The 72,089-nt window shown below is 37.9% G+C and overlaps 1 long non-coding RNA gene and 1 pseudogene across 5 annotated transcripts; one reads left to right on the top strand and one right to left on the bottom strand.

Moving 5' to 3' along the window:
- Positions 1 to 19,091: 19,091 nt before the first annotated feature.
- Positions 19,092 to 64,636, top strand: LOC122233530. Of its 5 annotated transcripts, XR_006211112.1 has the most exons (5): positions 19,092 to 19,220; positions 59,466 to 59,560; positions 59,983 to 60,111; positions 63,644 to 63,798; positions 64,493 to 64,636. It is a non-coding gene; the product is annotated as an uncharacterized LOC122233530 (long non-coding RNA). The 5 variants fall into 5 exon arrangements; XR_006211109.1 differs by having other exon boundaries at positions 63,644 to 64,636; XR_006211111.1 differs by lacking the exon at positions 19,092 to 19,220 and adding an exon at positions 53,261 to 53,408 and having other exon boundaries at positions 63,644 to 64,636.
- On the bottom strand, positions 57,614 to 57,703 carry LOC122233908 (annotated as a pseudogene).
- Positions 64,637 to 72,089: the final 7,453 nt, after the last annotated feature.

The raw sequence follows: 72,089 nt of genomic DNA, 5'->3' as shown, positions 1-72,089 counted from the left end.
CTGGATGGGTTCCTGGAATAGAAAATTAGGTAAAAACTGAGGAAATCTGAATAAAATATGGACTCCAGATAATAATAATGTATCAACACTGGTTCATTAATTGTAATAAATGTACCATATAAACGTAAGATATAAATATAAAGCAAAGTGGCTGTGGAATATACGGGAACTGTCTATACTATTATCATAATTTTTCTGCAACTCTAGACTATCTGAAAATAAAAAGTTTAAACAACTTTAAGCCTCTTTCTTTAGTGATAAAGAAAAGCATCCTCAGACTTTAAAATGAAAATCCCAACTCCATTCCTTCTACCCATCAAGATTTGAGAAAATCTCACCATTTAATCTTAGCCTGAACACGAGGTTACAGACTTCAAAAGATCGTTGGAAAGTCCATGTCGTGGGTGCTGAGGATGAAGCAAGTTGATGTACCCTGTGTGGCTTATATGACAATAGGACTACATGGTAATTGGGATCCCATGCCTAAATCATTGACTGCCATGGTGTGGGTGCTTCAAACATGTTAGCTAGAGGAAAAACAAATACATGTATTCACAGCATCATTCCAATAATCCAGGGAAAAAAAATAAATTCATTCCTAACAAATAGCAACCAGCCCCTCTGTCATAAAGCTAGAAATTAATCTTAATGTGTAATGAAGTAGACTACAGATCTTAAAGGGGAAAAAAAAAGTGTGTGTGTGTGTATTTGTGCTACTTAAAGAGTAAACCTAATAGGTGGTCAACATTAATTAAACTATTAGTTTAGTAGAGAGAGTCAGTTAATGGAGTCAGTTAGTTGCTATACTAGTGTCATTAAAATTAACTGACAAGACTCTGTAGAGGATGTTGTCAGCATCCTGTTTTGGCAGCCATTAACATTGGTTCTACTCCTGGACATAGCTGGAGCCCCACCTGTTCTTAACAAATAGGTACAAGCAAGAATTTAAATGCTTCTGACCCATAGGCCAGTAATTTTCTGCATGTATTTGGCTAATCATCGGCAAGGAAGCTGGAGGCCCTAAAACTTTCACAGAAAGGAAAATTTAAAATTTCCACTTAAATATGATAAAGAGAAAGCAAGACATGGATTAAAAAAGTATCTCAATTTCATCTTCATTCGATTTTTGTTTAATTGTAGCTCTACGGACACCAAGGTGGCTCAGTCAGTGAAGAGCCTAACTTTGGCTCAGGTTATGATCTCATGGTTCATGGGTTTGAACTCCATATCAGGCTCTGTGCTGATAGCTCAGAGCCTGGAGCCTGCTTCAAATTCTATGTCTCCCTATCTTTACAGTCTCCCTCTCTCTCTGCCCCTCCTCCTCTTGTGCTCTCTCTCTTAAAAATAAACAAACATTAAAAACTCTACTGTTGGTGACAGGTAATGATTTGTTAATTAAAAAGACTTAAAGTCCTTACAAGTATTTTCTATTCTTGTAGGTGTTCTAAAAATTGTTCATTTTTAAAAAATGAAACTATGGTGTTTTTATTTGTTTGTTTTGGTCTTTGTGTTATTTATTTATTTACTTGTTTGTTTAGACCACCAGCTAATAACTGATTTAATCCAGCTAACCAGCAAACATGACTTACTAAATTATACAAATTTATTACTTTTCTTAGATCAAAAATTTGAAGTAAAAGCATTATAGAACTTGTAAATATAGATGGCTACCATACACCATAATATATATTTTAAATCCAATGTCTGACACACATAGGAACACAATATTATTGAATTAATTTGTGTCATTTGTAGATTTTCACCTTTTATTAAATTTTGCAAGTACATAAACCTCTTGTGAAAAAGAAAAAAAAAACATATCCTGCATGAGGATATGGTTTTCTCAGTTTGCACGTATCAAGTAATGGCAAATATTACACTATACACTCTATGTGCTGTCATGCGAATACACTCTCTGAACAGGAGCCACAAACAGGTCTCCAGGGGCTGAGCAGGGAAACGTGTGTCAAGCAGCAAGGATACCAGGCAAAAGGGCACGCACACATACATACATCCTCATTGGTGTCATGGGGTATAAATGTAAATTAAACTTCAGTAGAGACAAATGTATAAGTAGAGGGCACATAATCATAAATTCCTATTATTCCAAAAGACAGTCTCTTCAGCAAGTGGTGCTGAGAAAACTGGACAGCAACATGCAGAAGAATGAACCTGGACCACTTTCTTACACCAGACACAAAAATAAACTCAAAATGGATGAAAAACCTAAATGTAAGACAGGAAGCCATCACAATCCTCGAGGAGAAAGCTGGCAAAAACCTCTTTGATCTTGGCCGCAGCAACTTCTTACTCAACATGTCTCTGGAGGCAAGGAAAACAAAAGCAAAAATTAACTATTGAGACCTCATCAAAATAAAAAGCTTCCGCACAGCAAAGAAAACAATCAGCAAAACGAAAAGGCAACTGACAGAATGGGAGAAGATATTTGCAAATAACATATCAGATAAAGGGTCAGTATCCAAAATCTATAAAGAACTTATTAAACTCAACACCCAAGAAACAAATAATCCAGTGAAGAAATGGGCAAAAGACATGAATAGACATTTCTCCAAGGAAGACACCCAGATGGCCAAACGACACATGAAAAAATGCTCAACATCACTCATTATCAGGGAAATACAAATAAAAACCACAATGAGATACCACCTTACACCTGTCAGAATGGCTAACATTAACAACTCAGGCAATGACAGATGTTGGCGAGGATGCGGAGAAAGAGGATCTCTTTTGCATTGTTGGTGGCAATGCAAGCTGGTGCAGCCACTCTGGAAAACAGTATGGAGGTTGCTCAAAAAACTAAAAATAGAACTAACTATGACCCAGGAATTGTACTATTAGGCATTTATCCAAGGGATATAGGTGTGCTATTTCGAAGGGACACATGTACCCCCATGTTTATAGCAGCACTATCAACAATAGCCAAAGTATGGAAAGAGCCCAAATGTCCATCGATAGATGAATGGATAAAGGGATAAAGAAGATGTGGGGTGTGTGTGTGTGTGTGTGTGTGTGTGTGTGTGTGTGTGATGGAGTATTACTCGGCAATCAAAAAGAATGAAATCTTGCCATTTGCAGCTACGTGCATAGAACTGGACAGTATTATGCTAAGCAAAATTAGACAAAGACAAAAATCATATTACTTCACTCATATGAAGACTTTAAGAGACAAAACAGATGAACATAAGGGAAGGGAAACAAAAATAATACAAAAACAGGGAGGGGGACAAAACAGAAGAGACTCATAAATGTGGAGAACTGAGGGTTGCTGGAGGGGTTGTGGGAGGGGGGATAGGATAAATGGGTAAGGGGCACTAAGGAATCTACTCCTGAAATCATTGTTGCACTATATGCTAACTAATTTGGATATAAATTTTAAAAAGTAAAAAGTTAAAAAAATCTACAAAAATGTTGAAACAGTATAATAAATATCTGTAAGCTGTTCAAAAATAAATAAATAAATAAAGCTGCTTATATGAGAAGAAAAAAAAAAGTTCCTATTACTCCAAAAAGAGAAGAGCTTGAGGTGGCATTGCTGGACTCTATGCACAATGTAAATACTTTGGGGGGGGGGGGTGGCGCTGGGAGGGAGCTCTGCATTTCTAATGCTCCACATCCGTGGTTTTCAAAATGTGGTCCACCATTGCTCTGTTCCTACCCCTACCATGAACCAGCAACATCATTATCAACTGGAAACTTGTAAGAAATGCAAATTCTTGGACACATTCCAAATCTATTGATTTGATTTCCCTTGAGACTTCCTATTTGACCCATGGAATATTTAGAACTATGCTTTTTTTTTTTTTTTTAATTTTTTTTTTCTTTTTTCTTTTTCAACGTTTTTTTTTATTTTAGGGACAGAGAGAGACAGAGCATGAAGGGGGGAGGGGCAGAGAGAGAGGGAGACACAGAATCGGAAACAGGCTCCAGGCTCCGAGCCATCAGCCCAGAGCCTGACGCGGGGCTCGAACTCACGGACCGCGAGATCGTGACCTGGCTGAAGTCGGACGCTTAACCGACTGCGCCACCCAGGCGCCCCAGAACTATGCTTTTTTAATTTCCAGATGTTTAGGGTTTTCCTGTTATCTTTCTGGTATAGATTTCCAATTTGATTCCATTATTGTAAAAGAGCATTTAAAAAAAAAATATTTCACTTCTTTAACTTTATTAAGGCTTTTTTTTAATGGCCCAGGACATGGTCTATCTTGGTAAAATGTTCCATGAGTACTTGAAAAGAATGTGTATTCTGATTTTATTGGATAGCATGTGCTGTAAATGCTAATTAGATCCTGTTGTTGAGTGTTGAGCTCTTCTAGATCCCTGATTTTCTGTCAAATGTTTCTACCAGTGATTGACATAGGGATATTGAAGTCCTCAACTATAATTGTAGATTTGTGTATTTTTCCTTTGTTCTGTCACTTTGGCTTCATGAATTTTAAAATTCTGTTGTTTGGTATTCATATTTAAAATTATTGTATCCTCTTACTAAACTGAACTTTTGTTATTACTTGATGTCCCTCTTTATCCCAATAATTTTCTCTGCTCTGAAATCTACTTTGCAGTACATTATATGGTCATTCTAGTTTGCTTTTGACTAGTGTTTGCATTGTGTATCTTTTTCCATTCTTTTATGTTCAACCTGCCTACATCATTGCATTCAAAGTCAGTTTCTTAAAATTATAACTGGGTCATGCTCAAAACAAAAACAAAAACAATTTTACCAATCTCTGCCCTCTCCCGTCTGCTACTGAGTCCACCCAGTGAATTTTTATTTCATGTATTATATTTTCAGTTTTAAAATTCCCACCTTGGAAGTGAACATTTCCCACCCCCCACGGGCCCCCCCCCACCCCAGTTTCAGCCATGTCTTCAGATAACAATCCCAGGTAGCTCTGGAGTGAACCTTATGAAATATCATTAATCTAAACCATTCCTGGATTCCTGACTTGGAATCTGTGAGAGAATAAATGTTTATTGTTTTAAGGCACTAAGCTTTGGTGGAACTTGACATGTATAAATAGATAATAAATACACCCTTTATGCTGTCTATGCCAAGAGTTTATGGAGACAGATATATTCACACAGGAAGACAACAGGAACTATTTCATTGTACCACTTTCATCAAATGGATTAGTCTTGAGGAATAGTATCCCCAAATTGTACGCAAATAATATCAACATCAACCTAAAGTTTTTGTCTTTTTTTTGATAGAGGAAGTCTACAACCCCAACATATCTGTTAGAAATTAGGTATATGCTAAGAACTTAAATTCTTTTCTGCCATGAACAGATACTTTTATCTGTTTCAGGTCCCTGTCCACTTGGAAAATTACCAAACTATTTCAACAAAGAAATCCCAAATAGCCGAAGCTCTTTTCAGACTGAGCTTTTCACCCCAAATCATCAATGGACACCTGAGACTGAAAACAGGAGGACCTAGTTGACTGGACAGTTACAATAACACAGCCATATCACAAATAATTACTGTTGCTCTTCTATCACAGCCCACCTGTCCATGCAGAGAAAATTAATAACAAAATGGCCAAATGTGCAGGCCAAAAAAAAAAAAAATCTGTTTTGAGAAACCTCTGAGGAATCTGGAAATCAGGATTTCTAGTTTGAAGTGTCTGAAAGCACCTGTTCCTTGTATAAACCATCCAGATGTAAGATGATGTTATAGTTTATCCTGGGACTAAAAAGATAATATCTGATCATTCTATGTCTATGAAGTCTTGGTTATGCTTCTGTCATTCAAAGTCATACAAAGAAAATATAATTTGTGTGTATCCATGCGCTGCTTAGACAGATGGAAGCACAGCAGGTAGTAAATACTGACATTCTCTTCCATGAATACCTTCAAAAGAAAGGTCAAAGATAAGATACTAAGAAAAGTGAATGCAGATTAGGCAGAACATCTGTTTAAATAGGATAACAGAGGAAATATTCATTGTTTAGAATTTTCACTTCTAAGTTATCAATGAGCATCTGGTTAATTCTCCATTCCTTGCAGCCTACCACATTAGCTTTCTGATTAAAATTAATAGCTTGATAAAGTACAATTAGCCACAAGGAATAATTTGTGCCTTCCCTTTTTTTTTTTTATTAGAAATTGCTAATCTTGTAGGCATAATGGAATATTGTCTTTAGAGATGGCCTAACTCAGTTTGAGAAACAAAGGCATTTTAAGAAAAGCAATCTTTGAAATATCAAGCTATTCTTATAAATTCTCAATGGCAAATTAAAATTTCCATGGACTGAGTCCTAATTTTTTATAAACTCTACTTCTGGTTTACAAAAGAGGAGACTATTGGGGCATCTGTTAAGCATCCAACTTTGGCTCAGGTCATGATTTTGCGGTTTGTGGGTTTGAGCCCCATGTTGTACTCTGTTCAGACAGCTCGGAGCCTACAGCCCGCTTCAGATTCTGTCTTCCTCTCTCTGTAACCCTCCCCCACTCATTCTCTCTCTCTCTTTCTCTCTCTCTCTCAAAAATAAAATATTAAAAATTTTTAATTAAAAAAAACAGAAGAGGAGACTATTTTTTTACGAAATAAAGAAACCAACATGATTTTATCTTAGTTTATACCCTGCCTCATCTCCTATGCAATATTTCTCTTCCTTCCTCATTTCACCTTCCTAGCATTCATGACACAAAACAATCTTGTTTCTTTCACCTTTATTATGTTCCTTCTTTTCTTCACATGCAACCTCCTCCATTTAAGCACTTTCTTGCATATAGCAGTTCCACAGATTCTGATTTAGCTATTTCATGTGTGGCCCAGACCCAGGCTTACTTTATTCACATATCTTATGATTTTCATTGTATTCTGGACATTGTATATAAAAGCACAGTGATAATAGAACATTTTGTTTTGTTCCTTCTCTATGTCTGAAGGCTATGGCAGAAGGCTGAGCATTCCCATCACTAAACACTTGAGTTTGGGGAAGGGATGCAGTTTTAATCAGTCTGAGCTCACCCCATTAGCCCAACCTCCAACTTCCTGCAACACTATCAAAAATCAATCCTTTTGATCTTGACAGTATTTGAAATGGAAGTGGGATTGGGCCACATTTTTAGATAGTTTTGGTTCATCATTTAATCCAAATCCAAAAGAGTTATAGAATCTAAATAATGTGAGAATGTGCACATTTCTGTAAAAAAAAAAAAATTATCTGCCTTCTAGACCTTCCTCCACACATTCTTGGCAAAAATTGAGGTGGGAGGAGGGTATAGCAAAGGAATCCAATGTTTAGAATGAGTCTGATTATGTACAGATTCCAGTGTATTCCACTACACTATTATTTAAAGTCTCACCTGGTTTTTCCTCATCCCTGCAAAATTTTATGTAATATCAGATCACCTGGAGATACCCAAACCAGGCACCTTCTCCATCATGTCTAAGGGACTGCTTGCTCACTTACTCTCTCTCTCACACACACAGGAATTCAGTTCATCAAGCCTTCCTTGTTTACTTCATAGCCTGATTGAAAAGCACAATTTCTGTGTTATTTGTTTTGTTTCTTGTTTCATCTGGTATTGAAAAGCCACTCCTTCTAGAGATGCTCATTCATCAACTCATGGACCTTAATTTGAGAAATCTGCTAGGAAATGGCCTGGCACCATGGGCCACTTCTAGGGAAATCTGCTTTAGAGTCATAACTAGGAGTTTTATAATCCCTATAATAAGCCTGAGGCATGCAAATAAGCCAAGTAACAAAAATGTTCTCATCCCATAAAGATATTAGAATTATCAGCCACTAAAATCTTTTATAAAACATTCCCTCTTTATTTGGGTAGACTTTACCCTCAGTTTTATTATTACTTATCCAGAGCCCAGCCCTCTTTGATTTCAAATATTAAGGGGTCCCTGAGTGGCTCAATCAGTTAAGCATCCAACTTCGGCTCAGGTCATGATCTCGCAGTTCTGAGTTCGAGCCCTGCATCGGGCTCAGCCTGGAGCCTGCTTCAGATTCTGTGCCTCCCTCTCTCTCTTCTCCTTCTCCCACTCACACTCTGTCTCTCTCAAAAATAATAAAATAACATTTTTTAAAAATGAATAGAAAGTCTTGTCTTCAAAAAGTGCACATTAATGACATCTATTTTCCCTCTCAAAGTTAAATGGATACTTTAAAAATTAATAAATTCTGTCTCTAATATATTCAATAAGGAGTAGGCGTTGGGGCACTTAGTATTTACTCAGTAAATATTTTTAATGAATGAATGCTTTGTTACTCTGGCTTCTCCCATTTGTCTTTTTTTCTCTTTCCTTACTTACCAGTATCATCTCTTCAAATCCTAGCCAGAATAATCTTCTTACTCATTTCAACTTTCTATTAAAAAAAACCTTTAATAGCTCCCCTCCACACACTGAATTAAGTTGAATTCTCAATTTGACCATTAAGGTTTTCCAGAACAAACTTACTTCTTTGCATGTATCTTGCATTCCAATCAAACTAAGACTAGTCTCTGGATTTTCTGGACATGTTCTTTGCTTTTCCATCTCTGCTTGGTTATGTGTGCTCCAGATAAAATTCTCTTTTTTCTCATTGCACTCTATACCTATCAAAATCCTTCAGTACCCATCTCAAATGTCACCATCACCTTGACATGGAGCCTGATCCATGAAGTTGGACAGGATTCTTTTCTCCTTAATCTTCCCGCAGCATGTGTCTGTACCTCTCTAAAATATTTGCTTACCTCTGTATCATAGTAGTAAATTGTTTCTGAAACTAGTGTAATATCCTTGAGAGCAGGGGCTATGCTAACTTCTATCTACATCCCACATCACTATATTCCCACCAGTAGCAATCACACTGTATCATGCCTACTATGTTTTATACAAATGTTGCTTTAAAATATGAGAATTTTAGGGGCGCCTGGGTGGCTCAGTTGGTTAAGCAGCCGACTTCAGCTCAGGTCATGACCTCACGGTTTGTGAGTTCAAGCCCCGCATCAGGCTCTGTGCTGACAGCTCAGAGCCTGGAGCCTGCTTTGGATTCTGCATCTCCCTCTCTCTCTGTCTCTCCCCTGCTCATGCTCTGTCTCTCTCTCAAAAATAAAAAATAAATAAACATTAAAAAAAATTTTAATAAAATAAAATATGAGAATTTTATACATGGAAAGGTATAGGTCACCATGAACTTCTGTATTCCCACCTAGTTCATTTCATAGACAAAATACATGAGGCTCCAAAAAGTGTAATGAATCGAATTAAATTTCATCAAATTTAAACAAAATCAAATATAGACTACTAAAATGATTCTTAAATGATTTCATGTTGGATAAGACTAAGCATGGTGGATAAGACTAAGCATGACTAATATGCCCCACAAATTTTGATTTTTTTCCATGTAATATTTAAATTTACCATAGCAGAATGTTCCACTTTAATTTTACTCTGAATTAAATACTAGTCCTAACAGAGCCAATCAAGACTAATCTTTATTCATTTTAATGGGTCGAGTGGGGAAAAATGCAGTTTATAGAGCATTGATGTGGCTAAGACAGTTCAGGACATGCATTATTACCCAATGATGCATCCTGCAGTAATAAGAACTTTTATATATTCTTATTCTAGGCCTTTTGAACAGTATTAAAAACACTAATCAATTCATTAAAATTAATGCAAAATTTTAATTCTGAACATATTGTGTAATATTTTGACCTGTGTAACAGCTGCTTCCTTACAAGCAATCAGATGGTATTGTTAATACCATGAAACTTTGCATTAACATGCCTATGTGTGCACGGTTCCTTTAAAGGCACAGCAGTGCTTCTGTGCTGGGTCCTCAAGAGAAATCCAATGTGTGAAAAGGACTGGAGGAATGGTAAGTAGCCATAAACAAAAGGGTGTATGTATGTATGTGTATATGTGTGTGTGTGTGTGTGTGTGTGTGTGTGTATGAGACATATGTATATGTCTCACCTGTGACATATGAATCCATATAAGCTTGCTTCAGAAGTAGAAAGCATGGGGTACCTGGGTAGCTCAGTCGTTTAAGCGTCTGACTTCGGCTCAGGTCATGATGTCATGATGTCATGATGTCATGGTCTGTGCGTTCAAGCCCCACGTCAGGCTCTGTGCTGACAGCTCAGAGCCTGGAGCCTGCTTCTCTGATTCTGTGTGTGTCTCTCTCTCTGCCCCTCTCCCGCTTGTGCTCTCTTTCTCTCTCTCTCAAAAATAAACATTAAAAAAAAAAAGTAGAAAGCCCTATGAAGAAACATATAAATGATTCACCTTCCACTCTATTTTGTATTCAGTTTCAGCTGCTCTAAAGCTGTTTTTTAATTTTATAGAGCAGACTGGAATTCATCAGAGACAATGAAGGCCAGCACTGAAAAAAGTCAATACCCCTCTAGGTACCTGTTCCCTTGTCACCTCCAACTTCTGTGTGCCACTACACTGTCCTTCTAACAAGTAGAGTAGCATGTGAGGCATGTGTTTACATGTGTATCTGAGAGCAGATGTTGTCTCGTGGAATCAGAGGAGTTTGGACTAATTCGTTTGCCTGTGAAGTCAAAGTAAATCTCTAGCCTCAAACTTACAAGCAGTTACTCATATGGAATCACAATCAACCTTCTGGAGCCTGGGTAGAAACTTCTTTTAAACCAGGGCTCTCAATATAAGGGAAAGCTTGAAATATATATAAATATCTGTATTGTTGTTAGCCTGGCAATTATGGATGGGTACACAATTAGTGTTCAGAAAGAATTCTGAGAAAAATAAGAAGTTACATTTAGTCCTGGTAAATAACCAATATTTATTTGTTCCCCAAATAGAAAAAAAAAATTCAACACTGATTTTTCATGTTCAGGGAAATTTTTAACTATCCATTATTTGACTTTACAAATATTGTTTGGTATGGTGTAAATTAAAAGATCAGTAGTTAGAACACACACAGCTCCACGGACATGGCCACACTTAATGATGGGAAGGAGGAGGAGGAGTGAACAATGGACCTGGGCTTGCACATCAAGTAACACTGGAAAAAAGCCAGGGAGTTTGTCCTGGAAGTCAAATAAAGAAAATTCTTCAATTTAAATACTGCCAAGGAGAGGCCAATTGTATTATTACAATTGAAATATATATTGACCATTGGATATAACACTGAAGTCTTCAGAAGCCTTAACATGAGAAATCTGAGTGGAGTGAACTGAGAAACTATAGGAAAGTGAGACATGGCAAGCAGAGTAGGAGATCAGGGCAGGAGCTAAAGAGATACACAGAATTAAGAAAGGGCCTGGTTAAGAAGCAAGATATTCAAGTATGACTGTGTGGTGTATTAGTCATCTATTGTTGCATAGCAAATTATCTCAAAGTTTAGTAGCTTAAAGCAATACATTTATTCCCACACTGTTTCTATGAGATAGGAAACTGGGAGCAGTTTATCTGGGTAGTTCTGGCTCAGAGGTTGCAGTAAAAATGTTGGCTATGATTACAGTCATCTGAAGGTTTGACTGGTGCAGAGGATCTGCTTCCAGCTTACACGCACTGCTGTTGACCAGACGTATGAGTTCCTTACTGGGTGACATATGGTAAGAATGACAGCAAGCTTCCTCCAGAGTGAATGAGGAAAGAGACAGAAAGAAACCTCAGTGTCCTTTATAACCTAATTTTAGAACATATTATCACTTAGGCTACTGATCATACAAACTCTTGTACAATGTAGAAAGAGACTACACTAAGGTCTGAATACCAGGAGACAAGAATCAAAGGGGGATCATCTTAGAGGCTACCTATCACAAAAATGTAGTAAGTGCATTTTGGCAGGGGGCGGGGAGGGGGGTGAGGATTCAGGAAAAAAAGGGAATGAATAAGTGCAGGATTAAAGTCCTTGAATGAGAAAGAATGTCATCTAGCACATAAGTGGAAGGATCAGTCTTACATACAGCAGGCAGCCAATGAAAGTGTAGCCATCTTAACAGGGAAGAGAAAAAATACATTAGATGAGGTAGTTCCTTATGACTCCTTTTATCTTATTGGTGACATCAACAAGGTCAAGTTAATAGTGAGAAGAAAAATTTGAGTAATGGTGTGAAATAGCCACTTCAAAAAGCAGGAAAGTTGAAACAGAATTGACTAGAAAAAAGTAACAGGATTTAAGGAGCAGTATGGGAAGGGAAAAACAATCTAGTAAATGAAACATAAGGGAAACACCTATCCCCTCTTCCAACCTCCATGGAACACAGGATACAGAAAGAAAAAAAAAGAAAGAAAAGAAAAGAAAGAAAAGAAAGAAAGAAAGAAAGAAAGAAAGAAAGAAAGAAAAGAAAGAAAGAAAGAAAGAAAGAAAGAAAGAAAGAAAGAAAGAAAGAAAGAAAGAAAGAAAGAAAGAAAGAAACAGCCCCCAAACAGTAGGATAGCAGAGAATCAAGGTCCTTAAGCATAGCAAAGTTTCAATTAGGATAAGAAAACCCATGAAGTATTCATACCACAGACTGAGGGTCTAATGTATCTTACTGATGGGTTCCAGGTGACTCTGTGGACTAAAGGAAGGGTGGAGGATTAGATCAGACTGGAGATAAACAGAGTAATAGTTCAGATGGGAGTCTTGGATTGCTGAGGTAATGGAAACTACAATGATGAAATCAAACCTGATGACCCTTTAAGGTAAGCTAGAAAGTCAAATTATAACCTTTCTTGGGATTAGGCAATTTACAGAAGTGAGGCAGAGAAGTAGACAGCATATCCCAATGAAGAATAAAGTAATGTGGCACTCTTATATCTTACTAAGAATAGTACTGAGCCTGTAAAGTGTAATCAACATGCTCAGTAATTCTGAATGTATATCGGAAACTTGGTTAACAATTTAGTCTCAGATATAGACTAAATATGTACCTACATGGTTTTTTTTTTTTTTAATTCATTGAAACTCTCTGGATTTATCATTGGACCTTGATTTGATTATGGAACTTCCCTACTTTGTAATTTGTGAAGTAGGAGAACTCAGTAGAAACCAACCTGATATGTCTTTGGTCAGATTTCCTCTAAGAAATAGAAAACAAGGAAAAAACAAACCTCAATTGTCTTAAAGATCTAAAAGGATGGAAATATGATTAACTTTTCATGCATTAAAATGGAATTTTCAGGGTGCCTAGCTAGCTCAGTCGGTAGAGCAACAGACTCTTGATTTCGGGTCAGGTCATGATCTCACAATTCATGAATTCCAGCCCCACATCGGGCTCTGTGCTGATAGTGCTTGGGATTCTCTCTCTGCCCCTCCCCCACTTATGCTCTCACTCTCTCTCTCTCTCTCTCTCAAAATAAATAAAAATAAACTTATTAACAAAATTTATTGATTAAATTGTATTAATTTATTAAAAATTTCAAGACATAACATCAGAGCATAAAACCAAGTGTGGAGGCCTTCTAAGTGTGGGTCCCCACATGACTAGACAGGTCACACACCCAGAAGTTGGCCCTATCTGAGCTTCTTGTAAGAGTCAAGGTCTTAAAACTTAAGATTGAGGAACTGCTCCAAATTGAAGGTGAAAGAGACACGACATCTAAATGCAATGCATTATTCTGCATCATATCCTTTTTCCAGAAAAGACATTATTAAGACTAATGGCAAATTTTGAAAAAAACATTTGAGAATGTGATGGCAGCAATGTATCAATGTTAAATTCCTCATTTTTATGATTGTATTTTAGTTCTATAGAAAGATGTCCTTGTTTGTAGGAAATGCACGCTCAAGTATTTGGAAGTGATAGCAATTTGCTCTCAAATGGTTTGGAGAAAAAGGAAGTTCTTTAAACTATACTTGCAACTCTTCTATAAATTTGAGATTATTCCAAAAAGTGATTAGATTTTTGGATGAAGTGCTCTGTGGACCCATCCCTAAGTCTGACTTCCCACTGGACCCACATGAAAAAAAACAAAACAAAACAAAACACAACCAATTAGGTCATACATGATCATGAAGTTGCTGCAAGCCCTTTTGTAAAATCACAAAAGTCTTCATATAAGAAAAGCATAGATCTGATGACAAAGAAACACTATGGTCTCATTTCCCAGCTGCTTCAATGTCTAGGTTCAAAAGTCTCTGAAATCATACCACATCCTCACAAAGTGAATGTTTCATTGCAAGGCTGTCATCCCTTCCTCCACAACCCATACCTCAAAAACAGTGATTTAGTTAAACCTTCTGGGCTCACTGTAGCAAATGCTATGGGGTTTACTGAGTATCTGACAGAGTCAAGGCCAATAAGACCAAACCATTGTTTGGGACACCATGCCCCATATTCTTTCGGTTGCTAATTTTCTCTCACTCTCTCTTTCTCTCATTTTCTCTCTCTCTCTCACTTTCTCTCTCTCTCTCTCTCTCTCTCTCTCTCTCTCTCTCACACACACACACACACACACACACACACACCATAAGAGAACAAAATGACAATAAAAGTGAAATCAGAGAGAGTATAATCCAGACATGATGACAGAGACTTCTTTTTTCCCTGTTCTTCCACTATTAAATACCATTATAATCCCTGGAAATAAAGCCAGAGGTGATTAAAGGAGAACTCTGAAAGGTGGTTAGAGGAAGACAAACTTGTTTGCCAGGACTGAAGGAACAACACAGCAAAAGGTATTCTTAAGACACCCTACACCCTACTTACAATCCAGCAGGAAAAAGCAACCAGGCCTGCTATTTCCCGGTCACAGACCTAGCAACAGAAGGCAGCCCAGGTAGGCTTGTTCCTCTTCTGGGATCAAATGGGAGTCTCTGGACAACACCTGGAGAGCGTGCATCACTGGCGATGAACTTCCTTTTGTTCACAGACCATTTTCCAACTAAGAGATAGCAAGGTGGCACAGCCTAGGGCAGTTCCTTCTGCCCTCCTCAGGAAACACCAGCAGAAAACAACAGAGTATAAAAACACAGGGTATAGCCTCTGAATATTAAACTCTTATTGGAAACACACCCCATAAAAGTTAGCCAAGACATGCATGCTAAACCTTAAACAGGGTGACTGCCTGCTAAAGTAGAAGATTTAAATAAAACCTAGAGTGTCCTAATGTAATAGGCAAAGTGTCCAGGATATAGATTAAAAACTCATCATACCACGAATCAGGAAAATCACAACTTGACACAGAAAAGACAATCAACTGACGCCAAGGCCAAGATAAATCAGATGTCAGAATGATGTGCCCAGAATATATAAAGCAGCTATCATAAAAAATGCTTCAACAATTATAAATTCTCTTGAAGCAAATTTAAAAAACAGCAAATCTCAGTGAAAAAAAAAAATAGGAAGAAACAAAAGGAAATTATACAATTAAAAAATAAAATAACAAATTTTTTAAAAACACAGGGAATGGACTAAGTAGTAGAGATGACAGAGGGTAGAATCCATAATCTGAAGATACATCAAAAAAATAGACCCAATCATAACAGAGAGAAAATGGGAGGGTGGGGAGGGGGAGTACAGCCTCAGAAACCTGTAGGACAGTAACATTTGGAAATATCCAGTATGTGTGTCATTGGAATCCCAGAAGGGGCTACAGGGTAGGGCTGAAAGAACATTTGAATAAATAAGCTTTGATACCTCATCCCTCTATTTCCAGGAAATAATTGGTTTAAAAACAATCAAGTCTCCTTAACTCCTATAAACGTCCAAGAAACAGAGAGATTTGGGTTGGTTTCGTTTCTTGGTCTGCACTAGCTCATGGCGTGATTATTAGGTAAGTCACCTTATAACCATGGCTTATGAGATTTCCACTTCTTCATGTTTAAAAAGAGAGGGGGGGTTGAGGGAGACAATCCCTAGGGTACCATCTAACCCTCCGAATCAATGGTAGTTTTTCATTTTGTCAATAGTTTCCAGAGCCCTGAAGGGTATATGTCCCTGAATCCTTCCTATTCAGTTCTTGGCTTCCCTTTGTCTATAGACTCAGAGCTGATAAAATGTTAGGTCTCTAAGATCTGGGTTACATCTGGACTATTTCAAATCCATACCTATCAACATCTTGACATTTGTAATCAGCAGTTAAGCATTCCCATAACCTCATGGATGTGGGGTAGAGGGGCACAAAAAACTGCCAGATGCCTACTGGGGAGTTTTGTGCATATAATGTCAGGACTCGCCTACATTAGATTTGCTAGAAAACTATAGAAAATCACTTAGCCTCTCCCTGCTTCATTTAAACACTGACGAATAGGACAACATTGGGAAGCATTCTAGGTCCTTGGTTAAATGAAAATCCACTTGGCACTGAAGACCATTATTATCCCATTTGTGAAGCCCTTCATCTCTCTGTCTGTAAGAGAGCTTCTGCCTGCACTGGATTTCAGCATGTCTACAAGCTGCCAATGCCCTGCATTAAGTATTTCCTGTCATCTGTGCTTGTTAGAGATTAGTTTGCAGACATTTTGCAAAAAGCATGCATAATACATACTGCTGAATACAATATTTATCATAAAACAGCTCCAGTGATTGAAAAGCATTACCCAACAGCATCCTCCATTGTGTGACTTGCCTTTCCATCAATGTACCCTAAGTAGGCAGTGTGTCCCTAACTGTTGAGTCATATCTAGTCTAACTCCAAAGCCAAGACTGGAATTGGCTCAATTTCACAAGAGCATCATGGTCTTGTCTGAACATATTTGTATGGTATGTGCTAAGGAAAAACTGAGGATGCCATATAATTTATTTTTCCCCATCAAAGAATACCCTGTTGCCCATTTCAATTGAAAGTCAACTCCTTTCTTATGGTCATGAGTTAGAATTAGGGGAAGAGATATACTTAGTTACAAGGAACATTAAGCAGCACCTCATTTTCCTTTTCCTAATATACATGCTCCTGGATAATAAGATTTTGAACAAATTACTCTCTTTATTTCATGAGTGCCATGAATTCTGGCAGGGTTTACTCTGACAGCTATTTTAACAGAACCGTTAACTCTAAACTCTGTCAGACCAAGCTTGTCTCCCCTCTACTAATGACATTCTTGCCAAGAGTCAAAGTAGGTTTTAGCAGGAGGGGAGGAGATGCTGGAACCAAACCAGCCATGGAAGCTGGAGGGACCTCACATAAAAGATGGAGTTATCTGCTGGCCAGTGTTCCTCACCTCTCTCCACTCTCCCACAGGAAAGACATTTCAGGCCTGTGTGTCAACAAGCAAATGCCTCTTTTCTTGTTCTGCTCAACACACAAAATGGCAAGTATATACTAATCCTTTTATTGACTTGGACTTGTAGTCATAATTTTTTTGAGTTTTTTAGTGTAGGGCATTCAGTTCTTTCCTGTGTTACCTCTCTGTTGAGGCCAGCAGGTAACAGGAACAGTATCATATTGGAGAAATATTCTGATTCCCAAATGGAAAATAAAACTTCAAGATAGATTAGAAAGAAGGCATGAGGCAGTTAACAGTGGAGAAGCAGATGAACACCTCAGGAGTGAATGCAAGACAAAACTCTCCTTCCTAAAACATGAGTAGAAAGTGACTCTAAGAAAAAAGGGAGGAAGAGCCTTGGAATGTATCTATTTTTCCTCAAAAGTGTTTTGTAAACTGCCTGTGCCCCTCCCCAGACTATAAACAACATTTATGAGAATATTTCTACATCAGTTCACAGATACCTACTTCATCTTGTTTGACATTTGGATAACAGTAAGAATTCCTTCCCCCCATAACTTATTTAATCACCTGTTTAGGGGCATTTAGGCTATTTCTAGTCTTCACTGTTATAAACAATCCTACACATAATTACTTAGTTCCTCATAATTAATGTGTAAATAACAGAAGTAAAACTGACCAGTGGAAGGATTTGCACATAGTGCCAAAAACATTGAATACTTACAACTGGTCCTGAAAAAAAAAATGTGTATACAGAGTGTTTACCTCCCAACATCTATGTCAACACTGAGCATTAATAATTTTTAATTTTTAGTCTTAATCTTTACTTTTAAAACATAAAATACTTTTAAAACACTTCATAATTTAATATTTCTTTGATAATAAAGAGTAAACATTTTACCCCATGTTTCTTGGTCAGTAGCATTTTTGTGTGTGGATGTATGAGATACTTTTTTTCTAACCAATTTTTCCATTAAGGTATTAATATTTTTCTTAGTGATTTACAAGCATTTTTACTTACTAAGGATAGTAATGTTACTTATACAGTTATTTTTTCCAATTTGCCAATTATCTTTTTAATCTTGTTATGATGATTTTGCCATGCAGGCTTTAAAAAATTATATAGTAAGATCTTGCAATCTATTCTTTGATGGTTTCTGATTTTTGGCCTTCTCCAACTAAAATTATAGATAGCCCTTAACCTTCCCATGCTTAATTTTCACAAGGTGGGGGTGTCTATATTACAGTGCTCTTCTCAAACTGTCCTACCAATGATGAACACCAACATTCAGACATTCAATGTTTATGACAATTATTTTTCCAAATTAACTAATGTAGGCAATTGTCAAAATCCTTGACCAAAAAGTAACATATTAATTTGACTGAAATAGAATTAAATTTATATATTAACATAGGGAGAATTGGTATTTTTAAAACATTTTTTATGTTTATTTATTTATATTGAGAGAGAAAGTACAAGTCAAGGAGACACAGAGAGAGAGAGAGGAGAGACAAAATCCCAAGCAGGCCTGCACTGCCAGTGCAGAGCCTGATGTGGGGCTTGAACCCATGAGCTGTGAGATCATGAACTAAGCCGAAGTCAGACACTTAACCGACTCCTCCACCCAAGTATCCCCCATCTTTTTTAAACATTTTCCTTTTTTTAAGTTTATTTATTTATTTTGAGAGAGAAAGTGCAAGTCAGGGAGGGGCAGAGAGAGAGAATCCCAAGTAGGCTCCACAGGGAGAATTGGTATTTTTAAAAGTACTGGTCTTCCCATCTGGAAATACAGTACTTTTCTTAATCTGTTCATTTCTTCTTTCAGCACTAGTGGTAGCCAGCCTCCAACATGGTCTCTGGTGATACATATCCTGTTGTTAGTGCCCTAGTGCAGTCCTCTTGCACATTTTATCTGGGTTGTTCTGAGCGATTCCAGAATTCCAGATTCGAGTAGAAGTCACAATATAGAATTCCAAAAACTTTGCTCCTACTGTCTCTTGGATTACTCATTCTGGAGGGAGCCAGTCACCATGTTGTGACGACACTCCAGTAGCTCTTAGAAGAGAGGTCCGGTTAATGAGGAACTGTGGCCTCCTGTTGACAGTCAATACCAACTTGCCAGCCATGTAAGTGAGCCATCTTGGAATCCAATCCTTTAACCCCAGTCAAGCCTTTAGAAAACTATGACCCTAGCCAACATTTTAACGGCAACCTCTCAAGAAATCCCAAGCCAGAAACATCCAACTGAGCTTCTCCCAAACCCCTGACCCTCAGAAACTGTGTTAGATAATTAACGATTGTTACAGAATTAGTTGTTAAAATTTGGTGTAATTTTTTATAACAGTTACAGACAGCTAGAATGGTCCTTTAGTTTTATAGTTTCTTCATAATGTCTCCTATCTATTTTAGTAAATTCATCCCTTGGCATTTGACTGTTGTTGTTTACAATATCCTGAAGAGATAAAATGTATCTGTCATGTCATTTACAAAAATCACTCTAATATACATTTCAGATACTATATTTGTTGTAATGCTAATATAGATTTCAGATACTCTATTTATTGAGGACAGAGGAGCTGGGTCACCTCGATGTCATGAGGATAAACAGTGAAGACATAGAACACTCTATTATAGATTCTTAGTAGTGTCCACCATTTTCATAAAGGTAGATAATGGAATGAATAAGCTCAACTCAAAAGGAATGAACAAAGTATATTCACTGCAACATCTTTCTCAATCCCCAGTTCACTTTTTTCCTGCCACTATGCCACATTCCATATAAAGCAGCTGGGGCATTTGCTGAAAGAGTTGAGAACTGCAAACCTAGAAAGAGAGGGTTTCCCATGGGGTCTTATCCAGTGTTTTGTTTTAACTTTCTCACAATAGGTTCTTTAAAGTTTTATTTATTTAAGTAATCTCTACACCCCACGTGGGGCTCAACTGAACTCATGACCCAGAGATCAAGAGTCACATGCTCCTCCAACTGAGCCAGCCAGGTGCCCCAACTTCAAGACAGTTTTCTAATGTCTAAAAAATACGTAACACCCATTCATTAGTATCAAAAGGTCCTTCCACAAGACCAGGCATTCCTGGCATCTTGGTGACAAGGGTAGAATACAGAACTGACTATATGGGTTTTTCCCAATATCCTAAGCAATCCTAAGATCCTTGCTCAGACAAGTCTGTCACAGAAGAAAATTCTAGAAGTGCTCTGTATCTGTCAGAGTCCAGTCAGGAGACAGAAACTACATGAGCAATTTGCCAAGAAAAAAAAAAAAATTTAAGAACTATTATCCAGTGAAAAGACACTAACTATTAAAAGGGGGTAAAGAGAACTCTAAACAATATATGAATAGCAAATATAGGGAAGTACAAAATACTCAAGATAGAAACAAACTGGGAAAGAGCCTCCCTCCCCAGGGCTGAGATTCAGATCTCAATAGAAGAGGGTAAGGCTGTGGCCCATTGGTTTAGGAAGACTGAGGTGTCAATGGTGGAGGTTAGCAAGGAGGGAAAGGCTGCTGGGGTACTCCCTGGGAAGCCACCCACTGCGGTGGTGGTGGTGGTAGTGACATTCGTTGGGAAGCTGCCACCATTATGGGAGTAATGCCCTGCTATAGGAGTAAGAAAAACACTAGAATCAAGAAAAACTGGGTCCTCTTGCAGTGGTCCTCCAGTGCCCTCTACTGGCAAGGGCTAGCTAGCATTATTCCAGCCAGCAACGGAGAAAGAGTTTCTACTCCTCAATTCTAGAAATATGAAGGACAAAGAAAAGTGGATTTGGTACATACATACAATGGAACATTATTCAGCCATAAAAAGAATGAAGTCTTGCCATTTGCAAAAACGTGAAGCTAGAGAGTATTATGCTAATTGAAATAAGTTAGTCAGAGAAAGACAAATACCGTATGATTTCATTCATATGTGGAATTTAACAAAACAAATGAGCAAAGAGAAAAAAAAGAGAGGCAAACCAAGAAACAGACTCTTAGCTGTAGAGAATTGATGGTTACCAGAAAAGGTGGGGGGGGGGAGTGGGGGGACGGGTGGATGAGTGAAATAAGTGACAGGGATTAAGAAGTGTACTTACTTGCTGTGATGAGTACTAGGTCATGTGTGGAAGTGTTCAATCATTGTATTGTACACCTGAAACTAATATTACACTGTATGTTAATTAAGTTTAACTTAAAAACTTTTAAAAGAGTGGATCTGGAACTGTGAGGCCATAAGTTGATGACTGGTATACACTCTAAAGCACAATAAAATACAGAATGTTAAGGATCATTAAAATTTTTTTTAGAAAAGAAATCATAGTGTAGCTGGCCTCAGATTCCACCTTAAAACCGGAAATTCAATACAGCTCATCCAAACGCTCCATCATAATCCTCCTCCAAGAGCCTTCTCTACACTAGTATTTTCCCTTTATGGACAAGGTATCTAGTAAGTCAAAGAATGTTCACAGTATATTTCCTTTTCCAGCCGTCAGTCATGTTCTCTGAGAGAGAGGCAATGAAGTTCAGGATTCCTGCGAGACCACAATTCTCTGAAAATAAAGACTCTCCTGAAATACCAAATTATTTTTATCACAATTTCTATTTTCCTTTCATCTCATTTCATTATGTGAAATTAAATACATCAGCATGGATGCAATAAAAAGAGAAATAATAATGAATTTCTGACCCATGGGGAGCGACCATGAGCCCATCACCTTCATTCTGCAGTTATTATCATGCAGGGGGAAAAAAAAAAACCCAGCAATCTCTACTCTTGCTTGGAAAAAGCACTCAAGATATATATTGCACCTGGAGGATATAAGTCTATGATCAGACCTGCTTTGGGCAACAAATTCTTGCTTCTTTCTTACTTCTGTTGGCATCTTCAGCATAATAAGCAATTTAATCAGCTCAGCTTCATGAGAATGCTTCAGATATTTGCATTTTAGCACTACTTGTCTTCCTTTTTCCTTATTAAAATTGGCATCTACCATGTTATGACACAAACTGCAGAGCCAAGCACCCTGGGCCAATGACAGCACAAATACAGCTGTTTGTTCTACATCCTAAGCTTTGGTCTTTGCCACTTGTCCTTGAGACCTGCATTTTTCCAGATATAGAAAATCGATGCTGCCTCTGCCCTACCCAAAACAAATCTGCAGAGAGATGTATTTTATTATTGTTAATAAAACTGCTTAAATAAGAGTTCTTCAGCAAAAAAATATCTCTCTTGCATGTTAAAGCACTGACAAGGCAGGGAAAAGGTGAGAACATTACAAATAATTGCAGCAGTGATGTGACACTTGCAGAATTTATGTTACTATGTTTGTACACTGTATTCTACAGACAGTGAGAAAGTGTGCATATCAATAAATTAGATACTAGGTTGGAAGCACCACTAAAAAAACATCAGGTTGCAGTATATTTGCAAAATGAAATCAAACAATCAAAGGGGCTTAGTTTTCAAGCAGCCATCTCCCTTAGCAACTAGCTTCTAGATATATCAATTCAGAATTACTATTAAAATGCTAACTTATTGATTTTTTTAAATCTCATATGTAAAGTGTGGGAGAGACCTCCTTGTGTTCATAAAATCCATTTTCCCACACAGTCCACCTTGCGTCAATGGGTAGCCATTGAATAATTCTCATTAAAGGAATGGGGGGGGTGATTTATATCACTTTCCTGACAAAGCTTTTTGGAAATGGGTGTGGCTCTTTACCACTCTATTTCTCCTTCCATCAGCCGAATGCAAAAGAGACAATGGTCATAGGACCTGAAGAACCAGAGAACTGGAAGGAGCCTGGGTCCCTGAGTCACAAGAAGGTCAGACTCTCACTGACCAAACCTATTATATTTTCTTCATGAGTCAGACAAACTTTTATTGGGTTTGAGCCATTATAGATTTTGAGGTCTCTGAGTATTATATATTTATTTATATATTACCAAAAGAGAAGAATCATTTTTAGGTCAATTAAAATGTCTGGGAATCTGATCTCTTCTCAAATGATATTTTATCCTAGTCATCTATTCTTTCTAGCCCTAATTTTATCCACCAAGAGTGTAAATTTATTAGACATGCCCACAGAAACATCTTCAAAAACACTTAAAGTGCAGTTTTTAAAGTATGGCCAAAAAGTTGTTTTATCAATCAATATTGCATGTTTTGAGGCAGTCTGGGGATGCACCAGATGACAGAGAATTTTTATTACATTTGGGCTTTTGGCATGTGCCAGCACTTTCCCACTGACATTTATTCAAAGTGACCAGTGACCTACAAAGCCACCAAAATATCCGTCAAAGCAACTGAATCATGTTCCAAATCAGAAACACTTTATGGCAACATGAATGATGCTTTTCAAAACTCAGTATTTTCCATATTGTGTTTCATGCTCAATACATATTTATTGAATTTAATTGGTCAGATAGGAAAAGGCATCCATTTCTCTTAACTTAGATTCGATTGACTAAAATCATCATTCCAAATATGCTTTGTAGTTTTGATAATGGATTTCACATTCTTTTCTATACCTAATGCCACTTAACTTGGTTTTCAAGGTATAGGTATAGGTAATTACCTTATAGCTTTCCTAGTGTCAAATCCAATGACTTTTCTCTAACCTCATTTCCTCTTTTTTATTTGCTTTAATTTTGTTTTTGAACCTGCAGAACACCTCTTTCCAAAATTATATTTCCTCCTGGTTGTAGCAATTCTATGCAATAGTAGCACACTCCCACTACATCTACTTATTTTTCTCTTTGGTCACTGTTCCTCTTTCTTTTCTTACAGGCTTTTCTGTGAAGCTATTTTTCTCTCTCCCACTCTTTAATCCATGGGCTGATGATGCCCAAATTTTTGTATCTAGTTATGCCAATTTTCCTGAGATCTCAAATGCCTGTTATCAATCACTTAAAGAACGCACATTTTCCTGACCTTCTCTTCCATTTCTACATACCAACATCTTTTCTTCCTCGATATGGATATCTATTCCCTTACATACCTGTTCGTATTAGTCTGTGGCATCAAATTCTGCCAGTTTTAAACCCTTTGAATAATCACTGAATTAGCCGCCTTCATTTTCCATTTAATTTTTTGCCAAGTCTTTTCAGTGTTCCCTGCAAAGTGCCTATTGAATTCTCCTTTTATTGCTGTGAGCAGCATCTTTACAGATGCTCAATCCTCAAGTGTGGGCTTGATAATCTTATCTGAAGTGACTATAACTCCACAGGTCCTCCAGCCCCAACTCAAAATAGAGGTTACCAGTGGTTCTCAAATCTGGCTACATGTTGAAATCCCTGGGGAGCTCTTAAGAACAGACCAAGGTCAGGGCTGAGCACTAGCATTTTTATTTCTCCCAGATGATTATAATATACAGACAAAACTAAGAACCACTGAAGTATTCCATTTCTAGGCTATGTTAATTCTTGGGGGTTTTAAATTTTCTGTGGATGTAGTATATCAGATTCATTCTTTCATTATATTTGCTAAGTAACTATTGTTGGTATATTAAAAAAAAATATTGATTTCCACATACTGATTTATAGGTACAAATCCTTTTGAATTTTTTTCATCTCTAAGAGACTTTAAGTGATAATTGTGGGCTTTCCAAAGAAATAAATCATATTTATTAGTTCCTTATTGCTCCTATAACAAGCTACAATAAACTTAGTGGCTTACAGTGGCACAAATTTTATTATTCTGGAGATCAGAAGTCTAGCATGGGTCAGCAGGGCTATATTCCTTCCTGAGGCTCTAGAGAAGAACTTGTTTCCATGACTTTTCATGCTTCTAGAGGTCACCTATATTCCTTTGCCCATGGCCCTTCCTCCATCTTCAAATCCAGCAGCTTAGCCTCTTCCTTCTTCTCTGACCTCTGCTTCCATCCTTCCATCTTTTCTCCACTCTAATGTTTCCTTCTCATAAGGACCCTTGTGATTACTTGGGCCTACCTGGGTAACTCAGGATGATCTTTGTATCTCATGATCCTTAACTTAATCCCACCTGCAAAGTCCCTTTGGCCATTTAAGGTAATATATTCACAGGTTCCTGGGATAGGATGTGGATTTCTTGGAGAGAGGGATGTCATTATTCTTCCTACCATATCATCTTAAGACATATTGCCTACTCTGATTATATTTTTATACCCCTCCTTTCTCTTGGCTTTGTCAGTCCTTCCCCCCTTACTGTTGATAGTAATGACAGAGATGATAGAGATAATAGAGATAGAGATAGAGATAGAGATAGAGATAGAGATAGAGATAAGGAAAGGAAAGGAAAGGAAAGGAAAGGAGAAAGATTGATTTATGTATAGGTATATATTCAGCTCTTCCCTCTTTTTACAGTTGATAGTAATGATATAGATTCCCATATTGTTTGTAGGTTATTGTTTATCCATGAACATAGCCATTTTTATCTGGTCCTACTATTTGCTAAAAATATTGTTAGGGTGAGTGGGGAACTTAGAATAGTGTCCTCTCTCTTGGGGGGACACCTTCCTCATTTCCAGAGTTCCCACTTTTGGAGTTAAGATTATTCAAAGATCCCAGGCCTTCTGTGTAGTTTAGTATTATCGATCTTTGCCCAGCTGAATCAGAAGAGGAGTTCAAAAGCAGAATGCTGCTTCACCCCAGTCATGTGACTGGGCACCTCAATCTTCTTCCCAGTCCAATGGGCCACAGCCTTACCCTCTCCAATGATATCTGAATCTCAACCTTAGGGAGCGAGGCTGTCTCAGGAAAAGGAAAGATGGCATGCATTACTAATAGTATGAAACTGGGCTTCTAAGGATGGGTTTCTTATTTCTCTCGAGGCAGGCTCACACTCTGATCATCCTCGGTTTTACTAAAGGACTCTTTGTTTAGGACTTTTAGGACAAGTTCACTAATATTTAGAAATTTCTTACCCCTGTTTAGATTTTTAAAAATAGAAGTCTATGAAGGAGTCAGATGATTAACATCTAGATGCTCGTACTCCTTCTCAAGCACAAGTTCTCATTTTCTGTACTCTGAGTAAAGTCTGTTTCTTGCTAGACCACTTTCTAGACTTGTACGATGAGCAACTGAGAGAATAGACCAGACAGACTGAAAAAGGGGTAGGAGATGGGGGCAAAAATGGGAGGAGAGAAATCAGCAGAGGTGATCTTACAAAGTGCCACACAGGATGTGTTATTCATCCATTTATTTGCTTGTCAAATAATCTATTGAGCATCTTCAATATGTTAGACACTCTTCCAGGTCACGAGGACATAGCAGTAAACAAACCCATCAGGTTTCCTTTCTCTAGCTTACATCCCAGTTGGTGACGAGATAGTCAATAAATAAGCAAACATGTAAACAAGATTAACTTCAGTGTGGTAAATTCTAACAAGGAAATAAGCAAGATACTAATATGGAAATGATGAGGCATGGGGCAGGTGAGGCGGTCAATGAGGTCCTCTTGGAAAAAAGCAACATTTCAACTTCTGCCTAAAGGATTAAATAGAGCTCCCCTTTGAAAATCCAGGGAAGGGGTATTCTGTCCAGGGGACATGAACCCTAAGACCAGATATAATTTGCCTCATCTGAGGCAAATGGAATGCCTCAGCACAGAAGGATGGGGGGAATATGTAGGAGAATCTAGTAATTCACAGGGTGAAGTTGGAGACAAAGGCAGGAGTCAGATGGTATACAAGCTCAAACTCATGTGGTCCAATCTTGGAGTAGTAGCTCAGTCTAGGAGCCAGAAACAATTAAGAATTAATTCAGTACTGAATGGGTATTTCCCCCCCCCCTCAGAAAAGTCTAGTTCATCCATTTGTAATCTGAATCTCTCTAACACCCTCTATTATCTTATTAGTCTTCAGTCCTACTGTTAACCTTCTCTTTCCGGCATCATGTATCCTGCTCTCTCATGGGATCAATCCAGTTAACATATAAACATATGTTCCAGTGAACTATAAACAAAGAAAAGCCAAGGACTAGGTGGCTTTTCAGTGAATTCTACCAAATACATTAAAAATGATTTATCGCACTCCTCAAACTCTCCCCCAAAATTAAAGAGGCCAGCATTACTCTAATACTTTAACCAGATAAGGGCACTAGAAGAGAGGAAAGCTAAAGGCCAATATCACTGATTAATAGAGACACAGAAATTTTCAACAAAATACTAGCAATCCAAATTTAATAGCACATTAAAAGAATCATACACCATGATCAAATGGGATTTATCCCTCCTAGATGAAAGGATGGTTCAATATATGTGAATCCACAAATGTGATATACCACATTCACAGAATAAAAGACAAAAATCGTATGATCACCTCAATAGATTCAGAGAAGGAGCGCCTGGGTGCCTCAGTCGGTTGAGCATCCGACTTCAGCTCAGGTCGCGATCTCGCAGTCCATGAGTTCTAGCCCCACGTCGGGCTCTGGGCTGATGGCTCAGAGCCTGGAGCCTGCTTCCAATTCTGTGTCTCCCTCTCTCCTTGCCCCTCCCCCGTTCATGCTCTGTCTCTCTCTGTCTCAAAAATAAATAAACGTTAAAAAAAAAATAAAAAAAAATAGATTCAGAGAAGCATTTACCAAATTTCAACATACCTTCATGATATAAACTTTCAAGAATTTGGACACAGAAGGGAACAAACCTCTACAGAATAAATGTCACATATGACAAGCCCACAGCTAACATCATACTCAACAGTGAAAGGTTGAAAGTTTTCCCTCTAAGATCAGAAGACAAGATTGTCCACTCTCACTACTCCTATTAAATAGAGTACTAGAAGTCCTAGCCAGAGCAATTAGGAAAGAAAAAGAAATAAAAAAGCATTCAAATTAGAAACGAAGATGTAAAACTGTCTGACGACATGATCATTTATATAGAAAATCCCAGTCGCCAACAAAAAACTGTTTAGACGTAATAAACTAATTCAGTACAGTTTGAGGACATAAAGTCAACATATAAAAATCAGGTCATTTTCTACACACTAAAAATGAACTGTCTGAAAAGGAAATATGTAAAAACAATCACAATCCCACTTATATCAAAAGCAATAAAATTCTCATAAATAAATTTAACCAAAGAAAGTCAAAGATCTACACACCAACAACTGTAGGGCATTAACGAAAGAAACTGAAGAAAACACAAATCAATGGAAAGATAGCTTTTGTTTATGGATCAGAAGGTTAATATTGTTAAAATGTCTGTACTACTAAAGCCATCTATATTCAATTCAATCCCCATCAAAATTCCAATGGCATTTTTCACAGATTTAGATCATAAAATTCATATGGAATAAAATAAAAACATATAACGAAAGCAATCTCAAGAAAGAACAAGGCTGGAGGAATCACACTTCCTGATTCAAACTACATTACAAAACTTTAATAATCAAAATAGGATGGTACTAGCATAAAAACAGACATGTAAACCAATAGATCAACATCAAGAGCCCAGAAATAAACCACACACATACAGTCGATTAACATTTGACAGGGGAAACCAGGAATATTCAGTGGGGAAAGGATAGTCTCTTCAATAAATGGTGATGAAAAAACTGGATATTCCCATGCAAAAGATGGAAATTGGACCTCTATCTTATACCACTCATAAAAATCAATTGAAAATAGATTAAGGACTTAAATATAAGACCTGAATCCATTGATATTCTTGGGAAAAACAGAACAGAAAAAGCTACATGACACTGATCTTGGCAATGATTTTTTGGGTATGACATCAAAAATACAAGCAACAAAAGCAAAAATCAACAAGTGGGACTACATCAAACTAAAACACTTCTGCAAAGCAAAAGAATCAACAAAATGAAAAGGCAACCTATGAAATGGGAAAACATATTTGCAAACTATCTACCTGATAAGGGATTAATATCCAAAATATATGAGAGACTCACATAACTCAATAGCAAGAGAAAAAAATCCAACTAAAAAATGGGCAGACTTGAATAGATATTTCTCCAAAGATGACATACAAATGACCAGCAGGTACATGAAAATATGTTCAACACAAAGTCATCAGGTAAATGCAAATCAAAAAACCAATAAACTATCACCAAACCTGTTAGAATGGCTGTAATCAAAAAAATAAGAGATAGAAAATGCTAGCAAGGCTGTGGAAAAAAGGAAACCCTGGCGCACTGTTGGGCAGTAGGGAATGTAAATTGGTATAGCCACACAGAAAAAACAGTAGGGATTTTTTTCTTTTCTTTTCTTTGTAATATATGAAATTTATTGTCAAATTGGTTTCCATACAACACCCAGTGCTCATCCCAAAAGATGCCCTCTTCAATGCCCATCACCTACCCCCCCCCTCCCACCCCCCATCAACCCTCAGTTTGTTCTCAGTTTTTAAGAGTCTCTTATGCTTTGACTCTCTCCCGCTCTAACCTCTTTTTTTTTTTCCTTTCCCTCCCCTATGGGTTTCTGTTAAGTTTCTCAGGATCGACATAAGAGTGAAAACATATGGTATCTGTCTTTCTCTGTATGGCTTATTTCACTTAACATCACACTCTCCAGTTCCATCCACGTTGCCACAAGGGGATTTTTTTTTTTTCATTAAAAATAGAACTACCAAATGATCCAGTAATTTCACTTCTGGATACATTTCCAAGGAAAATGAAATCATTATCTTAAAGAGGTATCTGCACCCTAGGTTCACTGCAGCATTGTTTACATTAACCAAAACATGGAAACAAAACTAAGTACCTGTTGATAGATGAATGGACAAAGACATAAGACATAAATACAGATATATCATGGAACAGTATTCAGCCATGAAAAAAGAAAATCCTGCTGTTAGAAACGACATGGATAGACTTTGAGGGCATAATGCTAAGTGGAAATAAGACTGAAAAAAGGCAAATACTGTATGATCTCATTTATATGTGGAATCTAGAAAACCTGAACTCACAGAAGCAGAGAGTAGAATGGTGATTTCCAGATGATAAGAAATGGGGAAAAGGGAGCAATGTTGGTCAAATGGTATAAATTTTTCATTATAAGATGAGTAACTTCTGGGTGCAGCATGGCTACTACAATTAATGACACTTTATTATATACTTGTGAGTTGTCATGAGCATAGAGCTTTAGTGTTGCCATCATAACAACAACAAAATGGTAATTACGTGTGGTGAAGGATAAGCTAACCTTACTGTAGTAAACATTTCACAATATATACAGATATATCATTGCCTACAGTTTAAACTTGTACAGTGTTCTATGTCAATTATACCTCAGTAAAGCTGAGGTGAGGAGAAGAACTAAAAAAACATTTCTGGGGAAAGACAGTCAAGAAATGAAGTGCAGTTAGAGAGGATTGTGGGATCAAGGGCATGTTATGATGTTGGCACTAACTTGTTCATATGCTCACTGACTTGATCCCATTAGAGAGGGGGATGCATGAAGCAGGAAAGTGGGGCTGGGTTAACTATAGGACTGAATTCTTCTAAGAAGATAGAGAGGATTGGAGAAATTCAGATTACAAATGGAGAAGCTAGGCTTTCCAGAGAAAGTGTAGCACTGACTTCTTAATTGTTTCTAACTGCTAGATTGAGATACTACTCCAAGGCTGGACCAAATCACTTTGAGTGTACATTTGAATCACATACTGGTTTTTAGTTGCTACATCCATTATTGGCAAATGCCCTTCAGAGTTAGTGAATTTGTAGCTATTTCTTAATTTTATTGTGGAGAGAGATTACAGTTTTATTCTTTTACTGTTTCAGGCTGAAGATAGGAGAAAAGAAAAAAACGCCACCCGTTCTCAATAATATTTGCACAGAAATTCTTTACAATTTTAAAGTAAGACCAATGGCACTATTATTTAGTTTTATGGTTTTCTCCAGAAACTCAGTTTTAAGCATCTATATCATACTGCCATCATGGATTATGAATTTTAAAACTAAAAATTCTCTCTCCCTCTCTTCATCTCCTTCTCCCTGCCCTGCCTTCCCCACCCCAACATCCCCCCCCCCGCCCCCTGACACCTCTCTGTCTCCCTTCCTCAAAGACAACACAGTTTAAATACTATTGGCTTGAAAACCAGAGAGCATTTTCCTCCTCTCAGTGTTTTCTCTAAGGGTATCCTAGGAAGATGCTTAATTAGAAAATATAGCGATTTAAATGTTTAATTCTTTTAACTAGGTCCAAAACAACATGACTATATTGCTGTAATTTATTTTTTACCAATATTTTCAAGCTAATTTTCTAATTAGTAGGACTGAGTTGAGATATTATCGACTAATTAATGAAATTAACTATTATTTTCATAATAATATCATATAATCATCAATCACACTTGAATATGGGTTAAGAATTTTATGCTGGTTTATTAACAGGCAGTGTAGGATGCTTTGTTGTATCATATAAAAGCCCAAAGAACAAAGATGGCTTCTGTGCATGTGTATTAAAAAGCCTAACTTTTTAATCCAGACAAATGGACTCCATCTTCTTCTCAGAACTGGTCCTTAAAATTCAAGGGATAATTCATACCTCTCTCATATCATTTATCCAAATTCAACCTCAGAATATAGGAGAAATAACAAAGTGTAAAATTAATAAACCCAGGTTTATATCCTAGCTCTGCTTCCTAAGAGCTTGGAACCATGGATAAATCAATTCTCAATTATCCCTAAGAATACCTGCCCCACCAAATTATTGTAAGAACTAAATGTGAAAATGTTTGTAAAAGCATTTTAAACCATCAAGTCATATAAAAATATATTGTCTGTTATATTTATCATGTCTTTATCATCATCATCATTTGGACACATCCCAGAACTTGAGCCCTCATTTAAAATCATTAAAAATAATGCCTTATATAATGATTATTTATGTATATATTTATACAACTCCAGATAGCAAGCAGCTTGGTATTAAGTTAAAACCAGGTCTTATTTTTATTCTCTCCCATACACACATTCCCATAAATGTGTGTTGAAATGTTTATTAAGTGTTTTATAAGCTTGTTCCCACATTTTTAAAATGCTTCCTATCCACACAGCCCTCAATTTTAAAGTAACTCACACTTACAGAGCTCTTACTTCCAGCTAGAAACTGTCCTGAGCATTTTAGATGCAAAACCTCACTTAATCATCCTAACAGCTCTGCAAGGTATGGTACTGTGGTAATCTCTTCCTTCAAAATGAGACTTTGCTATGGTAGACAATTTCAACTTCTGAAAACATTGTGCTTACCTTAAGACACTAGAAAGACAAATGGATCAGCTGGTGGTCCCAGTCTTGGGGAATGTGTCAGGAGAAGAGATCTGTATCACATCTTTGACATCAATTACAGTTAACACAGGAAACTTCAACTTCCTTGCCTAGCAGATTTTGTGACATTTTCACTAACCTCTTAACTGAGAAAAAGCTGAGCCATTGGTTTGTCAATTTAGATAATTTTAAAGATGAGAGGATAATTCGTGTCAACTTCACTCCAAAAGCAGCATGACAGGGATACAGCTTTCCACCAACACAAGCTTTGGAAAACATGCCCCATAGGGGCCTAGTTTGTACCTCTCACAGGGCCTAAGACAGTGTAAACAACATGGGCTCTCAATGCCTAATGAATGTAAATGAATCAAGATTGCTAAGTTAGATGTAATAATAGCAGAAAAGTCAAAGCAAAAAATGACAAGCAGGTTATTGGAGAAATAAAGAAGATAGAAGGCAAAATGCCTTTCATTTCAGAAGTAACAAGTGTGGTAAACTGACATGGGATACACTCTGGGAATGTGCTTAATGACAGATAATTTGAGTTATTTCAAAACTTGCCAAGACAAGAGAAAGATGAGACAGCACTCAGAATAAATTTGAACAAAAAAATGTGAACAAAAAAGTCTCTATTTGATCAAACCACAAGCTTTGTTAAATGGGAAAATTGGGTGAAAATACCTCTCAGTTTTAAAATATTCATCAAATGTAAAACATTAATAGTTTACAGCATTTGGCCTCTCACCTTTGCTAAATCATTCCTTCTGTGAGAAGGTGGGACTACCATAAGTGGGGGGAGAAAAACATGGGATTTCAAGTCAGACCAAGTTCACATGGGATCGCTCCTACTCTGACCTTGAATAATTTACTAATCCTCTCTCATGGTGCTTCTCAAATTGTAGGGGAGTTATAAGAACCATGTAGGATGCTTGTTAACATATGGATTCCCAGGTGCAACTCACAGAGATTAGTGATTAATAAGTATACGGTGGGATTGGGAGGGAAGATGGCAGCGTAGGAGGACGCTGGGCTCACCACACATCCTGCTGATCACTTAGATTCCACCTACACCTGCCTAAATAACCCAGAAAGCCGCCAGAGGATTAGCAGAACGGAGTCTCCGGAGCCAAGCGCAGAGGAGAGGCCCACGGAAGAGGGTAGGAAGGGCAGCAAGGCGGTGCGCGCTCCACGGATTGGCGGGAGGGAGCCGGGGCGGAGGGGCGGCTCGCCGGCCAAGCAGAGCCCCCCAGTCTGGCTGGCAAAAGCGGAGGGGCCGGACGGAGTGTGTTCCGACAGCAAGCACGACTTAGCGTCTGGGAGGTTATAAGTTAACAGCTCTGCTCAGAAAGCGGGGAAGGCTGGAGGACAAAGGGAGGGAGAGTTGCCGAGCCCCCGGACGACAGAGCTCAGTTTGGTGGGGAACAAAGGCGCTCGCCAGCGCCATCTCCCCCGCCCATCCCCCAGCCAAAATCCCAAAGGGAACCAGTTCCTGCCAGGGAACTTGCTCACTCCTCTGCGCAAACACCCAACTCTGTGCTCCTGCGGAGCCAAACCTCCGGCAGCGGATCTGACTCCCTCCCGCTGCCACAGGGCCCCTCCTGAAGTGGATCACCTACGGAGAAGCGAGCTAAGCCTGCCCCTCCTGCCCCCGTGCACCTTGACTACCCACCCCAGCTAATACGCCAGATCCCCAGCACCACAAGCCTGGCAGTGTGCAAGTAGCCCAGACGGGCCACGCCACCCCACACTGAATCCCGCCCCTAGGAGAGGGGAAGAGAAGGCACACACCAGTCTGACTGGGGCCCCAGCGGTGGGCTGGGGGCAGACATCAGGTCGGACTGCGGCCCCGCCCACCAACTCCAGTTATACACCACACCACAGGGGAAGTGCCCTGCAGGTCCTCACCACTCCAGGGACTATCCAAAATGACCAAACGGAAGAATTCCCCTCACAAGAATCTCCAGGAAATAACAACAGCTAATGAACTGATCAAAAAGGATTTAAATAATATAACAGAAAGTGAATTTAGAATAATAGTCATAAAATTAATCGCTGGGCTTGAAAACAGTATACAGGACAGCAGAGAATCTCTTGCCACAGAGATCAAGGGACTAAGGAACAGTCACGAGGAGCTGAAAAGCGCTTTAAACGAAATGCAAAACAAAATGCAAACGACGACAGCTCGGATTGAAGAGGCAGAGGAGAGAACAGGTGAACTAGAAGATAAAGTTATGGAAAAAGAGGAAGCTGAGAGAAAGAGAGATAAAAAAATCCAGGAGTATGAGGGGAAAATTAGAGAACTAAGTGATACACTAAAAAGAAATAATATACGCATAATTGGTATCCCAGAGGAGGAAGAGAGAGGGAAAGGTGCTGAAGGGGTACTTGAAGAAATTATAGCTGAGAACTTCCCTGAACTGGGGAAGGAAAAAGGCATTGAAATCCAAGAGGCACAGAGAACTCCCTTCAGACGTAACTTGAATCGATCTTCTGCACGACATATCATAGTCAAACTGGCAAAATACAAGGATAAAGAGAAAATTCTGAAAGCAGCAAGGGATAAACGTGCCCTCACATATAAAGGGAGACCTATAAGACTCGTGACTGATCTCTCTTTTGAAACTTGGCAGGCCAGAAAGGCTTGGCACGATATCTTCAGTGTGCTAAACAGAAAAAATATGCAGCTGAGAATCCTTTATCCAGCAAGTCTGTCATTTAGAATAGAAGGAGAGATAAAGGTCTTCCCAAACAAACAAAAACTGAAGGAATTTGTCACCACTAAACCAGCCCTACAAGAGATCCTAAGGGGGATCCTGTGAGACAAAGTACCAGAGACATCACTACAAGCATAAAACATACAGACATCACAATGACTCTAAACCCGCATCTTTCTATAATAACACTGAATGTAAATGGATTAAATGCGCCAACCAAAAGACATAGGGTATCAGAATGGATAAAAAAACAAGACCCATCTATTTGCTGTCTACAAGAGACTCATTTTAGATCTGAGGACACCTTTAGATTGAGAGTGAGGGGATGGAGAACTATTTCTCATGCTACTGGAAGCCAAAAGAAAGCTGGAGTAGCCATACTTATATCAGACAAACTAGACTTTAAATTAAAGGCTGTAACAAGAGATGAAGAAGGGCATTATATAATAATCACAGGGTCTATCCATCAGGAAGAGCTAACAATTATAAATGTCTATGCGCCGAATACCAGAGCCCCCAGATATATAAAACAATTACTCATAAACATAAGCAACCTTATGGATAAGAATGTGGTAATTGCAGGGGACTTTAACACCCCACTTACAGAAATGGATAGATCATCTAGACACACAGTCAATAAAGAAACAAGGGCCCTGAATGATACATTGGATCAGATGGACTTGACAGATATATTTAGAACTCTGCATCCCAAAGCAACAGAATATACTTTCTTCTCGAGTGCACATGGAACATTCTCCAAGATAGATCATATACTAGGTCACAAAACAGCCCTTCATAAGTTTACAAGAATTGAAATTATACCATGCATACTTTCAGACCACAATGCTATGAAGCTTGAAATCAACCACAGGAAAAAGTCTGGAAAACCTCCAAAAGCATGGAGGTTAAAGAACACCCTACTAACGAATGAGTGGGTCAACCAGGCAATTAGAGAAGAAATTAAAATATATATGGAAACAAACGAAAATGAAAATACAACAATCCAAACGCTTTGGGACGCAGCGAAGGCAGTCCTGAGAGGAAAATACATTGCAATCCAGGCCTATCTCAAGAAACAAGAAAAATCCCAAATACAAAATCTAACAGCACACCTAAAGGAAATAGAAGCAGAACAGCAAAGGCAGCCTAAACCCAGCAGAAGAAGAGAAATAATAAAGATCAGAGCAGAAATAAACAATATAGAATCTAAAAAAAACTGTAGAGCAGATCAACGAAACCAAGAGTTGGTTTTTTGAAAAAATAAACAAAATTGACAAACCTCTAGCCAGGCTTCTCAAAAAGAAAAGGGAGATGACGCAAATAGATAAAATCATGAATGAAAATGGGATTATTACAACCAATCCCTCAGAGATACAAACAATTATCAGGGAATACTATGAAAAATTATATGCCAACAAATTGGACAACCTGGAAGAAATGGACAAATTCCTAAACACCCACACTCTTCCAAAACTCAATCAGGAGGAAATAGAAAGCTTGAACAGACCCATAACCAGCGAAGAAATTGAATCGGTTATCAAAAATCTCCCAACGAATAAGAGTCCAGGACCAGATGGCTTCCCAGGGGAGTTCTACCAGACGTTTAAAGCAGAGATAATACCTATCCTTCTCAAGCTATTCCAAGAAATAGAAAGGGAAGGAAAACTTCCAGACGCATTCTATGAAGCCAGTATTACTTTGATTCCTAAACCAGACAGAGACCCAGTAAAAAAAGAGAACTACAGGCCAATATCCCTGATGAATATGGATGCAAAAATTCTCAATAAGATACTAGCAAATCCAATTCAATGGCATATAAAAAGAATTATTCACCATGATCAAGTGGGATTCATTCCTGGGATGCAGGGCTGGTTCAACATTCGCAAATCGATCAACGTGATACATCACATTAACAAAAAAAAAGAGAAGAACCATATGATCCTGTCAATCGATGCAGAAAAGGCCTTTGACAAAATCCAGCACCCTTTCTTAATAAAAACCCTTGAGAAAGTCGGGATAGAAGGAACATACTTAAAGATCATAAAAGCCATTTATGAAAAGCCCACAGCTAACATCATCCTCAGTGGGGAAAAACTGAGAGCTTTTTCCCTGAGATCAGGAACACGACAGGGATGCCCACTGTCACCGCTGTTGTTTAACATAGTGCTGGAAGTTCTAGCATCAGCAATCAGACAACAAAAGGAAATCAAAGGCATCAAAATTGGCAAAGATGAAGTCAAGCTTTCGCTTTTTGCAGATGACATGATATTATACATGGAAAATCCGATAGACTCCACCAAAAGTCTGCTAGAACTGATACATGAATTCAGCAAAGTTGCAGGATACAAAATCAATGTACAGAAATCAGTTGCATTCTTATACACTAACAATGAAGCAACAGAAAGACAAACAAACTGATCCCATTCACAATTGAACCAAGAAGCATAAAATACCTAGGAATAAATCTAACCAAAGATGTAAAAGATCTGTATGCTGAAAACTATAGAAAGCTTATGCAGGTAATTGAAGAAGATACAAAGAAATGGAAAGACATTCCCTGCTCATGGATTGGAAGAATAAATATTGTCAAAATGTCAATACTACCCAAAGCTATCTACACATTCAATGCAATCCCAATCAAAATTGCACCAGCATTCTTCTCGAAACTAGAACAAGCAATCCTAAAATTCATATGGAACCACAAAAGGCCCCTAATAGCCAAAGTAATTTTGAAGAAGAAGACCAAAGCAGGAGGCATCACAATCCCAGACTTTAGCCTCTACTACAAAGCTGTCATCATCAAGACAGCATGGTATTGGCATAAAAACAGACACATAGACCAATGGAATAGAATAGAAACCCCAGAACTAGACCCACAAACGTATGGCCAACTCATCTTTGACAAAGCAGGAAAGAACATCCAATGGAAAAAAGACAGTCTCTTTAACAAATGGTGCTGGGAGAACTGGACAGCAGCATGCAGAAGGTTGAAACTAGACCACTTTCTCACACCATTCACAAAAATAAACTCAAAATGGATAAAGGACCTGAATGTGAGACAGGAAACCATCAAAACCTTAGAGGAGAAAGCAGGAAAAGACCTCTCTGACCTCAGCCGTAGCAATCTCTTACTCGGCACATCCCCAAAGGCAAGGGAATTAAAAGCAAAAGTGAATTACTGCGACCTTATGAAGATAAAAAGCTTCTGCACAGCAAAGGAAACAACCAACAAAACTAAAAGGCAACCAACGGAATGGGAAAAGATATTTGCAAATGACATATCGGACAAAGGGCTAGTATCCAAAATCTATAAAGAGCTCATCAAACTCCACACCTGAAAAACAAATAACCCAGTGAAGAAATGGGCAGAAAACTTGAATAGACACTTCTCTAAAGAAGACATCCGGATGGCCAACAGGCACATGAAAAGATGTCCAACGTCGCTCCTTATCAGGGAAATACAAATCAAAACCACACTCAGATATCACCTCACGCCAGTCAGAGTGGCCAAAATGAACAAATCAGGAGACTATAGATGCTGGAGAGGATGTGGAGAAACGGGAACCCTCTTGTACTGTTGGTGGGAATGCAAATTGGTGCAGCCGCTCTGGAAAGCAGTGTGGAGGTTCCTCAGAAAATTAAAAATAGACCTACCCTATGACCCAGCAATAGCACTGCTAGGAATTTATCCAAGGGATACAGGAGTACTGATGCATAGGGGCACTTGTACCCCAATGTTTATAGCGGCACTCTCAACAATAGCCAAATTATGGAAAGAGCTTAAATGTCCATCAACTGATGAATGGATAAAGAAATTGTGGTTTATATACACAATGGAATACTACGTGGCAATGAGAAAGAATGAAATATGGCCTTTTGTAGCAACGTGGATGGAACTGGAGAGTGTGATGCTAAGTGAAATAAGCCATACAGAGAAAGACAGATACCATATGGTTTCACTCTTATGTGGATCCTGAGAAACGTAACAGAAACCCATGGGGGAGGGGAAGGAAAAAAAAAAAAAGAGGTTAGAGTGGGAGAGAGCCAAAGCATAGGAGACTGTTAAAAACTGAGAACAAACTGAGGGTTGATGGGGGGTGGGAGGGAGGGCAGGGTGGGTGATGGGTATTGAGGAGGGCACCTTTTGGGATGAGCACTGGGTGTTGTATGGAAACCAATTTGACAGTAAATTTCATATATTAAAAAATTAAGAAAATAAATTAAAAAAAAATAAGTATATGGTAAGGTCCTGGAACCTGATTTTTAGTAGGCACCCTAAAATATTCTAATAATGATGGTGGCCGGTGATTCTCACTTAAATAGTGCTCTAGGCATCAATAATTTCTTATCTCTGTGGAAGAAATGATAATACCCACAGGACCAGGGGTTTTATTGGTTTTTTTTTTTTGGGGGGGGGGTGGGTGGACAGATTACCGAGATAACCAATGTGAAATCCTATAGTTTAGTGTTGGCACTTTGGAGGTGCCACATAAATGTTATCAGGAGTACCCCAAAGGTACATAGGTGTCATCTAACAAATCCATCCCCACTGCTTCTGCTGCCCCCAAGCATTAAAGCTTTCCTGACAGTCCATACCGTTGCTGCCATCAGCAGAAAACGCATCAGAAAATTATCTAAATGAGTGAACCAAATTTCAATGTCTTAAACATATCTGAAGAGGCAATTCATGAAGAAAAATGTACAGAATTGTACCTAAAACCTGCTGTCCTAAACCCAGTTACATACAAATGCTCAAACTCACCTATACCTCAGTGTCTAGTCAAAATAACAGAAATGGCTTCAGTTATTTTAAGTAGGGAGAATTTAATACTGTTTCTCCAAAGTGCTGGAATGACTGCAGGAAAAATTAAGAGAAAGTTTTTTCAGTTATCAATGACAGAAGCCTCTCTTTTCTAATAGGATTGCAGGAGTGAATGGGAAAATTATGTTACTCAAAGCCCATAATTGCTGTGTCCTTGATGTCGGAAGCATCCACTGTTGTTGTTGGAACGACAGTTCTGCTACTTGGTAGAAAGCTAAGATACCACCCCTCTACCGATACTGCTGGAAGTCCACAGACACACTCCACTGTTGCCCACCATCATCGATTCTGCCGGAGCCTGAGCCCATAAGAGCGATGCTGCTGAAGCACTGAGGTGTCTGCTCCTGCTGCCATATTGCCCTACCACAGCCACAGCAGGCAGACACGATGCTGCTGACGTTGCTGGACTGTCTGCTGCCACTGCACTTCACGGAACCCTCTACCCAAGCAGGACCTCAGGAGCTCATTCTTCTTCCGAGGAATCACCAACACAGGAGTATCTGCTTCTTTTTTCCTGTATCTTCCTTTTTCCTAGTTTCCAATATCTCTTTAGTGTCCCCCACTGGAAGAACCTAACCAGAAGTCAGCTGGCCAGGAATTCTGAGAACTGTGGTTTGTAGGCTTTTAACCTCTCCTGATAAAGAGGAAAGCACAGAAGGGACAGAACGTTGCTGAGATCCAACAAGACATCAGAACAACCTGCCATGTATCTCTTACTGGATAGGAAATAAGTCCATTTGTGGGAACTGCCCAGGTATCAAATGATCACAAGACTCTCTTTTTCATTCTTTCTTTAGCTGACCAGAGGAAGGATAATAGAAAATCTTAGGAATAAGGCCAATACATTTGGGATTTTGCAGTATGAGTTTATCAGAATTTAGGTTTTAGAGATTTTACCATGACGGTGAATATTTTTTAGTTGGAGTTTTCCAGCATAGCACATGGTGGTTACTTCCTTCAGGACTCACTTACTATCTGCAACCTATCAAATTAGTTCAGCCCAGGAAATTTTCTTCTCCCCGGAACTCTTACCATACCTACTTAGCATCTAAAATACACTATTTGGGAAATATTTGCTATGCAAATATATGCCTTCTGGAAAACTGGATCCCATGTCTTATGACTTTTTAAGATCTAATACCCAACAAAGGTCCTTAAACATGGTAGTCATGTGATAAATGTTTGCAAGAATGATATTACAAAACAAATACAACTTAAATAAGGAATTTAAATAAAGAAAAATTTGGAATATTAGCTTTTCTGCTACATTTTCCTACTCCCCTCTCCTTTCTGAACTATGTGCAGTATATAACAGATATAATATTTCACCCCTAAATACCTGAGCATGTACCTCCCATGAACAAGTACATTCTCCTAGATAACCACAAGATCATTACAAAGTCAAAAAATTTAATACGGACTCAATAACATTATATAAAAATTCCATACTCAGGGCTCCTGGGTGGCTCAGTCGGTTAAGTGTCCAACTTCGGCTCAAGTCATGATTTCCTGGTTCATGGGTTTGAGCCCTGCATTGGGCTCTGTGATGACAGCTCAGAGCCTGGAGCCTGCTTTGGATTTTGTGTCTCCCTCTCTCTCTCTCTGCTCATCCCCTGCTCATGCTCTCTCTCTCAAAAATTAACATTAAAAAAATTTTAAATCCTGTTCAATTTTTCCCAAATGTCCTTTATATCTGTTTTTCCCTCATCCAATGCAGAATCTCATCAAAGTTCATACATTTCATTGGTTATATATTTCCAGTTCCCCATAAACCAAAAGAATCTCTTTTAATCTAAAACTAGCTTTCATGATATTGACATTTTTAATAGTTTAGGTCACTGGACTATTGGACTGTCCCATATTTTGGATTTGTCTCATTACTTCCTCATGATTAAACACAGATTAAACATTTTTGGCAAAAATACTGCATAGGTAATGTGTAATTTCTTCTGAATCACATATGAAGGTACATATTGTCAATTTGTTCTACTAACGGGCTAAGCTCGACGATTTGATTAAGGTGGTATCTGCCAGATCATTTCATTAGAAAGTATCCTTTCCCTGTCATTTAATAAGCAATCAGTTGGGGGATAATTTGAGACCATGAAATATCCTGTTCCTTAACAATCTCTTATCAAGTAATTTTAGCATCCTTGATGATTCTTGCCTGAATTACCATATAGGTAGTACCAAATTGCTTATTATTCTAATACTATCATTTCTTCTATATATATTAACTGGCATTCTTCTATAAAGGAAAGTATTTCAGGATGCCTGGGTAGCTCAGTCAGTTAAGCGTCTGACTCTTGATTTCGGCTCAGGTGATCTCACTCGGTTTGTGAGTTCGAGCCCTGTGCTGGGCTCTGTGCTGACAGCACTGAGCCTGCTTTGGATTCTCTCTCCCCTTCTTTCTCTGTCCCTCTCAGGCTCAGGTGCGCTCACACTCACTCTCTCAAAATAAATAAACTTAAAAAAAAATATTTCAATTCTCCTCCCTCATTTTTTGTTATCATCGTAGGTTCATATATTTTTAATCATATCATATTCCATAACCATCATTTTTCATGCTCAAAGCGTCCCAAATTTAGCCAGTGGGAGACTCAAAATTTGGGTTTGCATCCATGTCACATGTTCTCAATACTTTCTGAACACTTCCCTATCTTCAGGCACCAAAATATTCCTAGATTTACCTTATACTTTCTCTGCCTCCATTCTGGAATTATCCATTCTCAAAAGAGACCCGCTCCCTTTGAGTATTTAGGGGCCCAATTTTCTTAATGAAGCCCTTTAATTCAAGCTTTCAAACCCAATTTTGAGAAAGAATTTCTCATTAGCCACTTCATTGTCTTCACATAATTTCAAGATAGTATTGATTTGAAACTCAAACACTGACTGAAATGGTTCAAGAATGGTGGATGTTCTCAAATTTTCCCAGTCTGTGCTCTAAAAGGTCAGCAATCCAAATACAGGATAGAAAAGCAGAATTCCACTGTTACCTGAGAAGATATTATTAATTGTATCTACCTAAATTATGCCATGTGCATTCCATAAATAACAGTGTTTTATGGGTTCTTCCCCCCCTAATACCTCCAGTATGTCTTCAAATTGTGCTCAGATTCAGTTCGGTATACTATTCTAAGTATACTATTCTTCAGTATACTATTCTAAAGCAGGGATCAACAAAGTTTTTCTATAAAAAGCCAGTCAATAAGTATATCACGTTTTCAATCTCTGTTACAACCACTCAACTCTTCAATTGTAGCCAAATCAGCCAGACAATATGAAATGAACTGGCATGGCTATGTGACCAGTAAAACTTTTTTTTTTTTTTTTTTTTTGGCAAAAACAGATTTGAGTTGTTTGCCAACCCTAGTTCTAAACAAAAGTAACAATAATTATAACATATAATAATATATAATTATATCTTACTTCTATTACTACAATTATAAATAAAATGTGATAGTCCTAGAACCCAAGATATTCACTTCTAATGTTTTGCTCTGCTTCCTTCCAATCTTTGATGACTGTTTTTGTTTTTTTACATAATAGTGATTGTCTCCATACATAGTTTTTCTCAGTATTTTCCACTGAATTTTATCATCAAGACATTTCTCCCTCATAGCAAATACTGATTTTCCTCTGCCCCATATCACTTCCACCCTCTGACTCCACCTGCAGTGGCATGGACAGCTTCCCATCTTGATTAGTATTTCTCTGCTTTTCCGAAGACTCTCTCCAAGCTCATAGGAGCTTGCAGAGACACCTCAAAGCCCATGATTCAACCCTCCTAAGGGCAAACTTCAATCAGAGAAAGACTAGAACTTGTGCGTAAGTGATCCTCCAGTTTCCCTGTTCTTTAATGTCCATTTTTACAATGTATCACGTTATATTCTCGGCATATTTTCTCCAGTTTATTAATATATCTCCATTTTGTTCATTAATGTTTTATATGTATTTAAGTATTTTATTGATATTGATGGATCTTCACTGCTTTGTTGGCTTTAAGTTGATAAAATCCTCTCCCGGACAGTGATTTTATATATATTCATTTTAACTTCGGGATCACTTAGTCAAGTTAACCAAAAACTATATATATGAATGCATGTATCTTTGCTACATTAGAAAAAGTTGAACTTTTATATAAATGAGAATTTAAATATATATGATGCTACAACTTTATCATACTGAAACTTCCTATCAAATTTAGGTGGACTTCCCAATGTTTAGTCTCTCTCTCTTTTTTTTTTTTTTTTTGGTCTTTCTTTAACGTCTCTCAGAAACATTTATAGATTTTCTTGATATAGAGGCCATGTAGTCTGGGTTAAGGTTATTGCTGGGTTTTTAATCTTCTTTATTGCAATTGCGAAATAAGGACTTTTTCTCATCCATTATATTCTGTAAATTGTTTCGTTCACAATTAGTACCAACTTTGTAGGTTTACCTTGTATCTAGCTAAATTTCCACATTCATTCTGATACTATATAGAAGTACATGCACATAATTGTGTTTTGTTGAGATGCTATCAACTATATACAAGGACTATATAGGGACAAGCTTTCTGAAAATCATTATTATAATGATTTAAATATTTTAAGAAGGCCATTCATGACCCATTTACAACAATATAATATTTTTTTGGTCTGCATTTTTTTTAAATTTCTGGTTTCATTTAATATGCTTAGACTCTATGTTAGCTTTCTGTATTTTATATGCTCTTATAAGTCACCCTAAGTAATTTCTAGAGGTTGATTTCTTTATTTTCTAACTATGAAAAAGAAACAGAAATTGGTATCTTTTTCAATACAAATCAAACATTAAAATGTACTTTTCTCCTTTACAAAATATATTCCCAAACAGCGCAGTGGCTTTTTTTCACTAGTTTGTTGATATTCCAATTTTGTTTATAATTTTTTATGACTATAGGCTTTAAGTGTTTATGTATTTATATCAGCTTATTTTTACTGCCTTATCAGCTTCAGACTTATAAGACCCTTTCTTGGGTAATAAAGATTTGACTCTTAGAACAAATGCCAGCTCTACAACTTGGATGAGTTACCAAGCTTCTTTGTGCCTCAGTTCCCTGATCTGTAAAATGGGGTCATGAGGTCATTAAGATGGCATATGCTAATGTGCATGCTACACATTCACATTATTTCTTATTTTTAGGCTCTTCTTTATTTTATATTGAGTACTTAAAATACAAATACTACCTACCCTATGTAAAAGAAAAAATTTAAGTGATGACAAGGTTTACAAACATTTACTATGGGAACCAAGAGGAACCACCATATTTTATTAAAGCTAACATATAAAATTATTTTATGTACCATTATGAATAAAGACAAAATGTAAACTATTCATCTATGATATCCTCTCAAGTAACAGATATATGCCAAGTTCTAAGGTGTAAAAATGGAGGAGGCTGCATCTTAAAATGAATGATAAGCAGTAAGTTCAAATGTGTTTTCCTGCTGGCCAAGCACCATGTTAGCATTTTACATATGTTAGTTATTCTGCTACATCTCTCAGCATTGGCATCACTTCACAGTTGAAGAAACTCAAGTTTCTCTAAGGTTAAGCCCTTCATTAAAAATTTTTAATTGAAAAATCTATCAGATATGAACTACTATGCTAGATGCTGAAGATACAGTGATGAAAAAGAAGAACAAAATCTTTTCCCTCATTTATGAATGATGCGTGTTACTAAAGGGTGCTATGGGAGGCCTTCCCTATGGGAGTGGGAAGATTTAAGCCAGACCAGGGGCTCAGGGAAGGGATCTCAGAAGAAGTGGTGTTTAAGCTGAGATCCAATGGTTGAGTAGCCATCATCTAGAAAAATGTAGCAAGAGTGTTCCTGGCACTGAAAAATAAAAAAAAGTAAGTAGCCCAAGGAAGCAAAGAGTGGAGCTAGGATTTAAATCCAAATCTGAATGACACTAAATCATGTTGCAAGTTCACTTACTATCTATAAAAGCAAATCACACTCTGCCCCTGCACACTCCTACCTGCCCCTTGCCCAACATTTTCATACAGATTAATTAATGTCTAAGACAGCTTTCAAGGGGAAAGGTATAGGGCAGTCTAAGAGTTGGATTAGCTTCCTTTTTTTTTTTTTTTTTTTTTTTTAAAGGAAGGAACCAGGGGAGTTACCTATCTCGTCCCCTGCCACCACCTCTTCTACATCCTTAATATGCTACCAAACTATTCAAGGATGCCCAAAATGCAGCACCAAAAGCAATCAGCCCAACTAACTGGCTAAGAGAAGACTCTGCACCTATCTGGTTGGTATCCCTACAGGATTCAATAGAGACTCCTTGATCCTCATATAAAGCCCTAAAAGAGAGAGCAATTTGAGAGGATTCAGAGCTGGTGAAAGAATGCAGAAGACCAAGACTGCTCTCCAAGGAGCTATTCTTCCAGAAGAATGGGTGTTCACCTCAGAGAGCAAGAAGAAAGAGGGATGCAGGAACTCAGAGAACTAAGCCTGCACTTTAAACATGTGCCTTTGGTTGTGACACACAGATTAAAAAATCTTGTGTTTACCTAGTTAGGAGAACAGATGAATCAAAGACAATAGGCAGACACATTTACACATGCATTAGTACTTTTTTGTATTAAAAAAGTGAAATGTTGACATTCATAGCTTGATAAAATTTTACATACCTTCCCACATCTTCCCTATCTGTCTCCACCTTTCCCTTTCTCTATTGAATTTGCCATTTCCTACACAGGTGCATTACAAAGGATGCCAAGCATAAGCCAACAGATGTTGCAGAAAAACAAACAAACAAACAAACAAACAAGTAGAAAAAAAAGCGTACCGCTTCTCAAAAACAAAGATATGCTTTTTAAGTGGACTGGGTCATGTGTATTAGACTCCACATTGATATTTGAATTTATTTGTACATCACCACCTCTCAATGGGGGATAAGTTTGTTGCTTTTGCCAACAATGAAGGGAAAGTTAATATATTTGATTAGATGTATCACTGGAGGTGATTAAAGGCATCAATGGTAGCAGAGAAAGCCCTGGACATGTGTAGTCCAATCCATCTTGGAGAAGGCAGTTATGCCAAACAGTGGAGCCCAGGTGTGATGGGCAGGCTTTCCTATGATCTCAAATATCTTCAAGACAACAGAACTACAGGGACTTGGATGACTCATATCACCCACATAAGACAGAGAATTTTGACTCACCTTTCTATGTTTATCTGATTCCATTCTTCAATTTCGAATACGTGAGATCTTTTGTGCCCGTGTTTGTCACTGTGCACTATACTGGTTGAAAACTCCAGAAATAGATTTCTTTGAAGCAACTTCTCAGTTACTTTGAAGTTTACAAAATAGAAGTATATGATTGTTTCCATTCTCACTGACTTGCTGTCCTATGACAAAACTGACCAGTGGGCAACATTCCCTGATCATTGTATACTGAAGTTAGATTGATCCCGCCACGTTTTCTTCATGTTTCACTGCAATATGCTTTGAATTCATTGTTTAAAATACCCTGACAGACCTGTGTGTCATTTTAGACTAAGTGAAATCATACATATCATTTATCCTAAAGAGTACATAATACTAAGATCTAAGGAAAAAAGCAAATACCTGTAGAACTATATAAGGACTCACTACTGTGTGATAAAACCTTCTTAGGTTGAAAGAATAAAAGTTATAGGTGGAATACAAGGGGAATCCCAGTAGCTGATCCCGCTGACATGGCCGGTTCTACTGCTACAGATGGAGATGCATTTCCCCTCAAATAAATGACTAACTGAATTTATGCCAAACAACAGATTTCATTCTAAGCAATTGTGAAACAAATGCGTTTTGATTCTTTTCATTAGTTCAATACAATCTTTTCCCTGGTTGCAGAGAGAAATAACAATTAATTTCTTTGGGCAGAAGCTGAGAGCTAAGGGTTTCTTTCTCCCGCTAATCCCTTCATAATAATTACAGATGCATAGAAATATAAGTGAGGTAGAACTGCTTGCTTGGAACATCTGGATAATGTGAAGAAGTCATGGAAATTCTTTTCCTAAAGATGTTTAAAAGCAGAAATACCCATGTGACCTGTATGTTATAACTCATCATAAAAGGCACTGTAATCTGTTCATCCTGAAATGCTTCTGCAATTACCAGGGTCTGATATATGATAAAACCTCATTAAGGTTTTTGTTTTGTTTTGAGTGTAGAACATGATGTTCTGGACAGGGGACTAGATTAAATGGTCCCCCAAATTCACTCCTATTTCTACAATTTTAAAACAGTGGTAAGGAAAGTAAATTGTCATGTTCATTAGGACCCAAAAAAAAAAAAAAAACAGTAAAAATGGATTTGTGACCTAATTTAGATTGTCTGATTAGATTCATCCAGTTTATCACACAGTCACATGCGGGGTCCATTTTGTCTGGGTAAACTTTCTCACCAATGAGAATTTTAATTTTCTTTCAGACACCTTACAGTCTCAGCATCCTTGAATTATTTGAAGATGCACGTATACCAACAGATCCCTGGAACTAAAGGAAGTGTTTTCCTTTGCATTGTTAAGAAAACAATGGACGTTTTTCTAATGCCAGCATTCACTATTGCAGTAAGGTATTTGCTGGAAAGAAAACATTAAGCAACCGCTTTGATCAAAACTGGTATTTGTTGCAGGAATCATGGAACAAAATCAACAACAGTTCATTTGATTTATTTATTGCAGATGTGCAGAGCATTAAACTTCTTATTCCAAACGGCAATTTTACTGCTCAGGGCACTGTCGTTATTCGCAGTATAATAGTGCACTCTACAGGATTTCGTTTCTAAATGCAAGATGTGTTAATTATGCCTTTGAGAGAGACAAAGATGGAAAAATGAGAGAGAGAGTAAATCCTAAGAGTGTTAGAGAGGCTGAGGAAAAGAAGGCACACTCAAAAAAGGACATTTGAGATAATGGTCTAGAAGCCCTGAATATTACCTAGCCCAGTTTACCAGGATAGGAAATAACTTAATTTGAGAGAGAAGAAGAGTTCTTTTGACTGCAAAGTACCCTGTGCCATACATTTTAAGAGGCTGAGTTTGGCAGAGTACAGTTCTATCCTCTAGGAAGAAAATGACCAATGACCTGTACACGAAGTTATCTGGGAAAAAAAGTAGATATAATTCAGTGCAAGGACTTCAAATTGGTATCTTCTTTCTTTCCAGCTTTACTGAGGTTTAATGGACAAATAAAATTACAGGACATTTAAAGTGCATATTGTGATGATTTGATATATGTATATCATGAAAGGACTCCTCCTATCTAGTTAATTAACACATCCCATCACCCTCATATATATGTTTTGGTGACAACATTTCAAAACCTACTCACTTGGCAAATTTCAATTATGCAACTATAGTCACCATGTTGTACATCAGATGCTCTGAATTGATTCGTCTTACAACTGAGGCTTATAATCTTTTACCAACTTCTCCCTATTTCCCCTACACCCCAGTCCCTGGCAATGAGTTTTCTACTCTCTAATTTTCTGAGGTTTTTTTTGTGTTGGTTTTTTTTTTTTTGGTTCCACATATAAGTGATACCATGCAATATTAGTCTTTTTCTATCTGGATTATTTCACTTAGCATAATGCACTCAGAGTTCATCCATGTGATCACAAATAGCAGCATTTCCTTCTTTCTCATGGCTAATATTCCTGTGTCTCTGTGTGTGTGTGTCTGTGATACATCACATCTTCTATATCCATTCATCCATCAATAAGCATATAGGTTGTTTCCATGTCTTGGCTACCGTGAATAATGCTGCAGTGAACATGGTAGTACAGACATCTCTTTGAGAGAGTGATTTCATTTCCTTTGGATATATACCTAAGAAGTGGAATTGCTGGATCATAGGGTAGTTCTATTTTTAACTTTTTGAGCAACCTCCCTACTGTTTCCCATAGTGGCTGTGCCAATTTAGATTTCCAACAGTGATGCACCAAGGTCCTCTTTTCTCCACAGCCTCACCAACACGTGTTATTTATCTTTACAATGACACACATTCTAACATGTGTGAGGTGATATTTCATTGCACTTCTGATTTGCATTTCCCTGATGATTACTGTTGTTGACCACCTTTCCATGGACCTGTTGGCCACTTGTAGGTTTTCTTTGGAAAAAAAAAAAAGTCTGTTGAAGTCCTCTGCCCATTTTTTAAAGGGATTGTTTGTTTTTGCTATTGAGCTGTGAGGGTTGTATTAACTCCTCATCAGGTAGATGCTTTGCAAATACTTTCTCCCATTCAATAGGTTGCCTTTTCATTGTGTTGATAATTTCTTTTGCTGTGCAGAAGCTTTCTAGTTTGTTATCATCATGCTTATTTTTGCTTTTGTTGCTTTTGCTTTTGGTGTCAAATCCAAAAGATCATTTCCAAGACCAACGTCAGGACGCTTACTCTGTATGTTTTCTTCTAGAATTGTTGTGGCTTCAGATCTTACCTTCAAGTCCTTAATCCATTTCCAGTTAATTGTTATGAGTGGTGTAACATACAAGTCCAATTTTCTTTTTTGCGTGTGAATATCCAGTTTTCCCAACACCATTTATTGAAGAGACTATCCTTTCCCTATTGTGTATTTTAAACAGGTTTCATCTTAAGTGTTAACTTTGATCAATTAGTGCTATCTGCCAGGGACATTGGGGGAAATGGAGTGGCATCCCATGTGCTATGCATTTGTCATCCCTTGATAAGTAAAAAGAGTAATGAACTGGTAGTCAGAGGTTCCATATTCAAGTTTCAATCCTATTATTTTGTTATAACTCCATGCCCTGGAAAAGTGTTCTAAACTTAATAAATATATGCTAGAATAAAAACTAACTTAATACTGAGAGGGCTTCAACTTAGAATGGCAGTCAAGTCTGCAGAGTACCTTGCCAGCACTGGTCTCATCAAATTCTACCACCGCCTCTGTGGAGAAAGAGGTACTACAGCATGGCAGCGTGGAAAGAAAAGCAGGGAGAAGATAATATAGATATGGATATTAATTCTGGCTTTTCCATTTAGCTTCCTCATTTTTAAAATGAAGTTTATAATAATAACAACCTCCCAATGAATGTAAGAATGTCCACTTTGGAATGTGGCACTGCTGCTCCCTTTATCAGAGCTGGCCTTGTGACTTACCTTGGCCAACAGAGAGAAATAATAGTTATGAATATGAAGCCTAAGCATTAAGACAACTTGCAATTTCCATCCTCACTGTCTTGGACTCCTGAGACCATCATGCTATGAAAGTCCATCTAGCCTAGTAAAGGTTAAAAAATCACAGAGAGGAGAAATGAAGTGCCATAATTGGCTTCAGCTGACAAATACATGATTGATGTCCTCTTGGAATCACCTGCTCCATTGGAGCCACCAGATGACAGTAACTGCATGAATGATTCCCAGTGAGACCACGCAAAGAAGCACTGAGATTGTACATCTACAGAATCATAAGAAATAATAAACTGGTATTGTTTTATACCACTAAGTTTTGCATAGCAATAGGTAACTGATACAAGCACAATGCCTACCTTCTAAAATTGTAAGGAGGACTAAATAATTATGTAAAATGACAAAAACACAAGAAACTGACTAAAGGGTGGAGAGCATTATTAGCCTCCTGCTTCATAGGTGAAATATCAGGCTTACCACAACTAAGCAGATTATTCAAGGTCACACTGCCTTTAACTGTGAAGCAATGCCATACACAAATTAAAATCCAGAGAAAACTCAGAGGTCATACTTTGTGGCTCACCACTCATTAGTGTGACACCTCTGTTAGGCTGTTTTTCTGTAAAATGGGGCAGTAATCACACTTGCCTGATAGGATTTATGTGAGGGTTGATAGAGGTAATGAATGTGTATCAATTAGCCCAGTGCCTGGTACGTAAGAAGCATTTAAAAATTAATATACAATTATTTTAGTGAAGGTTTCCACTTTAAAACATCAATGAAGTTTTTAATTGCTCCTTTTAACAAATATTACCACTGAGTAGAAATTTTATGGGCCCTGAGGCCAACATAGGGTTTCATCCCAGTCAAGGACACAAACAAGATTAAGAGCATGTGACAGCTTGCAGTTAGGAAGTTCACACCACAGAGTGGTGAGTTTAGGGTGTCATATACAGAGTCAGTGTACAGATGACCCAATAGACAGACCTGGGTAGACATGGTTTTCTAGAGTACAGCTATGACTCAGAGTTAGAATTTAAAGGGGTGAAAAGCAATAGATTAAAAAATCATCTTAAACTAAGAAAGTGGGGCTTATCACTCAGTGAGTTGACAACAGTTTATCTGAGGTAGGACAAAGGCTGTTGGCTTGATGCCTTCTTTTCAAGCATAGTTGTGAGCATGTGCTATTAAGAGTTAGGTTCTGTGTTAGTTCAGAATATCAAAGAACCAGACGCCAAGATGTGATTAAATTTGCAAGGAATTATTAGGGAAATACTTTCAGAGAGAAAATATGGAGAGTTACAGGGAATGCTGGGAAAGCCATCAGACCATGATACAAGTCTGACCCCAAGAGATGGAGAGAAAAGGTTTGGTAGTAGAAGCATTCTAGACTACCATGCTCTCTAAGTAAAGTTTGACAAGATCTTCAGAGAGTCCTTGGGCCAAGGTTGTCCATCAGAGAAGTTCCAGGTCTCCCAGGAACAGGTTTGCCTTAGAATCCCTGCCAAGCTCAGTCATTGGCTGGAAGCAACCATGGGAAGCATGACATCTGTACAATGTAGCAAGAGATTTCAGAACACAGCATCAGGGGCTCTGTTCAATTACGTCTTCCATAATTGGAAGCCCGCAAGGAGTATTCCAATGGCTGCCACAGCCCACTAGGGAAAAACTGGGTTGAACAGGTGCTGTGTCCACCAGGAAGTCACTGACATTGCAGCACGAGAATGTGCTTTGATTGCAAATATAAGGATGATAAACAAGTGACAAACCTACTCAGAGACCTGTTCTTAGTTTCACTGAAGAAGAGAAGGTGTCAGGGACTACAAGCAGTTTGTCTCTAAGATATTGGTTTTACTTCAAGTGACATGTCTTTTTGCAAAATTGATAGAGATCTTTCCAGAGTTGGTTGAATAGAGTGTTAAAAAGGTATCAGTAAAATTCAAATGGATCCTCTGACATCTCTGCTAATAAGAATAACTGCTGCTCCACAGAGAAAAGTGAAAAGAAGCTGAATAGGTGTTTGAAATCAAAGAATCTTTATCATCACCCATACTTCAAAGAATGCTATTATGATATGCAGGGGATTTGGATCTCTGAAAGCAATCAAAGAGTTACTGTGTTCTCCAAATGAAATTATATAGTATTTTAATATTGACAACACAAATCCATTTATAATTTAATTCATCAAGTAAGTATACTTGTTCCTTCTTCCCCACCTCTCTCATTCTCTATTTTTTATATTCCCCTTTCAGCCCAAGTGAAAAGCTCCGCAACAACCAGCTAAAAGCTGGTGAAAACCACGTGCTAATTTCAAGAGTATACTATCCTGTTATTTCTACCAATTTGGACGTTTCATTTCTCTAAGTATTTATCAAGAACTTACTATGTGTTCAAGCCCTTCCTCTAGATACAGGTGGGAATAAAGATCAAACCACAGTCCATCTCCTCAGAATATTTTCAATAGGTACTGAAGATCCTCGAGTGCAAAAGGAAATGCTTTTTATCTCTAGAACTGTCATATAATGTGGTACAGGTTGTTCACTGCTCAAAGGTGCCCAGCAAGTGGAGTGAGTGGAGGTCTGAAATTACCCATGTTCAGTTCATCAAGCTATGCAACCTTACACACAGCTAGGTCTTACAAGAGAAAGTGTGCATTTGTCTAATTAGCACAAAGTTGCCATTTGACTAATGATACCCTGAAAATAGTTCTGAATCTTAAATGAGCTCAGTCTGCTGCATTTAATAGGAACACAATATTGAATGAGTGAAACGATTATGCATCAGAGAATGCAGTGTATATTCTAGTACCCAAATTCATGGTATAGAAAATAGTTTCTTAGATACCAAAATATGGAGAAACTGCCATAAGATATATTATTCTTGCAAGACTATCTTCCTAGCAGAATCAATTCTCAAATATATACATGGATGATTCACAATACAGATCACTGAAAAGGTCAGAACAAAAGACACTGAGTTTTGAATGGAAATTGGATGACTTCTGGGATTTGGCAAAATTACCATCATAGTACACTTTGCTCTTTCTCATATTCAAACAGATATGTACACTCTAATAGTCACTGACTGGTAGCCAGAAAAGCAAGTCCTAGATTAGGAAGATGAAGTCTAACCAGGGAGAAATGCTTGTCAAAAATCAATCTACCAAAGAAATAGATCACTGACTAATAATCACATGTAGTAAAATGGGAAAGAAAAATGTATTCCCACAGAACTCCAGGGAAAGGGTGACTGGCTACAATGAACTCTCTCCAAATAGAAGCAGGTAGAGCTGGAGACTGAGTGGGATGAGTCCCCAGGTGAGAGAGATCAATGACAGCAAAGCATGAGATACGGAGCCCAACAATGGTAGATGTAGCAATAACAACATCCCATGTAGGGAAACCCTAATCAAGAATCTCTCAAATGAAAGCAAATACAATGTAGGTGGTCATCACATTACCACATTTATTTGTTATATATACAATCTAGATGAAAGTAAACATGAAGGGTTCTGTAAGGACTGTGGCTTTTATTGTGAATGAAGATCGGAAGCCATCAGAGGATGTTAAGTAGAAAAATATTGTAAAGTGGACTTAGAATGTAAAAAGTCCTCTGGCCGCAATGTGAGCATTTAACTGTAATAGGGCAAGAGAAGATGTATTATATGAAGGCTGCTTCAGTAATCCAGGTGTGACATGGTGGCTTGGACCAGGATAGTGACCGTAGAGGTAGACATACTACATATAAATGTGGTATATTAAGCATAATGTCAACATAGATGCATTGAGTTAACAAAACCATATTTTAAATGAATTTATATGAAACTGTAGTTCTGAAACCACCTGTCTCTATTCTATCAATGCCTTTTCCCTTCACCCCTTATAACTGGAGAGGATTATTATCCTTTCCTGAGAATTTACTTGAGCCCTTAAAAAGTGATAGTTTCAAGGCTTATCCAGATTTTTCACACTTGAAAAATAGACAATGTAAAGCCACTGGTTTTTTTCTCAACAAGTCAGAAGAGGCATAATTTGGACAGGGTAAGGTGAGAGAACAAATGGAAATAAACCAGCACAGTTTTGCATTATGATTTATTGTCCAAACCAGGATACTCTCGAGGGATAATTTAAAGTTATATGTTTTTTTTAAGTGATTTACTGTAAAATTGGTTTCATTATATTGTTGGACCTTTAAAATATTTTTATTCAAAATTACTTTCAAAATATAATTCTTAAAATTAAAGTATCAACTTGGGGCACCTGGGTGGCTCAGTCAGTGAAGGATCTAGCTCTTGATTTCTGCTCAGGTCATGATCTCAGGGTTCATGAGATCAAGCCCCACATTGGGCTCTATGCTGACAGCACACAGCCTGCTTGGGATTCTTTCTCTCCCTCTCTCTCTCAAAATAAATCAATAAACATTTAAAAATAAAGAAAATTAAAATATCTACTCATGTAAATGCAGATAAAACAGTATTTATTGTAAAACTTCACTGATTGATGTTGTAATCAAAAGAAGTAAAGATAACATGAGTAAAATAATTATTTTGGCGTAGATTAATTTAATCAGTTTCTTAGCCATAACAATCCCTAATTGTCTTGTCACTGGTATTTGTCTCAAAGTTGTTTTTTCAAGATGCTCTTATTTTTTAACTGTTTAAATTCAATTTCACACACCATTTCAATATTGCATTTTATATGTATGATATTTAAAGTTGTTGACACTTTCAGTTGACTCTTCCCTGTAGACCATAATTTTTTTAATTGAGAAAATCACTCTCTGCAGACATTGAGGTATCTGTTAAGCTGAAAACAACTTCTCATAAGTAGATGTTATTCCCCATTCTAACTTATTATCTTATTGATCTGTAAATATCTCACAACAAATACTTTTATAAATAGTGTACTTTTGCTTCCATTTAGATACTTGTCTTCATCTAATCTCTATGATTTTTTTTAGATATTTTGTATACTTTGCCAAATTTAGATATTACAACTTTGTAGCCCTTTTCAATTTCATATCATCAGCATCCTAGTGGAGAATGTAGATTTTTCCAATAAAAAAGTGTCAAAGTATTCTTACCATCTGTCAAAATATTACACATGTAATTATCAAATTTCCAAATGAAATAATTTACACCAGTACTTCTCAAATTTTAATGTAAATACAAATACTCCAGGGATCTTATTAAAACAAAGACTATGATTCAGGGTGTGTTGGAGCTACAGTTCTAACAAGCTCACAGGTGAGGCCAATGTTGCCTAGGACCACACTCTGAATAGCAAAACTGAAATTTGGGCTTTTATTGTTTTTTTTTTTAACGTTTATTTATTTTTGAGACAGAGCATGAATGGGGGGAGGGTCAGAGAGAGAGGGAGAGACAGAATCGGAAGCAGGCTCCAGGCTCCGAGCTGTCAGCACAGAGCCCCACGCGGGGCTCGAACTCATGAACCACGAGATCATGACCTGAACCGAAGTCGGACACTTAACCGACTGAGCCACCCAGGCGCCCCTGGGCTTTTATTGTTTTATCCATTCAGTTTTTCCTTTCCTTTTTTCAAAAAATTTTTTAAATGTTTATTTTTTTTTTTATTTTTTTTTTTAACGTTTATTTATTTTTGAGACACAGAGAGACAGAGCATGAACAGGGGAGGGGCAGAAAGAGAGGGAGACACAGAATCCGAACCAGGTTCCAGGCTCTGAGCTGTCAGCACAGAGCCCGACGCAGGGCTTGAACTCACGGACCGCGAGATCATGACCTGAGCCGATGTCGGACGCTTAACCGACCAAGCCACCCAGGCGCCCCTTAAATGTTTATTTTTATTTTTGAGAGAGAGCACGAGTTGGGGAGGGGCAGAGTGAGACGGAGACAGAGAATCTGAAGCAGACTCCGAGCTGTCAGCACAGAGCCCAACTCGAGGCTGGAACTCACAGACCAGGAGATCATGGCCTGAGCCGAAGTCAGACGCTCAACCCACTGAGGCACCAAGGCGGCCTTCCTTTCCTTTTTGAGAGATCAATTTCACAACGTCTTCTTCTCTGAAATTTGCCAAATACATAAAAAGCTGCAGGGTTTTTTTTGGCATTCATGTGTTAAATGTTCTGATTAAAGATTTTCAATTAATTTTGAACAAAATGCAATCAAAAATTTATTTTTTTAAAGCAGTTTAATACCATCACCATCATAAAACATTTAGTTTGTTTTCTAGTGCTATTCATTGAAAATTCAAACATCTCTGACTGATGGTGAGTAACTAAGAGAGGTAAGCATGCTGAAGAGTTTTTAAAAATTTAATACCATCTTCATTACAAAATAAAGTTGTAATTTATTTATTCTAAGTGGATACATATGACATTATTTTGATATCTACAACTTCCATTTTGATTGGTTAAATAACACATTTTGTTTAGATGTGGTTATAAACTATGCATGCACCACAACCAATTTCAAGTACATTTCTGCTCCAGGGCCTCTTAATTTAATAACATTATTTTTACCACCACACTGTGTGCCAGTAAAATCTGTGTTTGTTCCTATTTTCTCCACAAAATATTTTAAATGATGACATGTTTAACTTTATACTAGTATTCACAATACTGTCAGATGTCGTAATTTAGAATGATTTTGATCCCATTAATGGGAATTTAAAAATAAGCTATTATTGAATTTATCTACACTTGATCTTAGCCAAAAGGCCGAGAAGTGATATTACTGAATTTATCTAAGTTCGTGTTCTACTTGAAACACTTGACACACGAATAGAAACCCCAGAACTAGACCCACAAACGTATGGCCAACTCATCTTTGACAAAGCAGGAAAGAACATCCAATGGAAAAAAGACAGTCTCTTTAACAAATGGTGCTGGGAGAACTGGACAGCAACATGCAGAAGGTTGAAACTAGACCACTTTCTCACACCATTCACAAAAATAAACTCAAAATGGATAAAGGACCTGAATGTGAGACAGGAAACCATCAAAACCTTAGAGGAGAAAGCAGGAAAAGACCTCTCTGACCTCAGCCGTAGCAATCTCTTACTCGGCACATCCCCAAAGGCAAGGGAATTAAAAGCAAAAGTGAATTACTGGGACCTTATGAAGATAAAAAGCTTCTGCACAGCAAAGGAAACAACCAACAAAACTAAAAGGCAACCAACGGAATGGGAAAAGATATTTGCAAATGACACATCAGACAAAGGGCTAGTATCCAAAATCTATAAAGAGCTCATCAAACTCCACACCAGAAAAACAAATAACCCAGTGAAGAAATGGGCAGAAAACATGAATAGACACTTCTCTAAAGAAGACATCCGGATGGCCAACAGGCACATGAAAAGATGTTCAACGTCGCTCCTTATCAGGGAAATACAAATCAAAACCACACTCAGATACCACCTCACGCCAGTCAGAGTGGCCAAAATGAAGAAATCAGGAGACTATAGATGCTGGAGAGGATGTGGAGAAACAGGAACCCTCTTGCACTGTTGGTGGGAATGCAAATTGGTGCAGCCGCTCTGGAAAACAGTATGGAGGTTCCTCAGAAAATTAAAAATAGACCTACCCTATGACCCAGCAATAGCACTGCTAGGAATTTATCCAAGGGATACAGGAGTAGTGATGCATAGGGGCACCTGTACCCCAATGTTTATAGCGGCACTCTCAACAATAGCCAAATTATGGAAAGAGCCTAAATGTCCATCAACTGATGAATGGATAAAGAAATTGTGGTTTATATACACAATGGAATACTACGTGGCAATGAGAAAAAACGAAATATGGCCTTTTGTAGCAACATGGATGGAACTGGAGAGTGTGATGCTAAGTGAAATAAGCCATACAGAGAAAGACAGATACCATATGGTTTCACTCTTATGTGGATCCTGAGAAACATAACAGAAACCCATGGGGGAGGGGAAGGAAAAAAAAAAAAAAAAAAAAGAGGTTAGAGTGGGAGAGAGCCAAAGCATTAGAGACTGTTAAAAACTGAGAACAAACTGAGGGTTGATGGGGGGTGGGAGGGAGGGCAGGGTGGGTGATGGGTATTGAGGAGGGCACCTTTTGGGATGAGCACTGGGTGTTGTATGGAAACCAATTTGACAGTAAATTTCATATATTAAAAAATTAAAAAAATATATATAAAAAAAAATAAAATAAAAAAAAATAAAAGCACTTCACCAACAGATGTACACTTAATTTTAAGTAAATTCAGTACTCTGAAATCCATAACTACATGCAAGATACAATAAGACAGTTCTTTTTAAAAACAAACATAATTTTTTAACTGTGCATGTAATACTCAGTTGCTGGAGAAATAATAAAGAAAACTGCAATCCTGTCAAAGATAAAAAAAAAAAAAAAAAAAAAAAAAAAGAAACACTTGACACTGAGGGGAAAAAAACATTGTTTAATTCTTTGCAAAGTTTTTCTGCTAGTGAAGCTATCCTATTAACAACTATCAATTTACTTTTAGTGTATTCACAGGAAAAGCTGGAATCAATGACAGAAGAAACTAATTTAGAACTGTCATTTGATCTAAATGAAAAGTCATGCTTCACAGAATAAAATGTAAGTGCTCTTTCTAAAGCTGTAGGTTTCCAATCATTGTTAACAGGGTAGTCTTCTTAAAGTAACTATTAAATTTTGAAGGAGAGGCTGATGCTTCTTTACCATACTTCTGACTCTTGGTTTTCACATGCTCATTAATATTATGACAACCCCCATAAATAATTTTCAACAAAGTCTCATGGAAGTTTCCCATTCATCAATATCTTAAGAAACAGAAATTCATATTTAATCTCTTTTAAATATACTTTTTTTGCTTTGGCACATTGCAGCCAACAATTAGAAAAAAATGTTTAAAGCATAATGAAAAAAATAAATTGTTGTAGAGTTCTCATGGAATAAATGACAAAAATCACTGTAGCAACACATTCCAACAATTATTTTCCATACATATTTCACATATATCTAACTTCTAATTTTTGCAGGTTTCCCAGTGTGTGCAACTAGTGGCCAGATGCTTTGTGTATCCAACATCCCAAAGCAGGACCACAGCAATTCACCAAATAGCCAGAAGAAAAAACAGCAATAAGCAGTTCTTCCATCGCTACCTAAAAGTAGGTATTGGCGGTCTCTAGCTTCTCCTAATAAAGTGCAGTCTTGCTCACCAGCAAGCACTCTTAATGCTATCTTTCAAAGGAAGGAGATAGGGTGTTAGTTACTGGCCATGTGGAAACGGCCAGAAAAGAGAAATAGTGAATATGAAAAATGGACCAGTGATGATTTATGTGTTTAAGTAAGAACTCTGTTCACTACATATGCATTGCCCACTTAACATGACAGAAGCTGGAAGTAAACATGAAATCAACCAAATGCAGAGTGCTTATTTTAATGCAGTGATCAATAACACTATGCTTAAAAAAATAAAAACTCTAGGACAAACGCTAAATGAAAATGGATACCATGATTAGAGCCATAAACCATGACTGCCATAGGCAAAACATGAGGTACGGTCATTCTAATTATAAAGTGAAGTACTATCCCTACAGGAAGAAAAACTGATCTCTCAACTTACTAGGGCAGTTAGGAAGATGTTTTTCTGGTGCCTTAAGGATTTAGATGGAATGCAGTATCTTTGTTTATAAGACAAATTTGGCCTGCAGACATTTTGTTGGCTTACACAGACTTGTTTTTCATTTGAGTTACTTGCAAAAAATTAAATTGGAAGATTTCACGTAGAATTGCAGTTGAGAGAAGAGAGAAATAGATAAAGATCTGACAACTCTGAGCTTGTATTTTCACATACTCAAAATGAGATATAATGTCACAGAGCCAAGTTTTCTTATAAACTCAAAGAGCACCACTTAGCTTGTATCCAAAGTGAAATTAATACAAAAGAATTGTATATGAAGCGCCTGGGTGGCTCAGTCAGTTAAGCATCCAACTCTTCATCTCAGCTCAGGTCATGATCTTGCTGTTTGTGAGATCGAGCCCTACATCGGTCTCTGCACTGACAATGCGGAGCCTGCTTGGGATTGATTCTCATATTCTCTCTCTTTCTCTCTCTCACCACTCCCTCAAAATAAACTTTAAAAAAAAATACGAATGAATTGTACCCATGTAATACAAATATACCACCCCCTGGAATTGAGCAACTCCTAAGGTCCCAATATATACAAAAGACACCTTTAGAAGAAATAGATAGCCTTCAGTTTGCCATACCCCTACCCAATTCAACCAATCAACTTCATTACTTGGACATATGAACAACAGAGCTGGTTACCTCTGGTTTGGAGTATATTCTTCCTAAGAGTTCTTTCTGAAAAGTATTTGTCTGATTTTATAGTTAGCTACTGTACAACCAAAATAATGGAGAGATGAATCTGCAACTCTTAGTGGTGGAAAATACCTGCACTATCTTATGTGTTTTCAGTAATAAAACCACCCACACCCCATTGCTCTTCACCACATTATTCAGTAGGATTGAAGAGATGAGGGCCATTGATTCTGTCCTGATGGAGACTCTAGAGCCATTATTCCAAATATTACTTTAAGCCAAATAATTTAAGTGTTGGTATATGTGCTCCTTGTTGGCAGAGAATAGCATGGATGACCCGAAGCCCAGCAGTTATTACAAGAAAGTGGTGGTCCCAGAAAGACGCATACGTAATACACAGGGACTCAGACAGGAAGAGGAAACATTCCAAAGAAACCGCCCCCCTCCATTCAAAAATCAACCCTTATCCCTCAAAAGTTGTATTTCCTAGATGTTTCCCACTATGGGAATAGCTGTATTTCACATTGACTGTGGTGTTTTTTTTGTTTTTTTTTTTTTTTATCTCTTATATTGTAATTTCCTTTAGTTATTCCAGGTTTTCAGTAAAGTTCATTATACCCATAAAGACTTGTATAACAATGTTATGGACAACAAAGCAGGAGTAAACGCTAATGTGATTTTCTGGTGCCTCGGAAGAGGGCCAGGCATACTACTGTTAATGGTGTATGGCAGATCCAGTGTGCTCAGCAGGGTGACACACAGAACACATGCCTTTAAAGAGCTGCAATCTCATGAATAACTCATGACTCAAGAGGAATATAAGCTAACCCTTCACTACTGAAAGTCAGAGGAGATGCAAAATTAGAACAGATAGCAGAAATACACAAATATTAACATACATACATACATAAATGTTAGATATATAGGTAGAAATAGTTTGTGTGCAAGTGATTCCTTTTGAAAGAAAAAACTGGTCAAAAAAAAAGTTGGGGTCTTTACCTTTTCCTTGCGAAGTTTCTGGAGACTAAAAAGTTGCATCTTCCCAACACCTACATAGCCAATGAGTGACAGTGTATGCTCAAACTTTGACACCATAAGCACTGTAATAGTCCCTCTCATTGCCAGTTAAAAAGTACACCCTTGTTTAAATGGCTGGAATGCATCTTGGCAGATAATGTATATTGAATAATGTCAATACACAGCTTGTTAAAGCTGACAATGGATGCTCAGGAGATGTCAAACAGGAACAGAACTCAGCCTTTATCCCAATCCAGGTTGCTTAAAGCTGAAGTGTGGTAAATTGGGCATGTCTAAAAGGGAGCTGTCAAGCTTAAAAGGTTTAATATTAAATCTTTCCCTACAGATCTGAAACAGACTAATATAGCCAGGCACTTACACTTCTCTTGGGTTATAAAGCACTTGAAAAATAATACATATTAAGCTACTAAAAATGCCCTGTGAGGTTAGGGGGCAAGTGGAATTATTACATGATCCATTATTTCCTTCTACAAATGCCCATGTGATTCTATACAGGGTTTCCTTCCATGGTTTTATCCTAAGGATGAAAATAAGTTTCCCTCTGAAGATTAGCTTCCCCTGCTTAGTAACAGGCAGTCTCAAGCACTGTGTTGAAAAGGAGTCTGAGGCCACTCCTAGGCTAAAACTAGAGTATCACAATCCAAGCAGGTCAGGGAGGTATGGGCTGAAAATGCTGACACAGATTCCAGGTGTTGGCTGCACACTGAACTGAGTATGGCACAAATATGTTGTATCTCTCAGTTCAGGATCATGTTTAATATAGTTAATAAGCTGGTGGGCTGAGCACCAGGGCACCAAAGGATGCTCCAAATGAGAGAGAGCTGCCCACCCAACATGCAAAGCAGAAACCTTATCTGTACATGGAAAGGGGTGTGAGGATTTTGTAATTTGAAAAAAAAAGAATAGCGTTTCTGAGGTCTACACGGCAAGATATTTCCATCTCAGAGAGTTTGTGTGAATTTTTCCTGTATTTCTTATGCTTATTTTTTTTCCAGCCTGGAAACCCTTTTTGTTCTAGACTTTGCAACCTACTTATCTTGTGTGCTTAGAAAAATCTCTTCATTCTGAGAAAGTAGTTTGGATGTCAGTTCCAGTTTTCCTGTGAATGGAAAGATTTTTTGGAGTTGAGTTACAAAGTACAGAGGTTGGTGAATACTAATCTGAACAACTAAGCAAGCAGTGAATTGTGCTTCCACAAATGATGGGTTGAGCCCTGGATCAAAGAAAAACTGTGCCTTCATGTATATAATAGGAGAAGCTGGGTAAGGAGAGAACCAAATGGGAAAAAAAAAAATCAATCTCTTTTAATAGGCTCTGTATGTTTTTCTTAACAGAGACTATATTTATTCAAGAAACTGCATGGTTCTGGAAAGCATACCACCTCAATATGCACTGAAGCCTGATCTTATGACTGCAGTCAGCCTAGCACTAAATGCACACAAAAACAGACAAAATGTGTGAATCCCCACTATCCCACACAGCCTTGATGGTATATCTGGTTTTCTCTTTGCATACTCTAAAGTGCTAGCTGCCTTGCCAGCAGGCAGTGGACTTGTTGCAGAATTCAAGTCTATTTCTGGAGATTACAGATTGCTGGGATTAATATCAGTGTAGTCAGTACATAGCACCCAAATTTCCATGCTCTGATGGTATGTCAGAACTGGCACCCTACCTCTCTCCCATTATATTGCCAGGGGACAATGATGAGACAACTCAGGGATGAAGGAGAGGAGGGACTAAATAATGTTTCACAAAGTCAGTAATTGCCCAGCCTCTATCATGATTTGTACCAAAGACCTATACCAATAGCATTATCCTTTAAATACACTCACTTTGTTTACTTTATCCTAAGAACTACCACAACAGCATAGATTGAAGGGATAAATAACATTTTTAATGCTAATTCAAATCCGTAACTGATGCAACAACAACAACAACAACAAAAAGAACGTGTCCACCCAAAGTCCCTAAATCATCTTAAGGCGCCTCATAAAGTCACACTCTGGGAAATTGGCAACTGAAAGGAATCCCAGCTGAGAGCTGCTAGAATTTCAGACTAAGCCCAAAATACCCACACTAGAGCTGGATGAAAAAGGCTGGAGTGGAGAACTCTCATTGCAGACTTACTCTTCTCATCTAAATAGACAATCATTTCTACTTTTCCACATCCTTATCACCACCAGATACCATTCAAGTACTGGCAGCTGTTGGAAGAAATGTAAGAAGGGAAGAAACAGAAAGAAAAAAAAGAAAACGGATCTGACAAGTAAAAAGGAATCTGCTTGGTTTTCTGCTGTTGCTGCATTTTGTGGGTTGAAAGGCTAATATCAAAATATTGTGGTTATAAAAACATCATAATTATAGGATTCTGAATCATGTTTGTCATCACTCCATGCCTTTGTCTTTGTCTTTCTTTTAATCTCTTTAATGTACCATAATTATGTCTTCAGTATGGGTCAATTATCTCTGAACTAAAAAACAAATTACCATCATTACCTCTGATTATTCTTCCCTTTTCTTTGATCCTATTTTGTTCAACAACCAAAATTTTGTGTTCATTCAGCCCTTCTCTTCCCTAGTTGCATCACTGGCAGGGCTGAGATACAGTAGAAAATCATTCCCCTGCCATTTCCAATATTATCCTTTCCCTTCATCCCCTTCTTCAAACATTTCTGGTGCCTGCACATCATCAAAATATGTTCAAATGATCTTATTACAAACATAGCTCCTGGCTGACACCACCTTTCAGGCCCAGCACCCCTTTAATCTTTTACTTCCCCATCCTAACTACACTTACTAAATCCAAATTAGTACATGAAGGCCCATTCAGACTACATTAATGTCTTAAAAAGTGACTGCATCCTACTGTCAATAATCCTAAGACTAATGGGCCCCTGGACTTAGGTGACACAGAAAATTAGCAAGGCTGGACTGGAGCAAAGATCCATGAATTACAAAGGACCTCTCTACTGTGGTTACAGAAACTAATGAAAAATTAGCATTTCTTTTGGTTGGAAAAGGAAGAAAGCAAGAAGGAGGATGAAAGAAACGAACTTAAGAATAGTACTTAGAAAATAATACTTGAGAAATAAAAACATCCAAGTTGTCTTGATGATGCTTTTCTAGACAGGTGTCCAGAAGATTAAGAAGATGAAAGCAAAATTTGCTTTCTCTTTGTGGAAGTAGGATGGAAATAAGGGATGGAGGAGCCACAGTGATTATTCTTTCGGGCAGTCTTACTGGTTATGGAGCACCAGGCATCATGATGGTTTTCTTGCCCCGTATTGATAAGCTGATTTCCCAGAAATCCCTATAGTGAACTGGAAGAATATTCTTAACACCAACACATAGACTCTGTGCACCCAAGTAGAAGTGGGAAATTCAGCAACAATTTCCTCTAACTCATGCTAGCTGGACCCTGTATGTAATCAAAATCTTCACTTCTACCACATCTTTGTTTCCTGTCTGCATTTTTAGGAGGTGTTTCTCCTATGCTGATTATCCCCTTCCATTCCTGAATTCACTGAATCTAAAAGCGGGGGGGGGGGGAGCAGGGCCTAAAAATATAGCCCACTGGGGCACCTACTCTGCAAATAAGTACAGCTTGATGTGTTACAGATACCAGGATAGACAGAATCCTCTAAGTCTTTGTTTAATATAACCATTAGATTTGAGACAGGGCATGGAAAAACTATGGTACTGGAACAAAGCTAAAATACTTCACCTTTTAGAAGAACAGCATTATTTTCAAATAGAATCACTTGTTAATAAATTGAGGCCATGATGATAAAAACAGATCAGAAGCCCAAGCTAGGATTCTCATATGCCTTGCTCCAGCCAAATGACTTTGAGATCACATAAACTATTAAGGTCCCTACTCTAGCTATGTCAGAGGGTTTCTATGAGGATGCTCTGAAGTAATATACATGAAAATGCTCAACATTCATGCCATTTGCAGCAAAGTGGATGGAACTGGAAGGTACTATGCTGAGTGAACTAAGTCGGTCAGAGAAGGACAGATACCATGTTTTCACTCATATGTGTATCTTGAGAAACTTAACAAAAGACCAAGGGGAAGGGAAGAGGAGAAAAAATAGTTACAAACAGAGAGGCAAGGAGGTAAACCACAAGAGACTCTTAAATACAGAAAACAAACTGAGGGTGGACTGGGGGTGGGGGAGAGGGGAAAATGGGTGATGGGCACTGAGGAGGACACTGTTGGGATGAGCACTGGGTGTTGTATGTAAGCCAATTTGACAATAAATTATATTTTTAAAAAACATTGTATAAATACAAGATACTTGCTATAGACTGTTTCATATATTGAAACCTTAATGCCCAATATGATGCTATTGGTAGTTTTTTAAAGGTAATTGGGTCATGAGGGTGGAGCCTCATGATGGGATTAGTGCCCTTTTAAGAGACACCAAAGAGTTTGCTTCCTCTGTTCTCTGCCACTTGAAAGAAGATGGTGGTCTAGAAATCAGGAAGAGGTACCCTGCCAAAAATCCAAGCATGCTGGCACCCTTATCTCAGATGTCCAGTCTCCAGAACCGGGAGATATATATTTGTTGTTTAAGCCACATCCATGTAATTTGTTATAGCAGCCCAAATGGACTAGGACCCTTTATAGAAAGAATTTGCTGACTACTATTCTAGGGGGTTGAGATACAGCAGTGATAAAAGTAGCAACACAAAAACAAAGATCTCTGCCCTCCTGGTGCTTACATTCTAATGGGAGAAGACAACTTACTTAATAAAAAAGTTAATCCCATAGTTAGAAAGTTGAATGTCATGGGAGAAATTAATCAGGGTAAGAGGAACTGGATGTGTGCAAGGGGAGGGGTTGCAAGTTTTAAGAGAACCTTCTAGGTAGTTCTCACAGAAGATTAAGAGTAAAGAATGTGACTTGGGGTTTTACAGGCCACTGCTACTAATCTTGGGTTTTACTCTGAGTAAAATGGGAAACCACAGGCAGTATTCAAGTGGAGAAATGTCAGGATCTAATTTGGTTTTTATTAATTTTTTTTAAGATTTATTCATTTTTTAGAGACAGAGACAGAGCATCAGTGGGGAAGGGGGAGAGAGAAAGGGAGACACAGAATCCGAAGCAGGCTCCAGGCTCTGAGCTGTCAGCACAGAGCTCGATGCAGGGCTCTAACCCACAAACTGTGAGATCATGACCTGAGATGAAGTCGGATGCTCAACCAACTGAGCCACCCAGGCGCCCCATCTAATTTGGTTTTTAAAGGACCACTCTTGCTATTCTGTTGAAAATAAAATGTAGTAAGACATGATCAAAGAAAGAAGATATGTTATAGGAGACTTTTCTAATATGGTAGGCAGGAGATAACGGTAGCCTGAATGATGACGATAGTAATGTGAACAATGAGAACTGACTCCTTGGAATATTTTGAAAATAGAGCAACAGGATTTGCTGATAAGTTAGATTAGAGGTATGGAAGAAGAAAAGAAGTCAAGAATAATCCCTAAGGTTTTTGGCATGAGCTAGAAGACTAGAGTTGCCATTATCTGAAGACTGGGACTGAAGCAGATTTAAGAGGTACATTAGTTTCCTAGGACTGCTGCACTAAATTACCACAAACTTGGTGGCTTAGAATAGAAATTTAGTCTCTCACAGTTCTAGAGGACAAAAGTCCGAAACCAGAGTGTCAAGCAGGACCACGCTCTCTCCAAAGGATCTAGGGGAGCATCCTCCCTTCCCTCTTGGGTTTCTGTGGCTCCAAGCATTCCTTGACTGAGAGCTGCATAACTGTAATCTCTGCCTCTGTCTGCTTTCTCCTCTTCTGTGTGCCTTCTTTGATAAGAACACTTATCATTTGATTTAAGGCTCACCCACATAATCCAGAATTATCTCAAGATCCGTTTCTTTTTTTTTTAATATGAAATTTATTGTGAAATTGGTTTCCATACAACACCCAGTGCTCATCCCAACAGGTGCCCTCCTCAAGATCCGTTTCTTAATTACATCTGCAAAGACCCTTTTTCCATATAAAGTCACATTCATAGATTCCAGAATAACATATCTTTTTGGGAAGGGCATGTTCAACCCTCTACAAGGGGAAGATTGAAGTTCTATTTTAGACATTAAGTTTGAGACTTCTCTTAATTGAGTGGAGACATTGATTGGGTAGTTTAATACACAGACCTAGAATTCAACCACATGATGGTAGAAGCCAAGAGTTCAAACAAGCGCTTTACCCATGCTTGTTCACATGTCACAGGGGTCTCTCATATACAACAGGAGTGACTGGTAAATGGTCCTTTATATAAAGTAATATTCCCTGCTTATGCCATACCCAATGCTGATGCCCTTGGCTATAACACAAAGAGCCCCTGCTTTCTCCTTTGAAAGGTGGTGTGGATTTGACTAATCAAGACGAGATTCTTAGGGTTCAAGGAAACCAACATTGTTTTCCTAAATTTAGTGAAGAGATCAAACTTACCAATGTACAGAAAGCACTAGGAATGCCATGGTCCAACTGTCCCTGGCTCCTGCTTTGTGAAACACCGTAAACACACCATGGAGTTAAGGATCCAACCAATAGTTCAGAACAGCAACTTTCTCTACAGTACAGAAAATAAATGGCTTAGCTAGCAGCATTTTCTAACCCATGAAGCTAACTAGCTGAGAAGAAATTTCAGCATTAGGCCACTTAATATTGACTCAACACAGATATTCTGCCAAATCAGAAACTTCAAAGCTCAACATATTAATGAGTTCCTAGAGGCTCTGGAGACTGCTTGCTGGTCAGAGAAAAGATCTATCCAAGAATCTTCTCTTTAATTTAAAGTGAAAATTGATGCTATCTGGGTTTCAAGTGTAATCACACTAATTTATTGGGAAATATATAGGGGATTGCCAAAAGTAGAAATAATCCAATTATAGGTTTAAATGAATTGGTTTTCCTTGTTTTTGTCAGTCTGATTCATGAAGTACTTTTGCTTTCAAACAATCAGAAGTTATTTATATAGGTGTGGCTTTATTAATGTAGGTAAAAAGGCTCAAAGGTAGAATTACAGTTCTTTTCTGAAAAACAGTGAATTGATAACAAGAGAGTGAATCATTTAGGACAGGGTAACTCAGAAGAATACTGCTCAAATGTGGCTTCTTCCTCCAAAAGGTTTTTGGCTCCATTTGTTCAAAATCTGCTAAGACAGAAAATATCCTTATCTCATGGTTTGTCCATGGACATAAATAAGTTGGTGGCTTCCCTAAGCTCCTACCAGGAAGGGAACATTTGAGAGACTGGTTCATTGTCTGGAACTGAGCACCAAAACTGCATTGAAACTGCTACGCTTCCTTATTCTTCCAGGACATAAATGAATATAATTAGGAGAGGACTCAGAAGAGTTGGGCTCTTTCTCTTACAGAAAAAGGAAAAAGTAACATGTTCTGCCTCATAGTCACTACCCCTTGTTCTAAGGGAGATAACACTGTTAAATTTTCAAAAGAATATTCTTTGGCATTAGGAGAACATCTGAACATCCTTTCTGCAGTATGTCTCTTCTGTCACTCTAGGCAAATCTAAAGAAGAGATCAGAATAGTCCATATTTCATACAGCTATCATGAGGGTTAAATGTAAAGAATACACACATTGTCTTGCACAAAGAAGAGTTAATTGTAGCTATATAGCAGGGCTATAGTTAAGTGCTACAAATTGCACACCTTGCTGTGTCAGGCAAATATTCTTTGATTAAATCTCAAACCCAATAACCCCAAACAAGAGACTGTGATAAAATGCCAACTCTTCTGAAAGTGTGATGAGAAGTTTGTTTTCCTATTAGTGAAAGTGGAAAAGTTGTTTTTATTCATTTTTGTGATCTGGCTGAGGATCCAAAGGCCCTAGAGCACCTGGCACAGAGAACTAAAAGTTATTACTGAAAACTAAAGTTTTTGATGAACCTAATACCCAAAGGCAGATCACATCCACATAGCACGAAGCCTAAAAGTAGGGCAATGAGAAAAGCAAGACTGAGATAATATTGAAGCCCCAACCCTGTGGCAATAAATAATGGAATGGGTCAGAGTGAGAGAGAAACAAACCAAGCCAGCAAAAATGTTGATGTGGGCCCCTTTTAAGAAGAAAATATCTATCAATAACCATTGATTTTGAAGTCATTCCTGTTACTGGAAAGTTCAAGGCCAATTATACCTGATTTAAGACCCCAGCTAGATAGGCAGCTTTGCCAGATTCCACTCATTGTTAATGTCTTACTCTGTCGTTTATCATAATTTTTTTATAAATATTTATAATAACGTTTATTAGTCTTCAAAAACACTAATTCAACGTTCAATCCTATGTTTACTGCAGCATTATTTACAATAGCCAATGTACGGAAGAAGCCTAAGTGTCCAATGATAGATGAATGGATAAAGAAGATGTGGTATATATATATACATTGGAATATTATTCAGCCACAAAAAAAGAATGAAGTCTTGCCATTTGCAACAACACAAATAGAGCCAGAGAGTATAACTGTAAGTGAAATAAGTTAGTCAGAAAATAGAAATACCATATGATCTCACTCATATGTGGAATTTAAGAAACAGAATAAAAAGTAAAGAAAAAAAAAAAAGAGACAAACCAAGAAATAGACTCTTAACTATAGAGCACTGATGGTTACCAGAGGAGAAGTGGGTGGGGAGAAGGGTGGAATAGGTGATGGGGATTAAACAGCACACTTACCAAGACCAAAAAAAAAAAAATAATAGAGAACATTGGTCTTCAAAAAAAAAAAAAAATTGCTCTCACCTCTATCCCCTTGAAATGTCTTAACCAGCTTACCCCATACTTTCTTCTAAGGTAGAGCCCACCTTCCTCCACCTGAAGGGGTATTCACTGCCTTACTAGAGTAACCTCACCAGGAATTAAAAGGCAGTCTTTAGCAGCACCTGGGTGGCTCAGTCAGTTAAGCATCTGACTTCGGCTCAGGTCACGATTGGTTCATTAGTGCAGAGCCTGCTTGGGATTCTCTCTCTCCCTCACCCTCTGTCCCTGACCACTTTTGCATGCTCATGCATGCTCTCTCTCAAAATAGACAGGCTTAAAAAAAAAAATAAGTAGTATTTAAAGCCTATGAATGGTGCATGCATTGATCTGTGAGGGAGACTCAAAGCTTTTTTTTTTTTTTTTAATTTATTTATTCTCAGGGGGGAGAGAGAGAGAGACAGAGAGATGGTGAGCATGTACAAGAAGGGGAGGGGCAGAAAGAGAGAATCCCAGGCAGGCTGCATGCTCAGCAGTGAGCCAGACACGGGGCTCAAATCATGAACTGTGAGATCATGACCTGAGCTGAAACTAGAGTCAGATGCTCAACCAACGGAGTCACCCAGGCACCCCGAGACTTACAGCTATCCTAAATCCTGAGGATGCACATGGGTGAGATCACCTCCACACAGCCACCACAATAACAGAAAATCATATATTTATTCCTTTAGCAAAAATTTGAATTCCAATTGAATATGAATTCAGTTAATTCACATTATTTGAATGGCTACTCTTCTTGCCGGGTGAGGGAGTGGCAGGGGAACTTAGGTTATTATAATAACCCAAGTGAGCAAAAATATCATTTTAGGTAAAATAGGTAGCACTGGAAAAGTGACTAGATTCAAGATATATTTTAAAGGTACCACTGAAAGAATTTTCTAGTACAGTGATGTAGAAAATGAGAGGGAACTCAAGATGATTCCAAGATTCTTGGCCCAAGCAACTGGTGGGATGGAGTTGCCAATTATCAAGATAACCCTGTGGGAG

The sequence above is a fragment of the Panthera tigris genome, chromosome E1 (genome assembly GCF_018350195.1).
Source record: "Panthera tigris isolate Pti1 chromosome E1, P.tigris_Pti1_mat1.1, whole genome shotgun sequence".
In the NCBI taxonomy this organism is placed as follows: Eukaryota; Metazoa; Chordata; class Mammalia; order Carnivora; family Felidae; genus Panthera; species Panthera tigris.
This window is presented reverse-complemented; position numbering and strand designations above follow the sequence as displayed.